This window comes from Pollicipes pollicipes, unplaced genomic scaffold (assembly GCF_011947565.3).
Source record: "Pollicipes pollicipes isolate AB1234 unplaced genomic scaffold, Ppol_2.1 Scaffold_6138;HRSCAF=7277_pilon_pilon_pilon, whole genome shotgun sequence".
Lineage (NCBI taxonomy): Eukaryota > Metazoa > Arthropoda > Thecostraca > Pollicipedomorpha > Pollicipedidae > Pollicipes > Pollicipes pollicipes.
The window spans coordinates 15022235-15086556 of record NW_023596818.1 but is presented as its reverse complement, the minus strand read 5'-3'; the positions used below and the strand labels follow the sequence as shown (position 1 = coordinate 15086556).

Sequence of the window (64322 nt, the reverse complement as noted above, 5' to 3'; positions counted from 1 at the left end):
CCATCGTAAGCTTAGACCTGTGACTCTACACCTTAGAGAGGGCTCTCTCAGGTAGACTCTACACCTTAGAGAGGGCTCTCTCAGGTCTGAAAAGGTTCTATCATAAGTTAAGGAACGGCTCATCTCAAGTCAGGTAGGGACACAATTAAAGACTGAGCCATTGAACATCTCAGGTCAAGATGAGGCTCTCAGCCCTGGACATTACAAGCTCGAAAACCCCACTCTCAGGTCAGAAACGGGCCACGATCTTGGAGAGGGACTTAAACAAATAATGAGACAAGGCAAAAACATTCGCGTACGCGCACGGACATAAATGTGAACTTAGGGTTGTAAGCGAAAGTTTGCAGGCCCTTCACTCACTCAGGCACACACGGCGATGATCTCTGGATCTGACCAGTGACCAGGGGTCAGGAGCCAAAGGGCTCCCGAACTTCGGTGAGAACCCAAATATATAGGCTCCGTAGATCTGGTGGAGGCCCTGACCACTTCCAGGTGGATCAGATACACCCAAAGTTCTTGGTCAAGTCAAAAAGGTTCTCCAGACCTGTGTAGGGTACTCTGAAGAGCTACAGCGCCCCCTGGTCTATCCAGGGGCATTTGAAAGCTAAGAGCGCCAATAGACCTCCAGCGGCCACAGGAGCCCTGGCTTTCGATGGAACATCAAGCACCAAAGCACTTAAGGGATTGAATTTTAAGAATCCGACTCAGGCTGGTTCCACTCTCTAAAATCCGATCCACAATTATATTTTTCTGAAATTATCGACCCACTCTGGCCCTGTTCGGCTCAGCAAAAAGCGTACAAAACATGCATAAATCCGTTTTCAAGTGGTTTTGATATTGCCATCATAATTATACAAAGATGTCACATCTCAGCGTATTTCAATGTTCCTCTTTAGTAAATTTCTTTTTAATATTTTGGTTGACTGCAAAGACCAGAGGCTCTGAACCCTGAATTCATTGTCATAACCCACAGCATGTTCATGTGCCATAACGATACAAAAAGCGATTAAATGTCTTGGTTCGTGATTGTGTCAAAATTATGCGACCAAAAACTGCGACAGCTAGACCAGGCCTCGCCGCTATCAACCTTTTTGACAAAGACACAAAACGTGCGCAAAACCGCGCATTTGACAAAAGGTATTCACAGGGCGGAACTAATGTCTACTGGGTTACCATATGATTCGTTGACGCTAATTATTGATGTGGTTCAAGATGCTCGCTGTTCCCTTAGAGGTTTTTATTGTCCTCTACGACGCCTCTCTGCTCGGTTGTGAGCTTTCATGCAGCGGATAATAAGGAGAGTTACATCAGCTTTTACTAGAAACTCTCTCCTGACATGACTGCTCAGGCGTAGCGCGGGCAGGGGGCACAGGAGGCACGTGCCCCCCCCCCTCGTTAGGCTCCGAGGAACCCTGCGGGCCCCTCGGAACCTACGATTAAGCTCCCGATTTGAGGGCTCGAAGGGCCCGAAAAGCCAGCCACGGGCGTTATGCAGGGGTCCGACCCGCGGGGCAGGCCACTCTAATGCCAGCCAGAGGGCACTGCGTACTGATCAGGGCCCCACTGAGTCGTTAAGGGCCTATATTTCGGTCAGACGTCACCAGTAACGCACAGTCGGCTCCGTGGCAGCATGGGCCTGAGGGCCTATTTCCTAAGCAGGGACAGAGCCGGAACCAGTGATTTGTATTGCTTGGGTCCCACAGCGCCTAACAGGGGCCCTGCGTTGTCAAGAGGCCCTGAGTCGGCCAGAGGCAGTGTTCGAGGAAGCTCGGAGAGCCTAGAGAGCCCACCCAGTCCGATGATCAGGGGCCCACTTGGAGGGTCTGAGGGCATAAAGGGCTGGTCAGGGTCTTATTCAGGGGCCCAGACCTGCGAAGACGGATCCTCAAATAACGGTCAGAGGACCCCTTGCGCCAATCGGGGACCCCTTGAGTCGATATGGGCCTATATGTCGATTAGGTACCGCCGTGCCACATGGTCGGTTCCGTGTCGGTAGGGGCCTGAAGACCCACTTCCCAATCAGCTAGAAAGCCAGCGCCAGTGATTTACGCTGATCGGGACCTTGTATCTGTCAGGGACCACAGCGTCTGATAGAGCGCCCTGTACTCACAAGGACCCCGAGCCGACCAGGGGAAGTTTTTGATGAGGCCCTAAGAGGGGCCCGGGTGGCTAACCAGAACCGACTACCAAATGCCCGGTTGGAGGGGTCGTGACCTGAAATATCCGTCAAAGGTCTTTTTGCACCGTTTAGGGGCCCCTGAGGCAATGCGAGTATCCAAGTCGGTCAGAGACCACGAGCTCCAAACCGTCGGTTCCACGTCTGTCTGAGCTCTTGAGACCCATTACCCAAGCAGAAACGAGGCCGGGTCCGCGATTTGCAATGCTCGGTGTCCCTGACACTATGAAGAGATCCTGTATCGATTAGGGACCACAGTGCCGAACAGGGGTCCTGCGGCAGCAAGTGGTCCCGAGTCAGAGCGGTGTTTGAGGGGCCCGAAAGAGTTGCCGAAGCGTCTATCGAGACCAAAGATCAAGGGCCCGATGGGAAGGCCGAAGGTTCCGAAGGACTCGCTGCAGGTGATATTAAGGACCCTCGCCCATAGGGTCGCGATCTCAAATGCCAGTAAGATGATCTCCTGCCCCGATTGGGGACCCTGAGGCAGAGCGTTTCTCTATGTCAGCCGGAGATCACGAACAGCAACTGTCAGCTACGTGTTGGTCTGAGCTCTGGGGGCCCATTTCCCAAGTAGGGACAAGGCCAGGCCCGCGATTTACATCGGTCGGGCTCTTGTATCGTCCAGGGGTCCACAGCACCTAACAGGGCATTCTGTGTCAACAAGAGGCCTCGAATTAATCAGGGTAGGATTTGTTCAACAGGGACGGGGACGGGAGCCCGAATGGCAGAAGGTCTCTTGCGTTGGTCGGGGCCTCCGACAGCCTGTTGGTCGGGGCCTCTCTTGCGTTGGTTGGACCCTCTGATAGTTGAAGGAAGTAAGAACTTATGATGAGTGCGCACATTTAGGTAATAGAAGAGTCCTGTGCCTAGTCAGGACCCCCCCCCCCCCCCCTTCTACCGAACAGTGGGCCCCCTAACCCTTTTCCAGCATCAGCTCGCTAAGCCCAACTGCAGTCTATGTGCTTATTATCTGACCACCTGTGGTGGGCGGGAATGCCGTTGCGTAAATGACGGGTCATGCGCCGATCCGGGGTCAACTGTGCGGGTCAGAAGGACTTCCGTGTAAGCGAGCGGACCATTTTGATATAATGTACCCTATGAGGGCCTCCGGATCGGCCAGGGGATGCAGCCCCGTGCCGCCAGAATGACGGCCAGAAAACACACCGTGGAAGGACAGAATGACTCTTCAGCTCTTGACGGGAGCAGAAATGTGTCCGTAGTGCTACACTCAGGGCGCCCTTTACCGGCAAGAAATAAGGGGTCTCAGTAGTGCTGAATGGAGTGGGTCGAAAACGCATAATCCGTCCCATGTTTCCCTGAGTACGTTCATTATTTTGTAAGTCGACTAGTAAAACAAATGCCTTGACAAAGTTGCTGAGTTCTATCGGTTATAAAAAGTCTACTTGACCAATATAGAATGAAGCGCCGGGCGAGTTATGCCATGCAATCTTCATAGATATGCATGTCTATAGATGTGTGTGTGTGTGTGTGTGTGTGTGTGTGTGTGTGTGTGTGTGTGTGTGTGTGTGTGTGTGGTGTGTGTGTGTGTGTGTGTGTGTGTGTGTGTGTGTGTGTGTGTGTGTGTGTGTGTGTGTGTGTGTGTGTGTGTGTGTGTGTGTGTGTGTGTGTGTGTGTTGTGTGTGTGTGTGTGTGTGTGTGTGTGTGTGGTGTGTGTGTGTGTGTGTGTGTGTGTGTGTGTGTGTGTGTGTGTGCGTGTGTATAAGAGAACCACGTCTCAATAACAAACGGACTATATCCGGCGACTTTTTTAGGGGTTTTCACTGTCAGGGGGCTCTTGTCAACCCTGCGCCCCCCCCCTGACCAAGGTTCTGGCTGTGTCCCTGCTGCTGAATATATGACTAAGAATTTTATATCTGCACGCAGCTATAGCCTTATGTGGCATCTGCAGCGGCACCATATTGGAGAGCACGTGCGCGTCTTGTGCTAGCTGAGCTCTGAGTGAACCCCTTTCAAATGATGCAACCTGCCCACCCTGTGGCAATAGCGTCACATGGTGAGCAAGCTGTATTTGTGCTTTGAGCGGATTCCGTTACTTTGCAAGGATGTGAAAAGAATATGATACAACGACAAAAAGTCGTCTCTGCTTTCATATTTTGTCGTGATTGCCGAAAAAGAAGTTTGTTTACCCTTTTCAATCAGTTAGTGTTACATAAAATTGTTCCCATTTCAGGTTCAACCTCTTGAAAAGAAAATATGGTTACACATGAGGGCTGCAAGCGTCGACTTACTTCTCCATATAATCACAAATCATGGGCGCCGTGCCAGTCGAACACGTTACACGTGCTGGTTATGTGGTTATGCGGCTAGCTCGCAGTGTCTTTCCGGACTCCTCTGGTTAAAGCTGGTTTCAGGGGCGTTACTTTATATTCTTAATGTGGGTGCCTGAGCCCCCAATGATGACTTGAGCCCGTCGCCATTGCTCCTCTGAGCCTGCTCAAAGCATTTTAGCAAAAAGGGAGTATGGGGCCATATATATATATATATATATATATATATATATATATATATATATATAATAATTATCTTAACTCTTGGATCCCATAAGCACGTAATGGATTTGGCATACTAACTGCTTCATATCTTAAGCAGTCTGTAAATATCTATCAAGCTTTTTGAAATATCAACACCTGGACTAAGATAAGGAATAATTGGCTTAAGTATGCGGCACCTTTTAAAAGTACAGGGTGGTCGAGATAAAAGCTAACGTATGTTTTCCGTAACAGTGACAAGTGTGTTCATCGCATAATCGTAGCTGTGAGTGTTTTACATACGATCAATAACGGCGGCATGCATTGCTGGTTTCTCACCAAAATTTGCTAACATAGTTTTTTCTCTGAATAACACACCATCCTAGGCTTTTCACAAAATGATAGGTCACATGAGCTTGAAATGGTGAAGTCATTCCCCTCGCGGGACACAATGTTGAATCCACAATATATCAATAGCTTATTTAACATCGAAGGCGCAAGTCTAAGTGCCACAAATCCGGGGGAAAATAAGTTTTTAGGGGTAGGTCATGTCAACCTCCCAACCTTCACCAGTTAGTGGCCAGCGGCCGGGATCCCGAGGCAGCCACCTGACGTTCGCTGTGAGAGACGCGAGGACCTCTTCCAGGTCAACAGCAAGAACAAGGTACCCGTGAAAAGCTGCGATTGAAGCCATAGGCGACCCAAAAATTACCGCAGGGTCCTCAGCGATGGCGGGTGTCTGGATTAGTTGTTTAGAGCGTCCGTCCCATAAACGAAAGCAAGTGGGTTTAGGCGTGGCATGGGCATAGCCGAGTCACCACTTGCAGCGGCCATGGTTTCGCTGTTGGCTGGTTTTGCAGCTGATAAGCAGAGCAGAGCAGGAGGGGGGGGGGGGGGGCAGCAGAAACGGTCACTGCGATTTTTGGAAGAATCTATCATCAATCCTGAGCTGTTTCATGGAAAGAAAAGAAAAAAATACGTTTTCTCCTTCCCCAACCTCTTAAAGCCATCCGCCAACACTGGCGGCTCTGGGGAGTGGGCAGCGCTAGGCTTGTGGCATGCTGCTACAAATGGAGCGGCATCGAATGGACGTCCATCGACCGAGGTGAATTCTCTGATTTCATCCCTCCAATGCTTGGGCACTCAGGTGAATACAAATTTGCTCTCCATGGAACGGGAATATGCATATGCAGCATTCTGTAACTGCGTGGAAAATGCAAAGGCACCTACACAAAGTGTGCTCCTGAGCATATGCGACCTGCATGATTGTGATTATCAAGACGTCCGATACACAGAACGGTGGTATGCGAACGAATTCTACCGCCAAATTTCGCGTCCATGAATAGTCCGTCATATATGAATGCGGAGCTAAAATTACACATGGCCAATGCGAAGGCGCACCAAGAAACGTACACAGCGAATGCTATGGTTTGAGCATACACATATTTGTGCGCAAATATTTGCGCAAATGCGAAGGGTGTGCGATACAAAGATTGGCGTACGACGCGCCGGTTAGATACTTAAAAAATGCTATTCAACGACATTACTTGCGTCTGTTTTAGTCATGGTTACCGCCTTTCATCCCACTTTGGCCTTCAGCGACGGAAAAGGGTCGAAAACTGAGCAAAATGGTTGCAGCTGTGCAGGCTGGCTTCTGTAGCCTTGGGCTAAGCGGTGCTAAAATTCGTTTTGGTGCGACCGTGGAACTGATGGGCACCACTGGAGCAGCTCATATTACATGGCATAAATCACCGTGGGCCGCTGACTGACGGCACGCAAATCAAGGATACGTGGTCGTGTACGGACCACCGCACCGACCCGCTACGGCTGCACGCGGCGGCAGACCCGCTGCACGTCTGCATACTGTGCACGTTATCTTTATCCTCAGCAGCGCCTTTGCCCCGTGCCTCTCCAGCAGAGCGGCAGCCCTTGCCCCGTGCCTCTCCAGCGGAGCGGCAGCCCTTGCCCCGTGCCTCTCCAGCGGAGCGGCAGCCCTTGCCCCGTGCCTCTCCAGCAGAGCGGCAGCCTTTGTCCCGTGCCTCTCCAGCAGAGCGGCACCCTTTGACCCGTGCCTCTCCAGCGTGGCGGCAGCCTTTGTCCCGTGCCTCTCCAGCAGAGCGGCAGCCTTTGACTCGTACTTCTCCAGTAGAGCGGCAGACATATCATGGAAAACATTTGCCCCATCGGTCGAAGCTTTCAGTCAGCATTGGAGCTGAGGATTCGGATCTGCAAGATTCGAATAAGTTCCATAAGATTAGTATCCCGCAGATCCTTCAATCCTAACATAAAGATTGAAACACTGAAAATCGGCATTTAAGCATAAAGCCACACCAAATCCTGAAACACGCCATTTCAATCTGTGATTAAATATATTAATCATAGAACCAGCTTCACATTTCCTCCAGAGGAACTTAACACAACTCGTATGCATATATGATGGCTCTGCCTCCGGCTGAGTCACCTGCCCTGTTTTGTATTGCATTGTATTAGTTCTAAAATTCCATACAAAGATTCTAATCCATGCGAATCTATTCGAATCCCGAATATGAATCTGCATCCGCATCCAAGTCCGAATCCACCTAATCCAGGATCCGAATTCTGAAGTGCTGTGACTCCTCAACTTTAGGTGACACACTACTTGAATTGATACTTTTCTAAGTTTCAGGCCACCATACGGGATTCTAGTGAATTAAACTGGCGACAAGGGGAGTATTGAGGTTGCGGCGACACAGGAACCAGTCTGGTGTTAGGCTGAGGGACCCAGTTCGGAACAGGATCCAGCCACCTGTGGAGTCAAATATCCAGCGAGAATGAAAATCTAGCCTGAAAATAAGCTGGAAAATGCAGCGGAAACCATTTTTTAGTCTGATACGAAGCCAAGAGAACCATCAAGAATCAATATCTAGCCTGGAATTATGCCGAAAGATTCAATACAAACCAAGACCCAGCCCAACATGTCAGGAGATCCAACAAGAACCAATATCCAGTCTGGATTTACATTTAATAGAATATTCCACATTGAATGATATTGAAGCAAGCATCATGAAGTGTTTCACCTCACGCCGTCGCCCGAACTCCACACAGTCCGTTGGCAGTTAGACTCGTACTGCCTTCACGGACATAACCCAACGCAAATCAGGCCTTATCAACGCGCGTCCCCAGTCCACACTCCGTCACGCTCACCGCGTCCGCCCCGGCGTTCCGTGAGGCGCCGCAGGCGATGCCCCCGTGACCCCGGCCGGACTGATCACCGCCGCCCGCCACAAGCCGCCCCGTCGGGCACGGGGACGGACGGGACAAGATAGACGAGACGGCAGATGTGGTGAAATAAGCGTGCTTTTAACTATTAGTATGCTTTTAAGTAGAAAAGACCTCTTCAGACAACACAATTGCTTTACGTAGTTAATATGCTCCTCAGTACGTCATTGTTTGATTGCATCATCGTGCATCGTACAACATTGAGTGAGAGCTGATAGAACTGATAGTGAGAGCTGATAGAACATTGAGACGGCCGTTAGAACTAGAAATCGTGCTCACGGACGCCGGAATTCAATGACTCAGCAATGATATTTGTTTGGCCTTCATCGCCACATGGCCAATGAAATGGAAGAATGACGGTATTATAGCGCCATGGATGCCTGGGTAAACTTGAAATAGCTTGAACTGAACGACACAGTCTGCACATCGCCGCGGGTATGTAGTTCAGAAAATGGAAGGCTTGTATCTTCAGAGGAACAGGGCTGTAAACCGCACCTAGTGATTTCCAAGATGGCTATTTCAGTTCAAAATCCCATACAAATATGGAACGCCCCCTTTAAGATCCAGCAAGAACCAAGATTCAGCTCAGGGTTAAGCGGAATCCAGCAAGAACCAATCTTCAGTCTAGAGTAATTGTGGATGTCTAGAGAGCCAATGCAGGCAGCAAGAACCAGAGTCTTGTGTGAGACCCCTGTCAGCCTGGATTTTCAAGACTCAGCAAGGTGTCATTCAGGGGCACAATCTGTCAAAATAGTTTGAGAGGCTGAGCAGGGAAAATGGCTAAGTCTTTTTCCGGTTTTTGTCTCGGAGCTGTGAGGGCTAAGGTGACCTAACAATATGAAACTTCACCCCCGGTGGTGAGTGTTCCTTGGCGTTGATGCAATTTGTTGTGGTTTATGTGTGGTTTATGTCTTGTCGACTACATCGTGATTTTGCTCCCATAACCGTAAAGTTCCTACATATGAGCGGAAGCACTGCACCTTAACCATCCCAGAACCTTTCCAAATTTCGGTATTCGATACAACCTTGGAACTATGAGATCTTACAGACATCTGCCATACTTTGCAGAACGGAACGTGGAAAGCGTGGTGATGTAAATTTTATCATTTTATTCGCGTGCATATATATAACCTTACATATATGGTTCAAATATCCACTTTTGGCACTTTTAACATAAGCTTTCCTTCAAGGCTGGTTAGCACAAGGCGTGCAAATCTAGAAATGTTGCTTCACTACAATTACCTTAAATTCACTGAAATTATTGTTTCTCCACCTCGCTTTGCGCTTGCCAAGAAACATTTTCTTATTTGTCGCAGTCGCGGAAGTTCCTCTCCAGCCCCATAAATCCTTAGCAGCCACAAACAGGTGACCGCAAGCTGCCATGAAAGCATCTTAGTAACAAGACCAGAGAGCATGTGCCGTAACGCGTACAATGACGGCGGCACCTGACCCAGCTTGGACTGATACATGTTGGCACTCGTTTCATAATATCCGTTTTGACTAAGGTGATTTAAGTTTGGCGTACATAAACCAAACCGGAAACACAGACTCTGTTGGATGAACTTGATTAACTGACGTTTTTATAGAAGCCATTTTCAAAACAAGTAGTGTATATAAAATCATATTCATGAAAAGCTGTAAGTACCAGAATTCGTCAGCATGAACCAAGTATAATGACCTGAAATGTAAATGGGCATATCCTTATTCTTCATTCGATCAGTGGCTGTGAAGGTTCGTAGACATTGTCTAGAGGATCGATTATCCGCTGACCGACTCACACTGGCGACACCATTCTGGTTGTGCCAGCACCTGATTTCTGACCTGTATCTCATCCATCTCATCATTTTTACGGCCATGAAACTAACCACATCTCGTTTCGATGTCAATAAGAGGAACACTATTTGAAAGAAATGTGCAAGTCTGACAGGCAAGAAGGCCATGAACACAGCATACACAGATTGCACAGAGCTATTCTGAGATTGAAAAGCTAGGGCTCTCCTCCCCAGGGCCCCTTCTTGCTCCCACATTTGCCACAACTCTGACAGAGGGAAATATAACAGGTTTTAGGACCAGAAACTGTTGTCACTCTGGCAGCTGCAACTCTTACAGTATTTTGGGGAAATCCTGATGGTTGGATAATTGGGAAGCTGGATAGCTGGTGTTTAGCAGCACACCCTGGTTTTTGGAAGATTTTAAAACTTAAAGAATGGCAAAAATTACATTACTTTGCCTACTAAATGCTCGACCTAAAAAGCCTGCCAAATCTGGCCCATAACCCAGCCAAAAGCCTGCGGGATTTTTGCTAGTCAGAAATTGGCGGGTCGGCAGGCTGAAAAGTGGGGTCTCAAGTAAGTGCCCGTCCTCCTCGCAGTGGATCCGTGTAGGCATCCGTCCTCCTCGCGGTGGGTCCGTGCAAGTACCCGTCCTCCTCGCGGTGGGTTTGTGTAGGCACCCGTCCTCCTCGCGGTGGGTCCGTGCAGGTACCCGTTCCTCTCACGGTGGGTCCGTGCAGGTACCCGTCCTCCACGCGGTGGGTTTGTGTAGGCACCCGTCCTCCTCGCGATGGGTCCCTGCAGGTACCCGTTCTCCTCACGGTGGGTCCCTGCAGGTACCCGTTCTCCTCACGGTGGGTCCGTGCAGGTACCCGTTCCCCTCACGGTGGGTCCGTGTAGATCCCCGTCCTCCTCGCTGCGGATCGTACAGATACCCGCCTTCTTCGTGGATTTAGTTTCGCAAGGCAAGCCGGAGATGGGGGCCGAGCGGGGTAAATGGTCAAAACCTACCCCAGAAACAAAAGCAATTGTTTATCCCCAGATTTGACCCACTTTACTCTGTAAGTTTAGGGCTTGAGCCACCAGCTGAATGGAAAGATACACGCCATTCAGTTGACGTGTGGCCATCTGAATGTCGGGTGCTTAAAATGTCGCGTTATATCCGATCACTTATAATACGCAAAGCTGCGGCAGCCAGATATGATATAGCTTCGCTGAAGGCAGGGGGCGTTTTTTAGACTCACTTGTAAGAGGTCCTAGAACCGGTCAAAGACCCTCCTGAGCTTCTAAGATGCCTCAGATTTGTGCATAGTTGTGCAAAAAAACTAATTTACTAATTCTGCATCGTTATGACAGAAATTTAGCTGACGGTTGAGCTTTGGGTGGCTCTGTGTTTAAGGCAGTTCTATTAGTGTTTTTTTTTGTACTCAGGTAATGCTATTTTGGTTTAATATTGTGCAAGAATGAATTTTAGCTTAGTGGCCGCTGGATATGGCATTGCTGTTTAATATTTGGACTGGCTTTGAAGACTACAAAACGGTGAGTGTTGTGAAATTGGACGGAAAGGCTACTACCTTTTTAGCCAGGGAAGACTGATCAAAATTTACTTAGAAAACGTGCCGTCGCAGCGTTGTCACTTCGTTTTTTAAGATAGGCCAATTAAGTTAATTGCAAGCCTTAAAAGGATGGCCATAATGGAAACGATGGAATTGCGCAGCCAACTTGAACTGCTGCAAAACCAAGTCCACAGCCAAGAAGAAATGATAAACTGTCTGCCAATGCAGTTAGCCGAAATGGTCATCGTGTTTAAAGACATGCAGGCAGGAAAAAAAGATGGTTGATGGCCAAGACGCAGGACTGAAAGACATTCAGTTTGCTGTAAAACAAATTGACGACGATCTTGACTTTCTGAAACGGCAATAAAGAAATTGTGAAGACCAAACAAAAACCATTCATGAACTGGGAGTTTTATGCGGAGCCGCCATGGTAGCTGCTGGGAGTAAGCTAGATGCTGAAATACAGGCAAAACATGCAAGGATGAATTTAGGCAATGCAAGTACACCAAAGCGCGGGAATGAACCGTACGTTGCAAGAAAACCAGAAGCGATCTCTGCCTTGGAACTCGAATGAAAGGAAAACGAAGGTGGAAAAAACGAGGGGGACACAAGAACATGCAAGAAGGAAAGGACCGGTAGCCCAGTCGCTGAAGAAGCGGTACCAAGCAGCCAACTCACTCGAGGTACTTATGGAGAAGAAGACAATAAAGGGCATCGACTGAACGTAAAGAGGGTTAGTGCAGGAGAAAAGGTGGCAGACGCTGTAGGAAACGCAAATGGGGGTGATGCATGGACCAGAGTGGAGAGAAAGAAAAAGAACCGAAGATGCGAGCATGTGGAGCAATTCTGATCGGCGGAAGAAACGTAAGCCGGATCAAAGCAGCGGCCATGTAAGAGTTTATTTTCGACAAAAACGCATCTTTTATTACAACGACGAGTGATGAACTTGATGAGAGTTTAAAGAGCGCGGTAGAAAGAAATAAAGCGAAGGAAGTAGACGTTGTGGTCCATATTGGGCCGACGATGTGCTGAATCATAGTGCAGATTATGTTCTGGAGAGCATAAACAGCACTGTCAACCGTGCACAGCCATTGACAAATATCAAACGAGTCTTCATTTGCTCGCTGGAAGAGAGAAGGGACGCTGGCATTATGGTTTATGAAACAGCAAAACCCGTCAACAGTGATCTCACCCAGCTGTGTGCTACCCACGGAGTAGGATTCATAGATATGCGGCCAAGACTAATGTCCTGCGTTTTTGGATGCCTGAACAAGACAAGTATCTTTTACACGTTTGAAGGCGCCAGAAACGTATCGCAGCATGTCATCTGCCAAGTGCTTGGCTTTTCTACACTAGGCGATAAGTTGATCTCTGGTTCTGATCAGTTTCATGAGAATAAATCATTTGATTCCAAGCCTTCCGGAAATCTAGGTTTTCTCACAGCCAACGTAAATGGACTTTGCACAACCACTAAGCAAGTTGAACTTGGCATAATGTCGCACACGTATAATATAGGTGTATAAATAATCACAGAAACCCATTTAGGCCAGACGGTCCATGATAACCAAATTTTCCAAGCCGGATATGAAGTGCTACGACGTGACAGAAACTTATTGGCGGTCAACAAAAGTAAGTGTGGAGGAGTCGCCATATGCATGAAAAATAACTTACCATACACGGAGCCTAAAATTGAAGTTCCGGACGAGCTGGAAGTTCGCTGGAACATCATTCACCTTTGCAACCCGACAGGATCATTATAGCTGGAGTTTACCTCCCTCCTGATGCATCAGCCTGTCGCCGGAAAATGTTATCTTACCACCTTCTGGAAACACTTGATCATCTTCGATCCTCAAGGCCCAGAGCAAGAACTGCCTTGGTAGGAGACCTTAACAGAACTTTTGATGCAGAATTGTAAGCGCGTCAACTGGATCCATTGCATATGGTTGCGGAACTCACAAGAGGTTCAGCCGTACTGGACAAGATATTGACTGATTTTGATTCTCCAAGCGCACCACTCAACCTATTACCCATTGGCACGACAGACCACAAAACTATCGTATGGTTGGCTGCAAAACAAGTAGAATAATCTCAAGGCTATTGCTTTGTACGGCCTTTGAAGGACTCATCCATCAGAAGTTTTGGCAGATGGATTTGCTGCCAGCATTGGCAAGATATAATAGCAATAAATGATATAGACCAAGCTGCTGCTCGACTAGAACTGCTACTTAAAAATGCTTATGAGGAGCACTTCCCTGAAATTAAATACAAATGCAAGACAAGTGAGCCGCTGTGGATAACAAAGCGCCTCAAAGAACTGATAGGCAAACGCAATAGGGCGTACAGTCGTCATCAAATGGACAGACTACAAAAACTTAGAGCCAAAGTAGGCCTAGAAATTACAGCTGCAAAAACGGCATGGTAGAGGAAACGAATCCAAAGAATTGCTTCTGACCGAAGAGAGTGTTGGTACAGACAAGTAGCCAGCTTAACCAACCGGAAACCAAAACCATGGAGCCTTGATCTTGCGGGACCCAATGACGATAAATCAAAAGCGGAATTAGTAAATCGGTTTTTGGCAGAAATATGCACAACGTATGGACCGCTGCGCACAGAAGAGCTTCCCTGCTATCTGCCTGCTGATAACATTCCTGTTGAGATGCAGCCGTAACAAGTTGCCTTTCAGCTATCGCAGTTGAGAGAAAATATGGCTGTGCCCACTCGACAACTTCCAATGCGGCTACTAAAGGAATTTTCTGTGGAACTGGCCGTACCACCTCCTCATATTTTCAATCGGTCATTGCATGAAGGGTGCGTGCCATCGGTGTGGAGGAGAGCAACAATCACCCCTGTGCCAAAGAAAACATCGCCCAAGTTGCCAGGAGATCTGCGACCGCTAAGCCTCACACCAACTTTTAGCAAGGTTTTGGGGAAAATTATTGTTCCGCAAATTCTGGTGGATATAAAACCAAGCATAGCTAAGCGCCAATACGGAAATATGAAAGGTGCCTCAATATCACATTATTTAATTAGGATGTTGCCTGATCTGCTGACGGAGTTAGACGAAGCAGACAAATTATTTGCTATGGTTATGTACGATTTTAAGAAGGGATTTGGCCTGATTGATCACACAACAGTTATCCAGAACACGCTTGCATTGGGATTTAACTCCGGGTATGCAAAGTGGCTATGCTCATTCTTGCAGGGCCGACAACAGCGGGTCAAGATGCCAGATGGAACCATGAGTCGTTGGAGAACCATAACATGCGGCACTCCACAAGGCACCTTAGTTGGCCCGGTTGCTTTCCTGGCTATGGTTAACGGTGCCGCTGCTGATATTGACAACCGACTGAAGTAGGTAGACGACCTTACCATATACCAGGCGTGTCGAATTGACCAAGTAGATCGCCACTGCAAGTTGCAAGACCACACTGACAAGATGAATGATTGGGCAACGGCAAACAAGATAATGCTGAACACTGACAGGTGTCAAGTCATGCACTTTTTCAGAGCCAAAAACCATCAGCACTACCGGACAGCATGATTCAAGGAAAAAGCCTGAGAACTGCCATCAAAACTAGGCTTTTAGGTGCAACAATATCAAATGACATGTCATGGCAAGCACATGTGGATGAGATGTCAACCGAAGCACCGAAAGCTCTATATATGTTATACATACTGAAGAAGCACCATCCATCACAGGAACAGCTTGTTTGCGCGTATGTTACTTACATCTGGCCATTGCTAGAATATTGTGCACCGGTTTTCATGCGGAACTCACCGCCAAGCAGGCGCAATACCTTGAGAAAGTGCAGAAGAAAGCCTTGAAAATCATCTTCAGCCATTCGGAAAAGTACTCGCACATCTTGCAACGCTTGGCATGGAAGCCCTCGCTGACAAAAGAGAGAAGCTATGCCTAAGGCTAGGAAAACAAATGCAGGCGTTCTCCCATGCATAGAGATCTGCTTCCGAAGCAGCGAGTGGCGATCTCCGGCAGAAATACCAGGAGCGCAAGCACACTCCAAACGTTTTGCTGTGGTGTGCGACTACGCAAATCAAGTATTCCCCATATGACCACTCTTATAAACACATATGTTATCAACTAAGTAGCATCCTACTTCATATGTATATTGTGCACGTGTGCTATATAGGTTGATACTCGAAGTCATGCTTTTCTTAATAAACCGTCTCTCTCTCCCCTCTCTCTCTCTCTCTTGCTCTCTCTCTCTCTCTCTCTCTCTCTCTCTCTCTCTCTCTCTCTCTCTCTCTCTCTCCTCTCTCTCTCTCTCTCTCTCTCTCTCTCTCTCTCTCTCTCTCTCTCTCTCTCTCTCTCTCTCTCTCTCTCCCGACATTTTAACGGCGCCTGTGTAACTTATCATGGCACGATAGCGCTTGCATTTACTGCGGTTATTAACTTAAAGTCGTGCTACTCATGCAGGCAAGTTTGGCTTGGTATCTCACAGGGCACATCCATGCAGTACACCCTAGCTGACGAAAAGGCAGTAATGTACAGCAGATACTAAAAGATGCTAATATACAGCAGCAGTCGAAAATTCACGGCAAAGGCAACGGTTTTTTTTAGCATCCCAGAAGCACAGACACATCTTACAACTCACTGGATAGCCAGATGCTGAACATAGCTTCAATTGAGCTGATTGCTCCATGTGACCCGACTTCCATGGCCACGAAGTCACGTTTAAGTTAACCTAGGCCATGCCTTAAAGACATGGCACCTGGCCTGAAAAGTTCGACATATTGCAGCCAGTTGTGGTTGTACTAAGAGGAGGGCCTGAACTCGGACCCTCCTTCGGCTGTGCTCGTCATTTCACCTATATTTAGTTTGGTGGAATCGGAAGACGGAAGATACATTATGTACCTATCTACTTTGCTTCGCCCGTCCTTATAGCTGAAATGAACAGTTCAAGCCAAATGATTTGATTGTGCAGTGCGGACAAGACATGGCAGTTACGGCAAAAGGCGTACCCACCTAAGATGCCTACTTATAGTCATAAGGAAGAGCTTTGTTTTGAAATCTTAAAGAAATACAAGATAGGTACGATCCTGACATCGTTAATTATCGACACAAACAGCTTAAGAGTGCGTTAAATGTGTTACAGTTGCTTGCCATATCCGAGGGAACTAGTTCAGCACTGGATGGGGTGCTACGGTTTGCTTTTTCCGTGCATCACGATAGTAATAAGATCCATCTTTTCCAAATATCACTAACCCCGGCCGTTTCTCAGCTTCCCCACCGAGCGATAGCTCAGGCGCTCGCACCTACTGCCACCTACCCGCTCCTGCGTTACCGCTACCCCTCGCAGCGCGGTACTGAACGCCCTCTCTTGACGCTTTGTGAAACATTGTATACTGATCTGACCACTAGTTTAAACCTGACGGTCTCTCCAGTAGCCGCCATTAGCTGACCGCAGCGGGTATTCCCGTAGCCGTTCTCTGTTGTGCAGACTGCTATATGCTTGTCGTCTGGGCAGGTCACTCAGTGCCCTTTCGCTTAGAAGTACCCTGTGGTCGCATGGTTTGGGTGGTTGTTTTTGCGCGTTGGGGATAGTTCACAACTACTGAGGCGCCTGTCACCGATAGCTACCTACTAGCGGTCAGGCATCTGCCGGGTTATCAGTTTTGGTTCTTAGTTCCCACTGGTTATTCCTGGTTCATGGTTATTCCGATCACTTCAGTGGCTGTCGAAGACATGGCTCTGATACAAATGTCAATGGTCTCTTGCAAAGGAATATCACTACATAAATTAACTATAAGGAAGCTAGCCAACAATATGTCGCCACGTAATTCTACGCCTGCTACTTCATTCACGGTCTCGCAGTGCCACAAGCGGAGAAAAAAGGTCGAAGGGGGATGAGGACCTTTTGGATCTTCGACAAACCGTATAGAAAAACTGTGCTGCGAAACTCGTCGCGGGTTAAGATGCATAATGTGGTGTCATTGGGGCTTTACGACGCTCTCAGCTGCTGAGGCTCTATGGCGTCGCCGCCTCTCACCCTGGCAGGAAAGGCGGGCACCGTGGGGAATCGAACCCCGTACCTCTGGTTTCCCAGACGCGTACTGGTTCGCGCAGATGCATTAACCACTACACTACCGGCACCCCATAAGATGCATAAGTTGATCAAGATAACATAACATACATAAGTCACCTCATAGTCATAAGTCACCTCGCAGTAGGTTATGAACACCTGCACTCAATAAACACAAACCGGATATTTCAAGATTCCTCTCACCGAGTCCCCCGGACATGCTTTGCTTTATAAATGTAACACAACCGATCGCTGCGGACAATCGTGTGGTAAAAGTGATACCACGTGCGCGGTTCAATCTTGTTTATTTAACAAATCACATGCTCAGTCTGATTGCTGGGTGGTGCTCATCTCATGGAGCGACGACTAAGCTCGAGGGACTGAAGACCACGCACGGAAGTCATTAAAGCCCAAAGTTCTGTAGGATATAGTCAACGGACCACGCAGTTCCAGCTTTTTTTGAGCACAACATCATCTGCATTCATCGCTGCCCACTGGTACGCCAATCCCTCCAGTTACAGTTCAATAATACACCCACGGCATTTCACTTATTCATGAATAAATAGTGGACTAGATATATAGCCTATCTCAAAACGACACTTTCGTGCGGACGGGGGGGGGGGGGGTTAGCATTTCAACCAGTAGCCCCAATCCCGCATCACTAGCATTCGGCACATACGCAGCATGCGCGGGGCGGTTGCCTCAGTTAAACGACGTCTTGATATATTTCCCGTGTGGGTTAACTGGGTCCTCAGACGGCAGCAGCACAGCATATCCGATGCCCCATCCCCCCCCCCCCCCCCCACTGGAAGTGGAAATATGGTATAGGCGCCCAACATCACACAGAGCCACACCGCATACTAAGGCGGATGCCTGTCCGATGTCAGGACCCTGGGGTCAGCACACAGGGTGCCACACGCCTGGTTTCAAGCCGCTCTCAGCACCACCGGCGATGTCAAAGAGAACGCCAGGCCCGGCGAGCAGAGACGGTGCACACGGGGTCGCTTCCATCAGCCGAGACCGGCACACACCCATGGTGTCCACATCTCCGAGCGGGACGCTAGCTGACGCCACGGCGCCTGACGCAGCTCCGTCCGCTCACACGGCACCCGACCGCCTCCCACGCGGGCCCGACCTGCGCTCAGCACATGCTCCACAGCAGCACGGTGGCTCACGTGGCGTGACGTCACGCCCATGGCGTGCCGAGCGCCACACGGAGCCGTGCCCCTCTCAGAGCGCGGCGGTACCCCACGCGGCATCAGGCGGGTGTCACGGCGCGGTAGCGGCTCACAGGCGTGAGTTCCCCACCGGCGCCGATGGCGCGCGGGGCATCAGTGCGTTCCCACGGGCGCCGACGGCTCACATGGCATCAAAGTTGAAGCGGTGCGCCTCCTGCATGCGCTCGCGGCGGTCCTGACGCCGCTCGCGCCAGTGGAGCAGGCCGATAATGACCAGCGTGACGGCGAGCGTGCCGAGCAGCGCCGCCAGCGTCGCCATGATGGTCTGGCCGGGCGTCACGTACAGCTTGTTGACCCAGCGCGATGGCTGGGCCGGGGGGTGCGGCACCACGATCAGCTGAGAGTTGGGGATCAGCTGCGTCCACTGCTGTGTCAGAGGGCCGGGCGCGTGCGACACGCGCGGAACACCGATCTTGAGGTCGTCAACGAAGTTGGGGCTGCGGCCGAGCCCCAGCACCGTGTAGGGCAGCTGCAGCGCATGGTGGCCGCTCAGCGAGAGCTGCGCCGCGGCGAATGACCAGATGCTGCCGTCAATCAGCGTCATCCGACCAAGCATCGCCGGCCCCGGCTTGTTGGTGCCGTACGGGATGTGGATGCCGAAGCTGCAGTTGTTGAAGCAGCCGCCGTCGAGCACGATCACCTTGAGGAAGAGGGCGTCGTAGTCGGGGCTGTTGCGCACTGCCGACACAGTGTACTGGCCGTCCACGCGGTGCACGACGAACGCGTCCAGCAGACCGTCGTCGCTCAGGTCGTAGAACGCCGCCGCCGGCGAGTCCGGGTAGCCGGCGAACGTGTCCCACTCGGCGCGGAAACCGCGCGAGAAGCCGCACGCCGGCTTCTCCGCACACGGCACGTTGCGGAGTAGGAAGGAGCGGCGCAGCGTCACCTCGCCGTCCTTGCGCTCAAGGCTCATGAGCAGGTCCGGGTAGCCGTCCAGGTTGAAGTCACCGACGCGGGGCGTGATGACCTCGCGGTACACGTCATCGGCGGGCGCGACGAAGCCCCAGCGGCCGTGCACGGGGTCCTCAGCCTCGAGCAGGAGGCGCGCCCAGCCGCCGTCGGCGCGCGCCACCAGCACCGAGCTGTTGGCGCAGGGCGCGTCGAAGCACACGGGCACCAGGTGCTCCAGCCGGCCGTCCGAGTCGACGTCGAAGAAGGCCGACTGGCCGGCGGCGACCACGCCCGGCGGCAGCGGCAGCGAGCGGCGCAGCGCCCAGCCGGCGTCGCCGTGCTCCCACTCCTCGAAGCCGGCCTCCGTGGCCACCACCAGGTCCGCAGCCAGGTCGCCCGTCACGTCGACGAAGGCGCTGGCGTGCGGCAGCCGCAGCGGTGCCGCGTCCGCGTGGTCCAGCACCACGCGCCTCACGGTCCGGTCACGTCCGAACACCCAGAAGACGCGCGACCCGTTGCGACTTTGGCCGAACAGGTCGGTCACCATGTCGCCGTCGTAGTCAACGGCCAGGGGCTGACCGCGCAGCTCGATCGAGATGTTGTAGCCGCACGGCAGGTGGCGCGTGTCGCCCCACAGCACGAACGCCAGCAGGTCGTGCGGCCCGCCCGCCGTCGCCTCCTTCGCCACCACCAGAAGGTCCATGGCACCGTCACCGTCGAAGTCGCTCGGCACCAGCGACTGCAGGGTCAGGTTGCCGTAGACGCAGCGCAGGTTGCGCCGCCGCAGCATCGGCGTGTTCGCGTGGAACATGAGCGCGATTTCGAGCCCGTGTCGGTCCGGGTCCAGCACGAACAGGTCCGTCTGCTTGTCGCCGTTGTAGTCGCCGAACGCGGCCGGCAGAAAGTTGCGGAATGAGCCGAGCACCTCACGGCTGATGTCGCTGGCCCGAGCCGCCGGTGGCGCCACCAGCAGCAGCGTGGCGGTCAGAGGCAACAGCATCGCGGAGCCTAGAAAACGTAGCTGCTGAAAAGGTTAGAGAGGTGTTGCGGTCAAAACTGGCAGGGTGACACATTGGCAAGTCTTGGCTAAATATGAGTGAAATACAGGTAGAGTGAAGGGATGCATATTCAATGTGACTTGGAGCAGAACCCTAGCTGGGTAGCATACTAAACAGGCCTGAACTTTTTATGTTGGAACAAGTATACAATTGCACAACATGGGCAAAAAGGCTACCATATCAGTCAACAAATGGTGTAATATTTGGAAAATATGAGTAAACTAATATCATATAACTAAATTTCCAACCCACCCAGTTATCAGACTGCACCTGTGTAGTCAGTACTATTGTGAGGGTGCATAGGGCATTTCCAAGTTTATCATCTTGACAGCCTGAAAAGATGGCCATAGAAGTCAACAGCTTGCAGTTGCAAAAAATGCTTGTGATGAAAACCAGTTTGTCTATCAGAAAGCTGGCTATGAATAATAATCTGCTGCCACATCATAACATGCAGTCTCTTGATCAATTTCTTTAACTTAACAAGTGGATGAAACTGTGAGCAAAGTAACTGATGTTTACTCAGCAATTGCTGAGGTTTTTGCCAAATAGAAACATTATGTCCCAACTGCAAAAGTTCCTAATTTAGATTATGTAGGTACCAATAGGTTTAGCATGCATATCTAATTTGCCTCATCACTCAAATTTCAACATGAAAAGTAGCCCTCAATAAAGCACCAGCATCAAACAATTATGTGTCTGAGCTTTTGCACAACAGTCATCATGCTGTGCAAACTGTCATCCACTAACAGCAACCCACCAGTCCCTGATAACTGAACATACAATGAACCAATGGAATTATACCAATGAAACAATACCAATGGAAAAGCTCAGCATCAGCCTTCATTAAAAAATTTACAATCATGAACTTTAATTACATCAGCATCACAACATATACAAAGAAAAGGTGTGATCCATCACATCTCTTTTTGAAGTCAGTACAGGCATCTACAGGTGCACCTCTGACTCAGCTAACATTGCGCTGAATACAGTCACTGCACTCATAGGGTCAATAGTGAGTTATGAGAAGGTTGGGGGCTCCGCCCCCTGGCCACTGACTACCGAGCACTTGCATAGGTCTCGAGAAGGCACCACTCCAAATTCATGTCGTACATAAACATTGGCCCAATTTCAAAAGACATGACCATGATTTACATTTCATGTGTTCTGTGAGATGGCGATACGACGATGCGAGGCAGCCTTACCAATGCTCACTTTTCACACAACACAAAAGTGACGAACGACGCCGCCTTCACCTCCTTGACGACCCACTTCGTCCAAAGACCCCAGCCCTTTGAATGTGCATGGCAACACTGAGCAATGCACTACGTTAACCTCCGCTGCGCTGATATCGGAAGCTTGTCCTCGCCCAGAACTAAGCACTACTTCGTACTTTAAGGCTTGTGGCTAAAAAATGCCCAGATCTTTCAGCCGTATGTTTCACGCTGTGAGAGGTCAAAACCTGAATGAATATCTGTTAAAGCTTCAAACAAAGATACATGATGTGTTTGACAACAAATACGAAACCTGGCAGTGACTTTAAGTGTATTTAGTTTGACTTGAGCACAACGACGAAGAAATTTTTCCCAATACTAAATACTGAGTCATCTGTGGCCTAATTGTGACAAATCCAGTTTGCATATCGGTCTACGTCTTATTAGTCGGTGTTAATTTTGCTTGTTTTGAAAACACATACAGGTGCTCGATTTGTTGTGAGATTGGGTCGTACGAATTTGGATTTTGCGCGTTTGGTTCAATTTTTTTCGAAGTTGCCTGCAGTCCTCTGCATTTTTCCCAGGGGGTGTGTCGAGTCTGTTGACCTGGCACACCCTATGGGCGGAGTGCTGCAAAATGAGTTGGAAGGAGGGCGGGAGGCTGAAGAGTGAAGAGTGACACAGTCTGCGCCCGAAATATGTGAACAAACTGGGTTTTCCCCAGATTTTGCCCACTTTTTGATGGAATTTGGCAGACTGGAGCCCACCCCCGAAATGTTAAGGAAACTACAACACTGCCATCAGATGACACATGGTTTGCATGCACCTTACCAAATCAATATGAATAAAACATCCCATTGATTATGGAGATTATGATCATGCACAAAGGAGCATGGTCAGTGCCATCAGTTGAATGGGTTTGCAGAGTGTCAGGACCTGTCATAATTAAGATAGCCATAGAGGCTGAAGGTCATGGTGGTGTAGACACATTCCCAACACAACGTAATACATTTGTTTCATGTGAGAAATGTTTTGGAACTTCCTTGCTTGAAATAATCCTCACACAATTATAATTCCTTGAAAGATGGCTCTGTGAGTTGAAATTGGTCGTGATGAAGCACCAAACTCAAAAAGCACCAAAGGGTTTGGATATGTGGTTTATGGGATATGTGGTTTACATGTAATGAAACCATTATTGAGATGTTCCTGCTATGCCATGTATAACATGCTCACATATCCGGAGTAACATTTATGTTACTCATGTTACACCTACTTTCAGTCTGGCTGAAAGTAGGTAATGTAAAGCAGGGATGTGTGCAAAGAAAGCTGACCGGTATTGCTTGTGGGGATGTTAGATTACTGTAGGGGCCAGTTATGACCACCTGTTATGTATATTCCCTAAAAGGAATCCTTATGCTTTGCTTGCCTGAAATGGAGAGAGGGGCTAGGAGTCATGATTGAGCTAGTTTTTCTATGTTATTTAACATGCTGAATGTGCTCCTGGTGGATGCTCCTGGTGCTGTGCTTTCTTGATGGTATGTCAGGTTTGGTGGTTGTTGGTCATAAGGGCTGTCCATAAATCACAACTGTATTATACATCATTTTTACCTCCTATTCTTAAGCTACTCAGAGGTAACTGGTTGAAAGCCAGACTCTGATTTACAGTTGTGCAATGTTGGGCATAACGTTTCAAAACAGTAATATATATATTTCATCACCACCTAAAAAAAAGGTGGAGAGCAAAGATTACTGCATGGTTTGTCATGAGGTGCACTATGATAGCAGGTGTTAATGTTTTGAAGTATTTTAGAAGCAACACATGTTTTGCAAGCACACTGGAGTGTAACAATGTGCTCTCCAAGCTCCATTTATTTTTCTTTGGTTTCTCTCCATGAAAACCCTGCCCTCCATGTGTGGAATAAAATTTAAATGGGATTTGCTGCCTTAATCTTTGTTGGTACCTTTAGTTCCTCACTCAAGCACCTTCCTTACCATTGCATCTGCAATATTTGTCCCCACTGTGAACAGGGCCTGGTTGTACCTGGCTTACTGATGTGCATGAGCAATAGCCACTGCCTTCTAGGGTCACTCAGATTTCATTCACTGTATCACATAACAAAAAGCTGCTGCCCAATGCTTGTCACTTTTTGACCACACTGTCCCATTGCTACAACAGTCTCTCAGAACTGGTATCAACAGTAGGGGAACCAGGGGTCAGTTTTTATCCCAAAACACCAGCTTGGCTTCTGAGATCATGAATGTGGTTACCCAGGCACACAAATCAGGGCATGGGGCTACCCTGACTTCTGGATACCCAAGTCTGATTATTCCATGCTACTCCAGGGTGGTCAAATTCCTTTCATGGGGCAGAACAGCATTTCTACAGTGCCAGTGCCATATTTCTGGGCCACTGGGTCTGGGGACACACTACTGATTAGTAAGCTTGGTGGTTCTTCTGGGTGCTAATCATAAGAGAACTGTAGTGTTTTGTGAACAATTGGTATTTCAGGGCCCATGCCCTCTCCCAGTGACATTGCCAGATTGCTAACTTCAGTTATCTCTATCAGTGATTAGGCAATCTCCAGCAGTGGAGTGCTTCATGGGGCATTCTAGGGGCATTCATGAGAAAAGCTCAGTGCTCAGGGGCACAATTCACTGGTCACATGGATCCCACACCATCTTAGTGCAGGTCAGTTGTGATTGGAGGGCTGCTCAGCTTCTAGGGGTGCTATTGACCGTAAAAGCTGGGGAGGAGCACCATCCAGTGACGTTTTAATGGGGTGGGGCAAGGTCAAATTGATGCAGCTGAGGAAGGCTGATAACTCAACACATGCCCATTGGTGGGTTTCATCTGTGATTTAGCATTTTATGTCTCATTTATTTGCATTAGTTAAATCTGGAAACTTGTTAACCATTGTGACCCTGCCATACGAGCAGAGAATTCACTAGCAGTACCCTGGCACTGAGGCAGGGCGGGGCTCTACCTGACACTTAATAAGATTACCAGGCCGATCGGCGATGGTTTAGCGTTGGGTGCACGCTGTTACGTATTTTGCGCACCGGTATGCTTATGGTACTTTCACAATATGTACTTTCACAGTATGTGTGTAAGTGTACAATATGCATGTAAGTGTACAATATGTGTTTACATGTACGTGTATGTGTATGTGTACGTGTACAAGTGCGTGAAGCGGGTATGCATACTTCGAGAAAGAAAACGGTCCGTTTTGTTAGCCAAGGCTGCTGAATGAGGGTGAGGATGGGGTCATTCTGCATTGCTTCTCTGCCCGTGGTGCCGGGTCGCTGTCTGCGACTGCAAGTCCTCAAACACTGTCGTTTGCGTGTCGAAGATTTGATTTGCTTTTAGTGCAAACTAGTTCGGCGTTTCTTACTTGATTCCTGCCTAGTTTTCATCATTGTCGTGGATGTAACATCCCGCCAGCTCAGCGTACAAACAAAACAAACACACAAACAGCAAATAATTAGGTTAAACTAAGTGTGACTTATTCTGCATTGGTCATGAACGCAAAGCGTTCTGACAACGCGTCGGTTGTCCCGTCTGCTGTTGGCAGTAGCTGGCTGGGAGAGCTGATGGTGCCACAGGGCTGGTGACATAGTGATTGGGGGTCGCGATACTAGCGTCTTCTAAAACCATTGTGGCATTTGCTGACGGTTTTTAGGAACTTTGATGGGGTGATATGAAAATGACAGAGAAAATGAAGAGGGTGGCAAGTAATTTATGCTTTTACCGGAGCTGGGGAACAGTTAAACCAAAAGTCACGTTTAATATGCTCCGCTTGAGGGGAAAACAAACTCCAAACGCGTACCGTATCAGATGAAGGCGGTTATACTTGCGTGTCATATTTCAGGGATACGGTGCCAACTAAGGGATCGCAGATGATGTGAAATTCATGAGATTTTGCCGACAGTCTTGGGTGCGCGCGCTTCTTTTTAGTATTGTACCTTACGTATTTTGAAAGGCCGTACACACTTTTTGTCGGCTTTTTCAGCTGCGTTGTAAACATTTGTCAAACTTTATTTCAGTTGCACCCAACGTGCCCTGCTCCGGCCGAACGATTCGATAACTTGCAATGGTGAGTTATCTTGCGGATGGTCGGGTGGACGTGTCCTTACCGGCTGCAAACCTAAACGAACGTGACATTGTCATACCACCGCCTGTCCGTAGTTTGTGTTAGGTTGCAGCTTACTTGTTTGCCCAACGCGGTGTTTCTATGCCTTTGATATAAGTCACTTGTCACGTGCGTGAGGTAAGCATACCGATGACTCAGTGGTTCCGTGCACTCGTGTGCCATTCGCCTAGATACAAGCAAGCTGTCCGCTTGCTAGCACGTGACATTGCTTGGGCGTATTTCAGGCGGCCGAAGTGGAAGAGACGCTGAAACGCATCCAGTCGCACAAGGGTGTTATTGGAACGATCATCGTCAACTCGGAGGGTAGGTTCAGTCAGTGAAGTGCAACATTCATCAGTTGTTTAGACATGACGTGATAAAGAATATTTTTGAAATTGATGTGGATACGACGCTTTATGGGTTGTTTTCGATCATGAATAAGACGTATTCCGCCACGCATTGCTTCCATGTATCGCAACTCATCATGCGGATTATTCGTGCATTTAAATGACCTTCAAAGCTTCTACGTCTACCAGGGCATTGCCAAGCTTCGTTCACGCAACTGGTGTTTTCTGTTCTCATTTACCACAATCTCCTTCCTGCACTCGCGCTCTCTACAGGCATCCCGATCCGAAGCACGATGGAGAACTCGCTGACGGTGCAGTACTCGGGCCTCATCAGCCAGCTGAACGACAAGGCACGCTCGACCGTGCGCGACCTGGACCCCACCAACGACCTCACCTTCCTGCGCATCCGCTCCAAGAAGCACGAGATCATGGTGGCGCCCGGTACGTGCACGCGGGCAGGGAGCCGCCCGTCAGGTGGCGCTGCTCGTGCGGCTTATGCTCTTGGTCGGAGTGCGCAGCCCAGAGGCAGGGCAGCCGGAGACCGGCCAGGCTGGAGACGTGCAGAAAGCCACTTCGAACGCGCTGTCTCATCACTTGATGCGGTGGTGGCAGTCCTAATTGTATGGGGCGCAATGATAACAACCATGCGCAACGGCAGCTTGCTATATACGCACACTCGTGAAAATACCGTGTCGTCCGGCTTGCGCTTGGTTCCGTTTGGTTTTCAACCCAGAGTGTCCCATTCTGATAAGTGTGGGCGTAGCGAGGATGTGTAGGGTGTCGGTATTACTACCCTCGCGTTATGCGCTTTTTTAAAGTCGGCTCAGGACCGACTCAGCATGCTGGGATCCGATTCAGCTCATGACTCATAACCGTTCCATTTTTTTTTTATTCAGCTCAATTCAGACTCGTCCCCTACGTTGAATCATGTGGCTTATGACTCACGCGGCTTGCGAAGTTAAAGATCTGATTCAGACCTGGCTCGTGGCCTTATGCGCTGTGAGCCACAATTCATGATTCAGCTCGAGTCGAACACAACTCGGGGTGTGAGTGAGATCACCGGCGGGAATCTGTAATGGGCACACAGCGTAACATACACGAATTATGCCTTTTTCAGATAAGGAATATCTTCTGATAGTGATACAAAACCCAAACGAGTAGACGACGAAAGGCTGATCGTCACCATGGAGGTCCGCACGGAGGCAGCTGACGTTGCCGCTCCACCGAGGATCATCACCAGTGGGGACACGATCGCTATAGTTATTTATTGATGCCTTGGGCGTCGTGCGGTCGCACATTCCATCTATTGTAGACGGCAGCGCTGTGTGCGGCCTGCTGGCCTGGGCTATTTTGTCGGGCGTCTGGACGGAAAGCTGCTGCTCGAAGCCACCTCGGGTGCTCTCCTGTACCCGGACATGACCTTTCATGGTTGTGGATGATCTGCGAGCAAATTTTTCATCTCAACAATGCAATGTAGACGTGTATCGGAAATAAATTATTGTGCGCGGTTTGGATTTTCATCTGTATTATCGTGTTAGGGTGGAGAGGACGGCTGAGAAGCCGCTTTGAAAAGAAGATAACATGGAATGTGTCGGCACTGGACTCGGTAAACGAGGCTGTCAGCTGGGACTTCAGGGACGCAAGATAGAGCCCGTAGGTGCTCGATGCACGTTCTAGTGCTGCGCAAAGTTCACGTTTGCTACACAGTGGTCGAAGGCCATTGGAAGATTGTGGGAAAAAGGGCCGCTCGCTTTCTGTGTTGTCTAGGATTGCGCTGTACCCAGCAATGAATGAACTGAGACGGAAGGAGAATAGATGTTTATCCGGCCTGGCAATGCACATACGACGCTACATGCAAAACATTCGCACGCGTTCAATGCACCTGGCGATAAGCGATCTGTGCATCCGTTCCAATCCGTCATGTGGCCTTGGAGGTCAGAAGAAATTTTACGGAATTAACGTTTTCCGGAGTAAGGCCTACGTTGCACCACGTGCGGCACCGCCTGAGCAGCCACGGACGCTCGGGTAGCTTCCGGGGCAGTTCGTGCATGACGTTCTGACGCCTGCCTTTTCATCACCGATTCGTGGCGGTCCCAATAAAATGCCGGTAACGAGTATATGTTATTTGTATTATAGTGTTAACACCCCAGTGGAATGTTGCCGAATAATGCCTTGAAGCGGCTCATGCACAGAACACGTCGCCCCCGGCCGTGAGAGGCCGCAGGCGGGAGGTGGCGGGTAACGGAGGGCGGGCCCTCACCCGGAGGCGCCCCGCTGGCGGAGTTAAACACGAGGAGGGTGGACATGACTAGCATCTTGCAGGAAGACAAAATACTCTTCCACTATCAAGCACTTGAGATTTGATTTCACAGGGTGACTGTTTGATGTGCGGATAGGTGGCGCTGGTCCCGCGCAACACATATATAGGCGGCGCCACGATCGAGCGTCGCAGCGGCAGGCAACGCAAGTGTTCACAACGGACACAAATAGGTGGCGGTAGTATTCCCGGCCAGTACACGAAGAGGGCGCTAGTGTTTCCGACGCGCGCGCGTCGGCAGCGCCCGGACGAGCGCGCCGAGCCGGTCCAGCTGCTCCTGGATGGCCTCGCGCTGGCGCCACTGCAAGCTGCGGTAGGCCACCTGGCGGTTGAGGCGCAGCGCCAGGCCGCGTGACGTCTCCTCCAGGCGGGCCTGCTGCGCGCGCAGCCGCTCTTGTGTGCGACGCGCCTGGTCGGCGGCCGCCGCCCGCTCTGTCGAACCACAGACGTCACATTAGACGGTGTTGAGGGTGGAGGTTTTCCAAGCGGGAGCCAAATGCTCCGAACGATCCGTTCACTTGCTCTGAGCCGGGGAACTCGCACTGACACCATCACCCCTACCCCAACGTCCCAAGTGCACGCCTATGCTTCCCGCCTAAAAAAGTGTGGAACGTCGCTCGAACGCGTTTGGTGACACTGCATCCGCCGTCTGTCTCCGCTTCTAAAGCTAGCTGAGCCTTACCTCCGTCATCACCGCGGCCGCGCCGCTCCCTGCCGCTGCCTCACCTTTATTATACACGGTGTACATCTGGGTGACGGCCTGCATGCCTGGCCAGGCGGCGCCCGGGACGGCCAGACGGGGCGGCGGCTCGGCCGGCTCCGGCGGGCTCGCCTGGCGCGCCTGCGGGCTCGGTCGTGACGCCCGGCTCGGCCGTGACGACGGAGACGAGCGATGGCGGCGGCCCTTGTCGTCCGAGGAGCCACCGTCGCGCTGGGATTGCGACTCTGCCGGGGGGGGGGGGGGAAGGTCAGCGGTGGCGGCGGCCCTTGTCGTCCGAGGAGCCACCGTCGCGCTGGGACTGCGATTCTGCCGGGGGGGGGGGGGGGGGGGGGGGTCAGCGGTGGGGGGTCACAAAGCTGCGCGCAGAGGAGACTGCCAGGTCGGAGAGAAAGGACTTCGGATTTTAGCAGGCGTAACATGGCAAAGACGATGCATAGTGAACTGAAACGGCTGGCGTTCTTCAGATTGCGGATGTTCCAAAGGGACATAAATAACATAGGTTACATCACACGAAAAATGACATCGAACATGGGCATCAGCAGGCCGGAACATTACTCGTCCAGTCTGCCTCCTCGCCGTTTTCCTCTCCGCCCAGACCTAGCTCACCTGACTTGCGTTGCGAGTTGGACGAGCCGCCGGAGCCGGACGAGCCGCCGCCGGACGAGGTGGAGCCGCCGCTAGCCGAGGAGCCGCTGCCGCTGCCGGTGGAACCGGTGCCGGCCCCGGTGGCCGAGGCTGTGACGGGCGCGCCGGCGGCCATCACCGGCCGCAATCCGAGCCGCTCCAGAAACATCAGCTTGGCCGGCAGGTCGGCCGCCTGGTTCAGAGCCGCCGTCAGGCGCGAGGAGGGCCGCGGCTCCGGCTCCGGCTCGGGCTCGGGCTCGGCGCGGGCCTGCTCCGGGCTGGCAGCGGCCGAGAGTGGCTGGTGGAGCGCGGCGCGGCGCTCACACTTCTTCAGTTCCACGTCTGGAACGGCGCCAGCAAGGCCATGAGCGGGGCTGGGCGCGTCCTCTGCAACAGGACGGACCGGATCGGACGCGCTGGCGGGCCACGCCACCCACTGCATCCGACATCGTGCTGGCGAGGCTTTGCAAGCTTTGCATGTAATGAAACACTGATACACATACGAAAAATTAGCAGCGAGAGAGAAAGATAAGGGATGAGCACTAGCGGCATACAGCTGAAGTCTGACATGGCTACTAGTGCCTTACGGGCTCTGGTACCGCTTCCAGACGAATTCACTATTTAATTGACAAGCTGAGCTCGCGCGGTACTTCTCACTGGACCACCCAGCACCAAAGCGGCGCCACCGACTGCCGGCACTCACCGTTCCTGTAGCTGTGCGTGGTGAGACCAACGTGCGCCAGGAATTGCAGCTTCTCCGGCGACGTGACCGTCTTGCACGGCGGCCCGGTCAGCAGGTCCAGGTGGCGCACGATCGGCTCCGCTTCGTCCGGGTGAATGCCCTGTCTGTGCAGCTGCTCGCGGCGGTCCAGCGTGCTCGTCAGCGGCTCGGTGGCGCTGACGGCGGTGACGGCGGCGGCCGCGGCGGCCGCAGCCGCAGCTGCGGCAGCGGCGGCCGCAGCCGCAGCCGCCGCCGCGTTCGCCTCGGCCGGCTCGGCGCGGCCGCCGCGCTCGCTTAGGTTGAGCGGCGCGTCCGCCGGCGGGTCGGCGTGCCGGGCGGGGGCCGTGTCCTCGAACGGCCGCACTACGGTCGTCTTCTTGTGCGAGCGCGGCTTGCCGAGCGCCGCGCCGTGGCGCGCGCCGTTGCTGCGCGCGCCGGCGTCGCCGCCGGTGCGCAGGTCGAGCGGCGGCTCGCGCGCGGCCGTCCGTTGCACCGGTGATGACAGGTACGGCCGGTACGCGGCCGGCGAGGTCTGCTGCTCGCCGGAGCTGGCGGAGCGCCGCTCGGCGGGCGAGGAGCGGCCGCGGGACGTGCCTGCGGGGCGGGATCGGTCAGCCGCCGCACGCACAGCGGCGCCAGAGACAACAGAGGCCGTGGCGGCGAGCCGGCGGCCGGCGCAGCGTAAACAAACGATAGCGCGGGACCGGCGCGCCGCGGCCGCCATGTGCACGTCGTCACAGCGTTGCATAATACACAGAAAACGCCAAATGGAAGGCGTCGCGCTTGTTAACGCTACTCAGACATGCCTCTCCATGACGGACAATCCGTCGCGAAAAGCCAACGTTACGTTTTCCAAGGAAACCGCCTCTTTTGGAACACGGCGAAAGCACAAGCTCCGCTCGCTCCTCCCTTCCTTTCTCTGCAAGCACCACATGTTTCATCCGTCAGTAGCCACGACCGACAACGACACGCCCGAACTTCGGAAAGCTCCGCTCCCCTGGGCACCCGTGTTGGTACTGACCGTTCCTCAGCTCGGAGGGAACGGCGCCGGAGGAGGAGGTGGTGGCGGTGGTGGTGGTGGCCGGCCGCACCGGGCTGCGCTCCCGCACAGTGGGCGCCACCGTCTGCGAGCCGGGTTCGCGCGACCGCTCGCGCTCGGTCTCCAACTTGCGTCGTGTGTCTTCCTCCAGCTTCAGTCTGCCGGGCCAGGTCGGCGTCAGGGGAGGCCACCATAACGGTGTGGCTGGATGACAGGCACTCCCGCCGAGCCAGTTACGGAGGGCGACAGCGAGAGGAGCACCACGTTCTGAGTCGTGAAATTAGTTTTCTCTAACGTTCTTGGCTTACACAGCTAAAAAGGCGGGCAACCATACCCCACAACATGAGCCACGTCGCACCCCGGTGCCACAAAGCCCCGGTCCTCACCTCTCCTGCAGGTAGAGCGATTGGGACATGTAAAGCGGCGAGTGTAGCAGCTCCGGCGGATAGCGCGCGGCCGAGAGCAGCGGCGAGTAGGCCGACAGGCCGGCCACGCCCAGTGACGGACGCAGCAGACCCAGCCGCTCCAGGTACAGCTGCTCCTCCAGCCTGCCAAGCGCAGGGGTGCAGGGTCAGGCGAGGGTCGGGCCGCCCGAAGCTCAGCCGCGCGGGGTAGATGTAGCTGGTCCTGCTACGCGGCGCAGCCGGGCCGCTCGGATGTAGCTGCCAGTACATGGTGCTACTCACGAGCCGAACACCATTGCTTTGAATCAGAGGAGTCACTGGGAACACCAGCAAGTCTCTCCGGAAACCGATGACCAAGTCCGTGCGGGATGTACCGTGCCCGACGCCCGAGCTTGTCGCGGCCCGTACGGCGACCAGCTGCAGGCTGCCGCCGGCCTGGTCTGCGCGGTGTCGACACGGGCCCGGCGCCGGCGCCCGCTGCTGTCCGCCGCGGCCGCTCGCGCCCGGCCGCCCGCCGCCAGCCGTCGCCGGGGGTAACGCGCTCACGCCGCCGTAAGTGGATGACGGAATTTAATTCGGCACCCACGGGCGCCGGCGGTCGGCTCGGCGGCGCTCTCGCCGGGGAGAGATCGTCAATAGTCGGCCGGCCGGCCGGCGCGAGGGCAGAGCGGCGGCCGCGCGGCGCGCTGGGAAGCTCGGGACGGAAGCGCCGCCGGTCGGCCGCCGACGCCGCGGCGGTCGGCATTGGATGCTGACCTTCAACCTGTTACATCCTCGCCAAGCGCGCCGCTCAGAGGCGCAGTGCGAAGTTCAATGTCGTGTCACGGGTTCATGTGTTGTGCAAGGCCACAGAGCCGCCGCGTGGAAAGATCAATGGTTTCCTCCGCGGTTGTGTTGCGGGTGTGTTGACTTCCGAGCCCCGTTTGATGTTATCCTTTGCCGGGTTTCGCCGCCGACTGAACTTCAGAAACCCGTGTGGCAGGCGTCACCCAGCCGACAGATGTGCGCTGTCACGCTCTCCCACAGATCCGCATAAGTACGCCTAAACCCGCTAAAATTCGGCCGGGAAAATCGTCCGGTAAACGTCCTGTTGCAGGTGTTAAACTTACCCACACCGCTCTCTGCAACAGCTTAATCCTGCGCTTCTCACGTAAACCTGCCGCCCCCAGCAGCGGGCCGTGTAGACGCCTGCCTGGAGCACTCACCCGTAGAGCGGGTGCTGGACGGGCTGCAGCGGGTAGAGCGACTCGAGGTAGCGCTCCTCCGGCCGGCGGGGTGGGTAGCCGGTGCGCGGCAGGCCCGGGTACAGGCTGGACGGCGCGTAGCCCGGGTAGAGCGACTCCAGCAGCCGCTCGTCGGGCCGGTACGGCTGGAAGCCGGCCCGCGAGAGGGCGTCGGCGCCGGCGGCGGCCGACAGCTGCGAGGTCACCTCCGGCGACAGCTTGGTGATGTCGGAGGCGCTGGTCACGGCCGCCGACTCCTGCGCCGGGAGGCCGCCGTCAGGGAGGGCAGACAAACGCCAAAAATTTGACAGGTGTGCCAATCACCCAGGCACACGCTAGGGGAAGTCGTTGCTTTGAGAACGCTTACGGCATTTGGTCAACCACAGCCTTATTCGCGAACATGCGTATAGCGATCGTCACCCAATGAACGAGACATTAGTTTTTTATCGGTCAGTCATTCGCTCAAGGTGATAGGCACTCTCACGTTACACTTTTGTCAGCTCTCACCAGTGCACTGAAAACCCCGGGTTCACAAACGGAGCACCAGCGCCATCGCGCCGCCGCCGCCCCGTTCCAGCGTGACCCGTTCTTTGCCGGCCCCGCCACGCGTGAGCCAAGTCAGCCGCCGGCCAGAGAGCAGACCGGCCGGCGTAGCCGAGCACGCCTCTCACCCGGCGCTGGTGGGTGGGTGTGGGCGCGATGGCCACCACCGGCGGCGGGTTGTCCGTGTGCGGTGCACGCGGCACGTGCAGCGGCACGCGTTTGGGACTCATGACTGGCGCGTCACGGGACTTGGTCGTCGCCTCCTTGGCGTCTGCGGACGGGCGACGCACGTCAGCCGCGGCAGGGCAGCGCGAGCTGGCACTCGCTGCGGTGGCGTGAGGTTATCGCAGACACTGACAGGTCCGATATTGGGGTGAGGTCGACGCTCTGCTTACGAGAGGTGGCCAGCAGCCCGAGCCCGCAGGCGTGACCGAACGGAGGCTCAGGAACGGAGCGGTGTCACTCGATTCTCCGACAGAAGACAGACCACCACTCGAAGACGAAAACGTTAACTATTTGCGACGCTTTTGTATCATATATCTTGCCCACAAGGCATGCGAACCATGTCCACAAGGCATGCGAAAATATGCTAACTTCGCTCGCGCTCTCCGGTAGCAATTTGGACTGTAGTACACTTCGCATCGGGGCATCGGCGACGACCACCACCACCCAGCGAAGCGCATGCCCCTGGGAGTTTTGTCACACAAGCCCCTCCACGGTGCCCGCATCCGCCCAGCTCGCGACCCGCTCGCGCGCCGCCGGTGACGCAAGCGTCCGTTTCCACACGTCCCCCGCGTGGCCGGCGCCGCCCGGCAGCTGCGTGACGCCACCGCACCTGTGCCGCCGGCGTTCCGTGCCAGCGACTTGAGCGCGGCGGCGAAACTGGAGGTCTGCGAGGCGGCCGAGCTGGCCTGGTGCGCCGACGTCGGCGTCGGCGTCGACGTCTGCAGTAGCGGCGGCACCGTCGCCGTATTGCGCGAGACCTTGTGCGACGGCAGCAGGTGCGACGGCGGCTTCACCGGCGACGAGAGACCTGCGACGGAGCGGCCAGGTCAGGCGACGTGCGACGGCGCGGTGCGAGGGGGAGACTCTGGAGACGCGCTGGTGGGGAAACGGCAGCACAGTTGCACGCAGCACAGTTTCACGCAGTACAGTTTTAGCTCAAGAAACAATACCCTACGTTTTCGTTGCGGTGGACTTTAACCAATCGCTTTTGGTTGCGTTTTTATCTGACGCCACAAACTCGTCAGCGTCAAAAACTCGCTTTGCAAATTTTCTTGCGCTCGTCAGCTTTCTACTCCTGACCTCGGCCGGACAGCGTCCACCTCGCAGCACCACATCCACGCACTAAAGGACACATGCAGTAGAGTCGCTCACGACACACCGCACCGCCCCACAAATCACCCTGCACCCGAATTAAGCGCGGAGCGCTGCAGCAGCCCGCACCGTGTCCGCGCCGGGGTCGAGCGTGCTGCCATGAGCGGCGTCCGCCCCGCAGTGGCGCCAGGCGACCGGCCGCTGCACGCGCCGCCGCCCGCGTCCGCCGGGGCCGCCGGCGGAGGCCACTCTGTCCGGCCCCGACGGCCGGCCGGCCGGCGGCGGCGGCGGCGGGCGCGCCCCCACATCCGGCGGTCGGCGTCATTTGGCGGTGGCGCCGCGCCGGCCCGACACCGGCCGGCCGGGCCGCCAAACAGATCGACCGCGCGCCGCCCGCCGCCGCGGCGGCGGCGGCAAAAACAGCCGGCGAGCGGCGCCCCACGGCGGCGGCGGCGGCGCTCCCAAACACGCGCCGCGCCGGCCGCCGACTGCTGATGAGGCGGCCCGGCCGGGCGCCAGCCGCGCCGGCACGGCACGCTCGGAGAGAGCGTCGGCGGAGGGGCGCCGGCCGGCCCCCGGCTTCGGGCAGAGCGGCGCGGCGGCGGATTAACGGCCGCCGCGCGCTAATGACGCTAAATAAAATCGTGAGGGCGGCGTGAGATAAGCGCGCCGGCTGTTCACACCAAGGGAGGACGGCGGCGGCTTTCCGAAGGCTCGGCGCCGCCACCGGCAGTCCCCCGTGCATCACTCCGAGCGTCCCCGGCTGGTGGGCGTGCCGCGCCGTCCGACCCGAGCCCGGCGCTCGTCGGCCGTCGGCCGACCGTCGCTCGCCGTCGCCCGCCGTCGCCGCTTTACGAGTAAGCGCGCTGCCTTTACGGCCGGCCCGGCGCCGGGATGGCACCGGGCCATTATGGGCCGGTTTACGGCGGCGGCGCGCGCCCGGCCGCCGCCGGACCTGCCGGCGAGCCTTTGTCGTCACGCCCGACAGCCGGCCGGCATTGATTCCTCCACCGCGCCCGAGATGAACGAGCGAGGCGCAGGCCGCCGCCGCGCCGCGCCGCCCACGGCTAATTCCATTTGCCGAGTGGCAATTGGCGGCGCGCGCGGCGGCGGCCGCCGCCGGCCCGCCGCTCCCGGGGGGCCGGCGGCGGCGGCGCAAAAATCAACACGGCCGGCAAACAGGCGGCCGGCCAGGGCATTAATCCGGCTGCCGGGTCGCCGGCGCCCTAATGCGCCCGGCTCGATCGCTATCGCGCGCGGCAGGCGCCCCCCCCCCCCCCCCGTCCTCGCCAGCCGGCCTGCCGCCGACGGACCGGCCCGGGACGGCGGCCGACCACCTCCGGGCCGCGGCGGTGGGGACGGGACGGCCGCCGGGACGGCACGGGGCGGGGAGCGTGCGCGGCTCCGGCTGCAGCCGGCCGGCGGCCGCGCGCTCGGCTGCACCGCACCGCCGCGCCGCTCCCGGTCACAAAGGCCGCCCGCGCCCGAGCGGCGGCGCCGCCGCCGGGTCGTTAAATGTTTCATTCATGCGGCCGCGGCGTCTCGGCGGGCGCCGGCGGGCGGCGAATTCCCGCCGAGCCGCCGAGCGGCGACCGCCGTCGCCGGCCGAGCGGAGCGGCGCGCCGGGCCCGCTCAGTCGAGCGGGCCCGGCGCTCGATCCGCCGGCACGCGCCCGGCCGGCTGGCGCGGCGCTCGCCGCCCGGCCCGGCTCGACAGAAGCCAGCGCGGTGCCCGAGAGGCGCGGCCCGGCGCGCCAGGCTGGCCGGGTGGCGACGGACGGCAGAGGGAGGGGCTGGCTCTGGCCCGGCCGCTGCACCGCCGGGCTTTGTTGGGCGCAGTCTGCATTCCCTGACCGACGGAGCGACTGAATGGCTGCGGACTCAGGTCGGTGCAGGCAGCCTGCAGCTCTCCACCACCAGCGCCGACGCGCCTCCAAGCCGAGGTCCGATTCGAGTCGAACCGGACTCATTCGACTCGACCCGTTCAGCCTGCGGTGCAGCGCGCGCGACAAAAACCCGCGCTGGCCGGCGGACTGAGCCCGGGCGTGCGACGAGCGCCGGCTCCGGCGCCGTCGCACAAGCGGCGCAACTGCAGAGCTGGCCGGAGCGGGCCTGCAGCCGGCGGTCCGGTCACCAGTGGCACCCCGCCGGGACTGCGATATCATCCCGACTGCGGCCGAGCCGGCCAACTTCAAAGGTCGGCCGAGTCCGCCGCCGCCGCCGCCGTCGTGCTGTCGCCGGGCCGTCGGGCCAGCCGACGACTCCCACAACTTCCCGCCGCGCTGGCACGGCACTAAGCAGCCCGCTTGGCCCCCGGCTCACTTACCAAGTTGCGAAACGAATGGCCGGCGCTAGGGGAGCGAGCGGCCGGCGGCGCGCCGGCCGCTGATCGCGTGCCCGGCGCTCGGCGGCGGCCGGGCCGCTCGCGCCGGCCGCCGCCGCCCCGCCCCCGTCCCCCGGCGGCGGACGGGCGGCGCCGGCGGCGGCGGCGGCCAGCGCCGTCCCGGCACGTCGCCGCTGCGTGCGCGCCCACCCTAATGGCGCTCGATAGCCTTGACGGGTGGCAATTAGTGGACGGTCGTCGGCCAGATCCAGTCCAAGGCGAGCCGACTGGCCGCCGCCGCCGCCGCCGTCACGCCGGTGTCCGCGCGTCCACACGGATTACGGTAATTGGGCCCGGCCGGCCGGGCGGCGGCGGCGGCGGCGGCGGCGGCCTCACCTGTCGGTGGCCGGGCCCCCACAGAGGCCGCGCCGACGTGGGCCGCCGGCAGAGGCGGGAGCGCGCGAGATTGGCCCTGACGCGCCTCCGAGCTCCTCTCGCCGCCACGCCGGAGGCCGCCCGCCCGGCTGCCGGGCGCGCCAGCGGGCCCCCGGGATGGCAGCAGGCCTGACGCGCTGCGTGTGGGCGGCACCCTGTCGGCCGGCTGGCGCCGCCTCTGAAGGCAGACCGGCTGCGGCGCGCAGATAGCGGGCTCAAGATTGCGAACGCGGCATAAAGAGGGCGGCCGCCGCTGCGATAGCGGCCTGGCTGCGGCCGGCGCGCTCGGTAAACACCGGGCGCGCTCCTCAGATCGGCCGGCGATAAACGACCGGACGCTATCGCGACAACAATGCCGCTCGAGCGGAGCTCACGACTGCAACGCCCGCCGCCCCTGGATCCCGTCGCGTAGCGTGCGCCGCCGCACGCCGGACCTCAACGCCGTCTCGCAGCGCCGTGGACCGCGGTCCGGCGGTCCGGCGGTCCGGCGCCGTCGCCGCGGAAGCCGCGCGTTATCGGCGCCAGCTGACGATGGGCTGCGACGATGGCCTGCGCCGCGCCGCCCGGAACCGGACGCGTCACGCTCAGGGGCGGGCATAAATCCCGGCCGGCCGGCGGCGCGATAACGACGCCCGGCCGGCGGCGACGGCGCGGCCCCGGACGGCGCTCCGCTCAAATGCGCCGTAAACGCCACCGCGCCGGCACAATGACGCACCGCCGCGCGCCGCCCGCTCGCCGCGGCTCGCCCGACCGGCGGCGGCGGGGGGAGGGGGGAGGGGCTGCGGCGTCCGCCGCCGCTAAGCTGCCATCGGCGGACGACGTGACCGCGCGCCGGCGACTGGGGGGGGGGGGGGGGGGGGGGCTGGCGGGCGGCCCGGCCTTTGAATCAATGCCGGTGCGGCGGTCAGGGCGCGCGCCCGCCGGTCGGAGGACACCGGGCACGCCGCGCTGATGTATGGCCCGGAGCGGCGGACGAGCGCGGCGCCGGCCGGCCGCAACGATCGCAAACAGCAGGGGGCGGCCCGGCCCGGCCGACGGCGCGCTGGCGAGAGCGCTGCGGAGCGCCGGAGAGAGCGAGCACGCACGCAGGGCGAGCAGCGCACGCAGCGACATACAGACACAGGGATGCAGGATGGTCCTGGACGACAGAAGACAGATGGGTCCCTTAGCGACAGCTGCTGATGAGCTATACGCATACATTTATATCTAGACCTATACATGTATATATATATATATATATATATATATATATATATATATATATGAAGCTCCACCTGTGCGCCGTACTTCTACACACTAAAATACATATACATACATATATATATATATATATATATATATATATATATATATATATATATATAGTGTATATATGAATATGATAAAAACACCGCAGCCAGCCTGGACTGCACCTCTTCCGTCGGCGCTGGCCGGTCTCGGCGCCACCGCGCCACAGGCACATCCATCACGACTGACCCTCGGCCGCGGCGGCCAAACAAACAGGGCGGCGGCGGCGGCGGCGGCGGCTGGCCGGCCTCCGCCGCCCTCACCGCCGCTGACTGCGCACTCGCCGCCGGCCGGCCTGTCGCCGCCCGGCTCCCGCACGCCCTGTTATTGTGAGCCCGCACGGCTGCCGCCGCCGCCTGGCCGCGCCGGGGGGGGGGGGGGGCGCCGGCAGCAGCCGGACCTCACACGTCACGCGCGCGCGTCACGCCCCGGTCGGCGTCACGCCAGCTGCGGCGCCGGTCAGGGCTGCGGCGCGGCGTGACAGGCGCGCGACGACACTGGCGGAGGCCGGCCGGGGGGCGGGGACACGGGGGGAGGGGCTGCGGGATCGCGGGCCTCGGGCCTCCGGAGCGGGGGGGGGGGGGCGATAGCGGCGCGGCACAATGGGGCCACGGCAACCGTCTCGCCCGCCGCGCGCCGGCCGCAAAAACGCAGCCGGCCGGCGCGCGCGCCGCCGCCGCTCGGACAATGCCGCCGCCGGCCGGGCGGCACGCCGCCGGCATGTCGAGCGAGACGTCCGTGCCAGGCGGGCGCCGCCGCCGCCGCCGCCGCCGCTCACAAAGCGGCGGCCGGCTCTGACGTGTGGGGTCCGGCCCGGGACGGCTGTCTGTTTATGCCGCGCCGGCCGGTGGGCAGTCCGGCAGCCGGCCGGCCGGCCAGCGACCCATGACCGCGGCGCACGGGGCGGCGCCCGACCGCCCCGACCAGTCCCCCGGCTGCACGGGCGCCGGCCGCCGACACGCCGGCCAGTGCACTGGCGACACACGGCGACCGGACGCTGGCCAGAGACACGGCCGCGGCTGTCATCGGGACGGCGCGACGGCGGTGACCCGGTGCTCTTCGGGGAGTGGTGGCCGCAGGGCCCGGGCGGAGCTGGGAATCCAGACCACTTGTTGATTGCACCGACCGGGCGACTGCCGTCTGCTCCACGAACCAACAAAGCGGCGCCAGCACTGATGCGCTTCAGCGCGGCTTGCATCCGCGCTGCACGTACAGCGTACGTACTGCAGGTGCACAGCACTGGTGCACATTCCTCACTCAGATGGTGCCAGCCCGGCGTACCAGCTCTGGCGGATTCTCTCCCGGACCAGACCCGCGCTGGTGCGCTCTCTCCGAACACCAGCGCCGCCGCCTGGACCAACAGACCAGCCAAGCTGCATTCTTTATCACCGCACCACGGCCCACTCGCCATTAGCTGTGCGCCGTCCGGGCCGGTGGACCCTCGCCGCTATATTCCGGGCGTCTTCCCGCCTGCCAGGTCCCGTCCCCGGCGGCGGCGGCGGCGGCGGCGGCGTGTTTTGCCAGCTGTCGGCCGGCCGGCGGGAGGCGGGGCCGCCCGCTGTCACCGGCCGCGGCCCGGCCGACCCTCGCGCCACCCCGCGCCGCGGGTCGCGACCCGCCGCCGCGGCGCGACCTTTCCCAGCGCCCGCCCGGCCGCCGCCCGATTATCCCAAACAATGCAGCATCAATCGGCCGCAGCCAATCGCTGATGGGCTGACGCCACCGCCGATTGATTTTTAGTTGATGGCGTGGCGGTCGGGTCAGCGCGTGGCCGCGGCGCTCGAGGCGGCGGCACGACGCGTCGGGTCACGCCACGGCCGCGGCCCGCCCCCCGGGACGGCGGCGGCGCGGGCGGCGCGGGCGGCCGCGGCCGGGGGCGGACCGAGCAATCGGCTCCCGGGCGACCCGTGCCCGCCCTCACCGGCGGGCACTTTCCTCGCGAACCGACCGGACACCAGTGAGCCCGTGTCAGGCGGCAATGCATCACCGGGCGCGGCGCCGGTGCCCGCGCCGGCCTTCCCACGCGGCGTCCGGCGGCGGCGCACCCGTGGCGACCGGCCGGCCGGCCTCGGCCCGGGCGCGCAGCTGCGCCGCCCGCTGTCGCCCGCGCCGGCCCGGACGCGTCCCGCCCTCTGCCGCCGTCGCCCGCGCCTCTGCCGCTGGCGACCCTCGGCCGCCCGGCTGCCAGGCGGCGCGGCGGCGCGGCAAAAAGCCCGCGCCGCCCGGCGCGCCCACGCCGCCCTGTCATCGTTTATTTCTCCGGCGGCGCGGCGGCGGCGGCCGCTGACAGGCGGGCCAGCGTGCTGCCAGCCGCCCGGTCGCCCGGTCGGCCGTCGGCCGCCCGCCGGCGCGATTTATGGCGCCGCCCGCGGTCCGGCCGCGCGCCATTTATCGCCGCCGCGCCGCACTGTTTACTCGGGGCCACGCGTCCTCGGCAGCGCGGGCGGTGCCGGGCGGCCCTCACGCCGCCACCATAGCCGCCGCCAGCGCCGCCACCTGCCTCATTACCCATTATCTTCAGATCCAATTTGCGGTGTGCAGTATCTCATACGGGGCGCGCGCGCCGCACCTGCCCGCGTCGCGTCACCGGCCGCCGCCGCCACCGCCGCCGGTCGGACAGGCAGCCGCGATGCGGGCGCCGGCGCCGCGCCGGGGCTGGCCGGGGCTGGCCGGGGCCGCCCGGGAGGCCGCCCGTTCCGGCCGGGCGGCGCCGGCGATAGCGATCTGCCGCGCCGCCGCCGCCGACCGCCGGCCGCCCTTCTGACTGCTAATGAAGAAACAGCTGCGCCGCGCGGCGGCCGCCGGCGCCGCCGCCGCCGCTGCACGGCCGGCTAATGCGGTGAAAGCCGACGGCTTCCTGCGCGCCGCTGACAGCGGCGCCGGCGTCGGCCGAGCGCGACAGAGCGGGCCCGCGTCGGCGCCCGCCCGACGGCCGCCGGCCGCGCTTGACAGCGGCCCGCGGCCGGCGGCCAGCCGCCCGGAGACGGCGTTGGCGGAGACACTGGGGCCGGGGGGGGGGGGGGGGACGTAATGGTGGAGACGCTGGGGTGACGGAGACGTTCGGGCTGTGCGCTCGCAGAAACGGTGGTGGGGACTGCGTTCTGATGGAGACGACCCGGACCCGCACACTCGCGGAGACGCTGGCCGGGGGGGACGGCCTACTGGCGGAGACGCTCGAGCGTATGACACTAACGGGGACGCTGGGAGGGAGGGGGACGGCCCACTGGCGGAGACGCTCGAGCGTATGACACTAACGGGGACGCTGGGGAGGGAGGGGGACGGCCCACTGGCGGAGACGCCCGAGCGTATGACACTAACGGGGACGCTGGGGAGGGAGGGGGACGGCCCACTGGCGGAGACGCGTAAGGGCGGCGCGCTGGCGTGTGGCGGGGATGGTTTGGAGCCGCAAGGCGACTGTAGCAGAAAAAAGCATTGTTTTTCCATTTCGTTTGCTTACGCACAGGAACGCGACTTTTACGTGCGAATTAAACCAGACAGTTAATAGATGCGTGGCATCAAATCAATTTTCCGGAAAAGTATTTCCGCTGAGCTCGCACATACTCATGCAATAATCTATGTGCATGTTTTATTCACGGACAAGTAAATGCGTACGAGCGCATGTCCATTGTAAATAAGATTATGCAATCATTGCCAACTGACTGCATACAAAAGCGGCCTAGAAGGACAGGTCAAAGGTCGCGGAGAGAGCTGGGGACACACATTCAGAAGGGGCTAATAGGCAAACGGGGCTGGGGTAAAATGCCTCGGATTGAAGTGCGCGTGGAGAGCCATCATGGACCACCTGGGAGTGGGACTGGACTCGGAGCGCGACCGAACCAGGTCAATCGTACACAGGTCTCGGACAGCAACTGGTTTGCATGGGACCGGAAGCCCCACACAATGGCGCTCGTTCCAGAAAGCGGCGCGATCCCTTATTACGACAGGGAAATATTCAAAACGGAGACAGACGTAATGATCGCAATTTCGCATCCATGGACGTCCGAAAACGGCGGCGCGACGCACTACGCATACAGATGAAAACCGTTGTCGAGCCCACCACTTCTTGGTGCGGGTACAGGTTGCATGTAGAATGAATTGCTCCGCCGCCAAGCGATGTCGTAGAAGAAAGTGGGGTTACGGAATGTCAAGTTTAGAAATAGCTCTTTTTCGTGACCGCGGACACCGCGTGGTGGCCCATGCGGTGGTGATTGGTTACGAGCGCAGCTCGGGTGCGCACGTGACCTACGCGCACCGTCTGCTTAAGTTACGTTGAGAAAATTAAAACACCATTAGCAAGCCAAACAATAACTGGTTGGAAAACACCCTCGGGCAAGTGAATTCGACAGGAAATTGACATCATTCGTCGAGATTGATAAAGTTGTTGGGCGTAACGATCACCCATAACGAGGGGAACATCTAACGGGTCACCACTGCATACTACCGCAGCCGGAGGTCGTGACAGGCCCGACGCCACTGCATGCTACTGCAGCCCGAGAGCAGGATAGGCCCAATGCCACTGCATACTACTGCACCCGGAGGTCGTGACAGGCCCGACGCCACTGCATCCTATTGCAGCCTGAGAGCGGGACAGACCGGACACCACTGCATACTGCTGCACGCGGAGGGCGAGACGGGCCCAGCGGACCGGGCCTTCCCCAGGTGGACGGGGAGGAGACAGAGGTTCGAACACCGGCAGAGTTCCAGGCAAGGTCACCGCTGTCACTCTGGAAGATGGTCCGCGCACGTGATAAAAACGGTAGGCGGCCGACGCGGCGCGGTCGGTCAGATGACCCCATATGCTTCTCCGAGCAGATGGTGGTGATGTGCTGGCGAGGAGACTGGCACTGGATGCGTACATCCGGACTGTATTTATCCATGGATACCCCTCAGTGAGAGCGTGATAGCATACGTCATGCGGCGGTGGCAAAGGCTGGTGACGCAAGCGTCCCACTGGCGTGTGCTGGACGCGCCCCTGTCACCGGTGCCGCCACCGAACCAGACGGGGCCGGCCGGCCGCGGCGCCTCTGACGGCCGCAAAAACTAGCCGCGCTGGACTGGTGCCGCCGCGGCGCCGTGACCAGTCCAGACGTCACGTGCCGCGCCACCGCTGCCGATCCGTGACGTCAGCGGCGCCTCGGCGGGCGTGACGGCGTGACGGCGTGACGGGCGCCGCCGCACCGGACCTTCCCGGGCGGCGGCGAGCGCCGGCCGGCCAGCGGCGCGGGGGAGGGCGACCGCAGACCGCTGGCTCGCGCCGCCCCGGCGACGACGGCGCCGCCAGCGCCGGCGCGGGGGCGAGTCGCTACCGCGCTCCGCTGCGCCCCAGGACGGCTGCTGCTGACGTCAGCTCGCCGCCGCCAGCTCGCCGGCTGCCGGCCGATACGCGGCCACCTGATGGCCGCGGAGGCGGCCGGCAGCCGAGCGTGGCGGCGGCGGCTGATTTATCCCCGTCTCGGCCGGCGGGGCGCTACCCGGCGGCCGGCGGCGCGCCAGAGGGTGCGGCTGACCTCCATATCAACATATTGCGGCGCCGCGGCGCGGCGCGGCGCGGGGCGGCGCGGGGTGACCGCGGCCGCCGGAATAAAGCGGAGCGATCATCGCCCGAGGTGTGGCCGGGAAGGCGAGCCGACAGCCGGCCGGCGCCGTCGCTGAATTCCTCGGACGGTTTCGGTCGTAATTCCGTCAGCGACCGCGCCCCGCGCCTCTGCGCCCCGCCCCGCCCTCCCCCTCGGAAGCCGGCCGCACGCGGCCAAACTTCGCCGGCGCCAATCAAATCAGCGGGTCGACGGCCACCCCCACATCCGTCAGTGGCCTGTGGCCGCGCCGGGGAGCGGCTCCCGGCCGCAGCCGCCGGCCTCGCATGGCCGGGCCGCCGCCGCCGCCACCGCCGCGGACGTGGCCGGCGTGCTATCGGCGGCGGCGGCGGCGCCCAATCAATACGTCTCCCCCGCATGCGGCGCGGCCGCCATGGGAGGCGGCGGCGGCCGACAGGTGCGGCCGTTCCGGCGGCCTCGCCGCGCCGCAACCGCCGCCGCCGCCAGGCGGATTTAATTTGTAACCTTTGCCGGGCGGGGCGGCAGGATCGCGCGCGGCCATTCATATATCAGGCGAGGCTGACCCCCGCGTGGCGCTAATGGGTCCGGGTCGCCGCCAGCCTGGCCCGTCACGGTCCGGGCAAAGGTCGCCGGCAGCGGCCCGGCCGGCGCGCCGCCCACACAACAGGCGGCGACGGCCGGCCGGCGCGCCACAATTACGGCCGCCGCTGGGATCCGGCGGCGGCCGTCGGCTCGTCACGCCCCGTCGCCGCCGGCGCGGCGGCGTCGGCCGGGCTCGACCGCCGACCACGGCACGGCACGCCACGCCACGGCACGGCACGGCCGGCGGGGGGGGGGGGGAGGACGGCGCGGCCGGCCTGCCGCCGCCGGCGCGGCCGACGCCGCCCGTCGCTGATGATGTCCGGGCGCGGGCCGGCTGGCTCGGGTAACGCGCGTCGCCGGAGGGCCACCGCGGTGGCCTCAGTGGCGACACGCCGCGCGTCTGCTGCGCAGTTGCGTCACCCCGCCGCGCTCGGCCGCGGCTGCACCTGACCGGCCCGAGCCGAGCGGCGACGGCGGCGGCGGCGCCGGCGGCGGCGGCGGTGGCGGCAACGGCGGCCCCAGCCCGCACACAAATCCGCCCAGCGGCCGCACCGGGAGGTGATTCATCTCGGTCGGCGACGGCGGCTCGGTGCCGGCCGCAGCGGCGGCCGTCGTCACCGCTGGGGCCGGACGGGGGCGGGGCGGGGGCGAGGCTGTCGTCAGAGCGCTGTCGAGGTCCGGGTGCGGTCGCTCTCGCTGTCGAACGGACGCCGACGGCGATGGTGTCGTGCCGGTCTTCATCAGCAGCGATGGGATGAGCTTTGGACGGGAGGACGCCTCGTCAGACGCCGGGGCGTCGCCGAGAGGGCTCATCGTCTCGCCAGACGCCGGAGCGGACGCCGACGGCGCCCGTGCTGTCTCGTCACGGTCCGAGACGGCTCTCCGGCCCGAGCGACGGTCTCCTGGCCTAGCCTTGTCTCGTCTAGTCTCTTCTGTCTCGTCTTGTCTCCCCCGTCTCGTCTCGTCTCTCCCATCTCGTCTCGTCTCGTCTCGTCTCCCCCGTCCCGTCTCCGTCAGACGCGCGCGCCGCTCCGCCCTCCCAAGTCCGTCAGTCACCACCCGGCGGCCGGCAGCGCCCCCCGGCTCACCGAGGTGTGGCGACGGACCATTTCACGGCGGAGCGTCCGGTTTCGTCGGAGCGTTTCACTTTCGGGGCGGCGGCGAGCGCGGCGCCGGCAGACCGAGCCCGGGCGCTCGCTGCGGGGTCTGGCCGCGGCCCAGCCGCCCCGCTGGGAGGAGCGCCGCTTCGGCGGGGGCGCGCCACCATCCCCACACATCTCCGGTGGATCAAGCTTTGATGGCGCCATTGGATAAATTGGCTTGCGCGGAGGAGCCGCCCGGCCGCAGTCGCGTCGGATTTACACTCGAAAGGAGCCCCGGGTACGTGGAGCCCACCGAAGGACCAACACGCGCCCGGAAGAAAGCACCGAGTAGCGGCCGCCGCACGTGCCAACGGCCGTCTGAAGTGACGGACCGTCCCGTGCAGACAGCCCACCAGGACCTGGCCAGTCGTCTCGCGCGGCTGGCCGCAGGTTTGTTACGCCAGCGACAGGAAAATCTATTCCACGTCACTTGCGCGTAATGCAGCTTCTGGGTACGGAACTGCAAAGGGCAGACACGATGTGCGTGACAAGTGTGCACCGTTCGCCGACACACGGCGGGCCGTGATCCTGTCAGCACCGCGGCGCCCATGCGGGTGGGGCCTTGGCACCGGGTCAAAGCGTCACACCGGACCGCGCCCAGGACCACAGCCACCCGACAGCGGCCAGCACCCCCGAGACGGCACCCACCTGGATACAGGAACATGCCGCTCTGCGTGGGCGGCGGCGGCGGCGGCGGCGGCGGTGGCAGCGCGGGCGGCTGGGTGAACATGGCGGCCATGTGGGCGGCGGGCGGCGGCAGGGCGGCGGCTGCGGCGCGGAAGTCCATCACCAGAGGGCGGCTCAGAGGGATGCGCCGGCGGCCCCCGTCACGGACATGGCTTCGCGACGATCGGCGGCCACTCCCGCGCGAGACCTGGCGACGGACGGGAGCGACACGTCAGGCCGCTGGCGTGGTCGGAGTCGACGCTGTCACAACTGACCACGACGCGATGAGCGGGACGTGACTGGAAGCGTCACGGCCAGCAGTGACGCTCTCACGGCTGGCTGGAATAGCATAGTGAGCGCGACCTCACGGTGACAGCACAGCCGGCGGGACATCCTCAATTCATGACCTCCCGACGCAAAAAATGGACACGTCAGGGACAGGCACCGTCACAGATGGCGAGGACAGCCTGACCGCCAACTGGGACACACGGCGGGCGCGTTGTGGTCCCGAAAACACTCCGGCACTCGTCACGTAATGATTCCAAACCGCCTACCTCAGGCGTCTGACGCGCCGAGGAGAGCACCGACCAAACCGGGAAAACAGAGCCCTCCACATGCGACGCACCGCTGCACATCCAGCGTCCTGCCTCTCCTCTGCCTCTCCTCTCCGCACGAGACGCCCGGCTCGCCGCCAGCCAACGCGCCAGCAACCGCGCCGCCGTCAGCGAAGCCAGAAAACGCCGGCGGGCGCAGGCGGCCGCGGTCAGCGGCGGCTCAGCGGCCGCAGCCGTCAGTGCCGCGCGGACATAAACCACGTGCGTCTGGGCCAAACGGCCCCGCCGCGCCGCTGACGCGCGGCCGGCGCGATAACGCCGGACGGCCGCCCATAACTCGCCGCGGACGCGCCCGTCGTGCCGGCGACCGCGCGCGCCGCCGCCGGCGCGGCGCCGCCGCTGCAACACGTGGGCCACGTGCCACGGGCGCGCCATGGGCGGGCGGCGGCCGCTGTCGGCGGTGGCGGCTAATGGACGAGCGGTGGCGCGGCGCTCATTAGGGACAATGCCCCGGGCGGCGGCCGGCGATAGTCGGCGCGATATGCAGCCGCAGACCGGACGGGACCTGCCAGCCCGGACAGACCAGACGGGACCTGCCTGCCCGGGCCGGACCGGACGGGACCGGATGGGACCTGCCAGCCCGGGCAGACCGGGCGGGACCGGCCAGGTCGGGCAGACCGGACGGGACCGGACGGGACCTGCCAGCCCGGGCAGACCGGACGGGACCGGACGAGACTTGCCAGCCCGGGGCAGACCGGACAAGACCTGCCAGTCCGGGGCGTCGGCTGCCGAGGCCGCGGCCAGCGCCCGGCCGCAACCAGTCATAATGCAGGAGTTAGTCAGAGCAGAACGGCAAAACAGCCAGGGCCTGGGCGGTGCGGGAAGTTACGGGGCGCGCCGGTCGGCTACAGCGGAGGCGAGTCCCGTCCGTCGGCCGGCGCCAGGGGGAGCGCTCGCCGACTGATTGGATTCGGCCCGGTTTACGTCGGCCCCGTCGGCGGCGCCGTGAGGCTCGTCAGGATGGCGGCAGCCACCCTCCGCCATATTGATTGTCAGGGGAGCGACCGACGAGCGGGGCACGCACCGACTGATAGGTCACACAGCAGCCGGCGGCAGACTGCCACACTGCAGCCGGCGGCGGACTGGCACACTGCAGCCGGCGGCGGACTGCCACACTGCAGCCGGCGGCAGACTGGTACACTGTCACACTGCAGCCGGCGGCAGACTGCCACACTGTCACACTGCAGCCGGCGGCGGACTGCCACACTGCAGCCGGCGGCAGACTGCCACACTGTCACACTACAGCCGGCGGCGGACTGCCACACTGCAGCCGGCGGCAGACTGTCACACTGTCACACTGCAGCCGGCGGCAGACTGCCACACTGTCACACTACAGCCGGCGGCGGACTGCCACACTACAGCCGGCGGCAGACTGCCACACTGTCACACTGCAGCCGGCGGCGGACTGCCACACTGCAGCCGGCGGCAGACTGCCACACGGTCACACTGCAGCCGGCGGCGGACTGCCACACTACAGCCGGCGGCAGACTGCCACACTGTCACACCGCAGCCGGCGGCGGACTACCACACCGCAGCCGGCGGCCGACTGCTACACTGTAGCCGGCGGCAGACTGCCACACTGCAGCCGGCGGCGGACTGTCACACTGTCACACTGCAGCCGGCGGCGGACTGTCACACTGTCACACTGCAGCCGGTGGTGGACTGTCACACTGTCACACTGCAGCTGGCGGTGGACTGTCACACTGCAGCCGGTGGTGGACTGTCACACTGTCACACTGCAGCCGGCGGTAGACTGTCACACTGCCACACTGCAGCCGGCGGCGGACTGTCACACTGTCACACTGCAGCCGGCGGTGGACTGTCACACTGTCACACTGTAGCCGGCGGCGAACTGTCACACTGCAGTCGGCGGCGAACTGTCACACTGCAGCCGGCGGCGAACTGTCACACTGCAGCCGGCGGTGGACTGTCACGCTGTCACACTGCAGCCGGCGGTGGGCTGTCGCACTACGGCCGGTAGCAGCCAGTCTCAGTACCACCAGAAGCGTTTTTCACGCAATGACTTGGTTTTGGCACTGGAGCGGGCTGTTAGCCGACCGAACCAACCATATCGGTACATTGGAGAAACGAAACGCCCACAATGTACATGCTAGCATCCGCAGTCGGAAAACGGATGTGGTGATGAGCTTGCGGCTGGGGCAAGACCGTCAAGACCGTATACGACTTCAGTGCTCTCAAGCGGAGTTACGGACCCGGACGAGACAGTCGTAGCACCCTCACGAGCACGTTCCCGGAAAACAACGGAAAATCCGACACATCTGGCATTGAAGTCTTCGCGATGGGGTCTGAGACGCGTTGGTCCAACGATGAGGGTCTGAGATGCGTTGGTCCAACGATGAGCGTCTGAGACGCGTTGGTCCAACGATGCCAGGAACGAGAGAAGCTCCGGGTGAACACGTTCTCACAAGCGGAAGAGAGGGTCACGACGCTTCCGGCTCGCAACATTGGCAAGCTAAAGCTGTGTTTAAAAAAAAAATTGGTCGCATATTTATGTGAGAGGACATGCAGGGCGGACTGTTCATGCTTTCTGGAAGCCGTATCGACTCTGACTCTGACTCCGACACATAAAACTCATTCCTGCCCCGATTCTGGGCAGCTCAGAACAAAACAGAGTCGACTGTGGGTTCGACTCGAGGAAAAGTGAATTCGCGCCGGAATCAGTTACGACAGTCCACTCCGCCGGCAACAGTTACGACAGTCCACTCCGCCGGCAACAGTTACGACAGTCCACTCCGCCGGCAACAGTTACGACAGTCCACTCCGCCGGCAACAATTCAGGAAATAGACCGTTTTACAGTCTTCATAAATCCCACCGAGGTTTTGACAAGACATCTATATGTGACTGCGTTCCATCTGACTTACCCTCAATGGAAATTTGCTTGATTCTAAAGTTGGTTCCGAGCCCACACGCAGCCAAGCGTCAGACACTGACAAGACAGAACCCGCCCAGACAGGACCAGACAAGACAGCACCTGACGAGAAGGACTCGAGGAAATTGAAACTGACAAGACATGGCCCAGAGAGACACGTCCTGGCGGGATAGAAGAACCTGACGAAACCGAGCCAGCCGCGGCGGGACTTGGCGCAATGGATACTCCGGCAAGACGGACAGGGGACCCCTGCTGGTCTCAAATAAGGACCATGTGTGAAAGACTGGCACAGATCCGATATAAGGAGCCCATTCCAGGACCCTGAGCAGCACCGCGGGCCTCCTCCTATCGCGGGGTCCCTCTGGCAAATGTTCGCTCACCACGCTCGGCAAAATCCTGGCCACGTGCCTGCCCTGACGTCATAATTCTCGTATGCGACTAATCACGCTCAATGGGCATCAGTCCGCTCTGCTCCCCGCAATAATCGCGACCACTCAGCTGAAGCCCTCAATGACCGGGATATTCTACGCCTGCCCGGAGTTGATGGTCGGCGACAGCGGCCACCGCCGGGTTAGCCCGACTACGTGTCCGGACGTGGCCGGGCGGCACACTGCCGCGAAGCTCTGCCCCTCCCCACCGCTGCAGGCGCCGCCGCCGCACGCGCCGCCGACCGCGACTCGCCACAGGCGGCGTCCCCCCCCCCTCCTCCGCCCCCCCCCCCTCAGCACGCGCCGCCGCCGTCCGCGGCCGACCAACGGCGACAGCGTCACGCAAAAACTGGGCGGGCGGCGGGCGACAGCTGACGGGCGGCGGCGGCGGCGGCGGCGCGGTCGGTCGGCCCGTGTTTACCGCCGGCGCCGCCTCACACCTGCCCCATCCGTCAGCGTCCGGCGGCGGCCGGCGCGGACGCCTATCGACCGCGGCGGAGCTGACGTCAGCGCCGCCGCCGCCGCCGCCGCCGCCGCTGACAGCCGCTGACCGGCGCTCTCGCCTGACGCCGGCCGGCTCGAGCGGCGCCGGTGACGGCGCGCCGCCGGCTGCCGCCGCCGGGGCCGCCGGGACGCGCCGCCAGCTGCGGTGACGCGCCGCCAGGTGGCGGCGTCGCGCGACGTCGCGCGCAGGCGCGCCCGCCGGAACGGCGCCCGCCGCCGGCGCCGCCCGGGCGATAGCCGCTGCGCGCGCCCGGCTGCATAATGTGCGGCGCCCCGCCCGTCCGGCGCGACCCCCCGCGGCGGGCCGGCGCGCGCCTCCGCCCCGCAGCCCGTCCGCCTGCTCCGCACGTCCGTCCGTTTGTCAGGCGGGTCGTCTTGGTGCGCGGCTCGGGGGAGACTCCGCGCGCTCGTCTGTGCCGCAAACGCAACCATTTAGCTGCTCGTCGGTTCTGCCGCGGCTTTCGGTGGCGCGTCCGGCGCGGCGCGGCCCGGTCGGCCCGGCGCCGCCTGTGCGGCGGTCGGCCCGGTGCGTCCGCTCCGCGTCGGGAGCCGGACGGCTGATTGGTGCGAGCGCCAACCGAGGCCGGCGGCCGCCCGCCGCGCCGCCCGTCCCCCATTACCCGGCCGGCGGCGCCGCCCGAGCGGCTGCCTTCCGGACCTCCCCCGGAGCGACGGCCGGGCAGAGGGCGGGCGCGCGCCACCAGCGCGCCGATCGCCAGGAATTCGGCCGGGCCCGTCTTTCACGCCGGCTGGTGGCTGGCTGGTCGCCGAGCCTGGCGCGGCTCGCCCGGGCTCAGCGCCCGGCGCCTGTGATGAGGCGGAAGCGATGCGACGTCGGCTGGCGGCGAGCCGGGCGGCGGCCAATCAGCGCCCTGGTATCGGGGGCGTGATGGATGCTGATTGGACGGCGGGCGCCCGACTGGCGAAAGTTCACCTGTTTTACCGTCCGACGGCTTGACAATGAGCAGCGCGGGGGAGGGCACGCACGCGATTCCACCATCGTTCGACTCCGCACGCGCCGAGCAATTGTAGAATTGCACGGCCCCGGCGGCGGGACACCATTTTTAGTTCTTCCATCCCGTTGCTTCTGGTGTTATCCATCCAGTCAACGCCAGTGGGGCCAATTAAAAATTCTCCAAAAGTTGCGGTCTCAGCTGCTCTTGCCCCTCCCCCTTCGCCACGGGAGATGGAGGCGGAGGACCAGGTGATCAGAGCCATAGAAGGGCTGAACCCGACCCAGCATCTAGCTACTAGACGTCGCCGGTTCAATATCTTGAGGTCGGGACAACCCAACGCGTGTTTTGCGGCTGACTATCGTGATAAAAGAAAACACATCCTCGTGCCGAGATTTTAGAAGCGCAACGGTTTTATTTCATCAGTCTATGGGCTTCGCGTGTCAACATTGAGCCGCGCACGCAGCCAAGCTGGAAGAACCAGGTTCTCTATAGCAGTCAAAATATCCTAGCGGACCTTTTGACGGCGGTACGTGCCGAAGGCAGACCACGCACAGCCGCAGGCGCCCAACGCCGCTGACTGGATAGACAGCGTGGGGTTCGGGACAGGGTGGGAGTCGACACCAGCTCGCAGCCCCCTACGCGATGGGAAGCGGCGCAGGTGACAGCCCCATCTTTGGACCCAGTGGCGGTGTTCCCAGCGAAGCCCCAGTCTATTTTCACCGCGTGGAGTGCCTTACATTATCAGAACGAGCAATAACAACATCGACGTTGTAATGCATCATCTCATTTGGCTGAGGCAGACGTGCCGGAGGCAGCAACGTGCGAAAGGCCCGCCACCACTAGTGGGCAGGGCAGCGCGTCAGGGCCTTTCCAGCAAATACAACCACACGCGGATGACACGACTGGGACTTATCCCACTCGCTCTGACGCTCAGGTACCCATCAGTGCAATAAGCGTCCATGATATACGTAGCAAGGAGAGCGTGGCTGGCCCCTTGGGCCGCTCATCGTGTGCCCAGCCCTCAACATCCAAGTGTCTGCACGCATGAGCGTGAAAACACGTGGATGAAGGGGCGAGGGCCACGCCCCTCCGCAACTTTTCACAAACGTTAACCCACAGCGATGCATGGAACTCAGCTGACCGAGCGGGAATTGGCCGCTCGGTGTTGGTGCCGCTGGCCTGGTGCCCCGGCCTGACCTGGCGGCTGACCGGCCGCCTCCCGCGCTGGGTGATGGTGCCGCTGGCACGCCCCGGCCTGACCTGGCGTCTAACCGGCCTCCTCCCGCGCTTGGTGCTGGTGCCGCTGGCCTGGTGCCGCGGCCTAACCTGGCGGCTGACCGGCCGGCTCCCGCGCTCGGTGGGATGACCTCTCATCACCCATCAGACCACCTCTCATCTGGTTATCTCATCAGGCCTCTCATCGGCCATCAGGCCAGCTGGCCAAGGCGTGCCCGTTAAAGGCGTGCAGTCACGAGCGTTCACACGGGTTTACCGTCACCCGCAGCGCGCCCGCAAGTGTGACATCGCAGCCGTATGCTATTCCAGCGCGAGACGCACGACGCGTCCAACACGTTTTCACACTCAACTACACTGGACAGAACACACATGGGCCACGTGCCGCAAACGACACGCCTGCATCAGACGTTCGGGATATTCGGAGCGTATGCACGGAACCGTGCGAAGCGTATACTTCCGAACATGCAACACGTGACCGTACGACCCGTCTTCGCATTATAGGTCCACGTACCACAAACGAACTTCGAACTTGCCCGGCACATATATACTGGGCTGCACGGCACATATCACACGTTACGACACGCCAAGCTCCCCACGTCGCATGGCACGCGTACTTCAAAGTGTACTGTGCGTACATATCGGGATATACAACGTACAATCATCGGGCCAAACGACACGTACGCATGGCACCGTACGGCACGCTTACATCAAACTGTACGGAATGTGCACACCCCACGATTGGTCACGCATGCATCCGATCATACAACACGTGTGCCGCAAGACGCACGCATATGCACAGCGCCGTAACAAACGTAAAGAAAAGTCACGCGACACGTGCACTGGGCGGCGAGACACGTGCACATCAAAACGTGCAACATACACACATTGGACTGTGCGACATGTTCCAAAAGGAATCGACAGTGCGCTTTCAACAGTCCACGCGCCACGAACATCCCAAAAAAACACAAACGTGACAGGTGCAGAGGAGTTGGCACAACGTGTTTTCATCGGAAACAACGACTACTGAAACGTGCCGCGCGTCGCATTACGGCCGAATTCTTCCAGCGTCATTCTAGTAATCCCCCCCCCCCCCCCACGCATAAACGTCCGCGGAGACCCGGCGCGCTTGTCCCAAGCCGGCTGCACTTGACACAAACCAGAGGGCCGAGGGGCACTGCGGCGCTGACCCGTGTAACCCGTCCCGACCGACGACGACGTGCGATACAACCCAGTGACGCGCTGTCACGAGTCCCAGCCGAAACACACACCACGCGCTGCCAGGCCCGAGCAGCACCTGGCCCCCTCCCTCACAGGACACGAGCACGGACCTGGGCGGGGAGCGGCCTTCACCGGTTCGCAGCGCACGTGTTCGCTCTGGCCGCGTCTCCCGGCGCTGGTCCCGGTCCGAACGACGTACCACTCCTCCGCGCCGACGTCTCCCCTCCCACCCCACCCTTTGTCTCACTCACCTCTCACCAGCGTCTGCGTCTGCGGCGGCGGCGGCGTCTGTGGCCTCTGCGGCGTATGCGGCAGCGACGGTGAGGCGGCCCTCCCTCGGCGCGTGCTGTCCCGACCGACCCGGGACGGCGACTGGCGGGCGGCAGCCGGGCAGCGGGCGCGCGGCGGCGCCGGGGCCGGCCGCCGGCCGCGCCGGCCGCGCCGGGCTCGCGTCAATTACACAACAACAATAAGCGACCGAGATCAATCGGGCGCGGGCGCGGCGGCGGGCCGCGCCGCCGCCGGCGCCGTAACGCGGTTAATTGGTTGGCGCCCGCGCCGCTAAAGGCGAGGGCGGGGCGCTGCAGCCGGCCGGGCGCGGCGGCACGACCGAGGGTCCGGTCGGCCCGGCTGCCAGCGAGGGCCCGACCGGCGCCGGGGCTGCACATGCCCTGGGGCCTCGCCGAGGTGTCGCGGTGGGAGGAGCGAGGAGGTGTGGGGGAGGGCGGGGTGTCAGATCGAGACGGTAGGCGGGGTGTAGGACGAGGCGGCGGGCCGAGCCGGAAATGCGAGCGTGAATCCGGAAGGAGGAAGCACGCGACGGGCCGGGACGGGCGGATGGCCGGTGCGGGCAGCGGCCTAACGGGGAAGCCCGCGGCGCAGCGGCTGGCGGCAGGAGACTGCCGGGAGAGCGTCAGGGGGAGATCAGGACGGAGGCGGGACGGAGACAGGACGGCGCCAGAGCGGAGCCAGGAGGAAACCAGGAGGCTGCATAGAGTCACGGAGAGACCAAGCAGATCTGGACGAAGCCAAGAGTAGCGACAGTAGGGACAGAACAGAGACGGGATGGAACCAGGAAAAGAGGCAAGATATATGTAGGGCTGTGCCGGTCAGGAGAGGGGCAAGGGAACCCAACATATAACCAGCGGAACTGGAAAAGATCCAAAAGGAATAGTGGACAAATAGTGAATAGTAGACAAAAAAGACTCGGGGGGGGGGGGGGCATGAGAAGTCAGGAAAAGACAATGCAGGTTCCACAAAGGCCGGGATATCGGAGCCCGGGTCTTGTGCCGGGAGTGCCGGACGAGGCTCCTCGGAGCCCGGGTCTTGTGCCGGGAGTGCCGGACGAGGCTGCTCGGAGCCCGGGTCCTGTGCCGGGAGTGCCGGACGAGGCTGCTCGGAGCCCGGGTCTTGTGCCGGGAGTGCCATACGAGGCTCCTCGGAGCCCGGGTCTTGTGCCGGGAGTGCCGGACGAGGCTCCTCGGAGCCCGGGTCTTGTGCCGGGAGTGCCGGACGAAGCTCCTCGGAGCCCGGGTCTTGTGCCGGGAGTGCCGGACGAGGCTCCTCGGAGCCCGGGTCTTGTGCCGGGAGTGCCGGACGAGGCTCCTCGGAGCCCGGGTCTTGTGTCGGGAGTACCGGACGAGGCTCCTCGGAGCCCGGGTCTTGTGTCGGGAGTGCCGGACGAGGCTCCTCGGAGCCCGGGTCTGTGCCGGGAGTGCCGGACGAGGCTCCTCGGAGCCCGGGTCTTGTGTCGGGAGTACCGGACGAGGCTCCTCGGAGCCCGGGTCTTGTGTCGGGAGTGCCGGACGAGGCTCCTCGGAGCCCGAGTCTTGTGCCGGGAGTGCCGGACGAGGCTCCTCGGAGCCCGGGTCTTGTGTCGGGAGTACCGGACGAGGCTCCTCGGAGCCCGGGTCTTGTGTCGGGAGTGCCGGACGAAGCTCCTCGGAGCGCGTCGACCGCGCAGGACCCGGCTAAGCCGAGAGAAGGGGCATGTCGGTCGGTAAAGCCGATGGAAAGGTCATGTTGACCCACAGGAGCTGGTATTCCTAGCCAAGTGGAGCGTGTTGTGAGACGCCGAGGGAAGTGCAGGACGAGATTTGTAAGGCTGAAGAGACTAAAGAAGGAAAGACGCATATTGCGAAGAAGCCAAAGGACGGCAAATGACAGCCCAAGCTGGGGCCGCTGGATTTTATCTTACCGGGATGGGAAGTTCGGGGAATTAACAGCTGCATGTCGAGCGATTGCGCACCTTTCCCATCAACCCGAAGCTCATCACACATGCTGTGCGAAATGCGAGGAATCTTCTGTTTTGACTGCATTGCACAAGCTGCTCGGAATTTGCGGTGCCGAACCCATCAATAAGTTCATTGAAAAGGCTCCGTCGCCTTCTGTCGCGTCGCTCTGCTGTCTTGAAACTCGCGAGGAGCGCGCGCTCCAAGAGCAGCCGCACCTCATGACCGAGAGCACTCCCACAACGGAGGTGATTCCGCACCGGTAGCCGGACTATTGCGGCTCGCATGCCGCCGGCGGCGCGGGCAAGAACATTTTCATTAACCAAATCGTTACTTCGTAATTCAAGTTAACGACGGAGATCGTTCAACACGCGCGGATGCCAGTCGTGCCGCAGGCGCAGGGCCGTCATCACTTCGCGCACACGGGCAGTTTCACTGCCGAGTTTTACCGACTACGGCGCCAGTAAAAAATGGGCCAGTCGGGTGACTCACACGGCTGTAAAATCGACGGCGTAATCCCCGACATAACCGCGACGGGCCCGGCAACATCGAGCCGCCCACTGTGGCAGCTCCCGAGCCGCCACGGCACAGATAATGCAACCGATGTTCCGTTTCACCGGCGACAGTGTCAACAATAGCGCCAGTCAGCATGTGTCATCGGAGGTCACACACCGTGGCCGGCGCCCGCGAGATTAAACCCACAGGGGAAGTAACGTCAACAGCCGGAGGCCGAGCCCCCCCCCCCCCCCCCAGCTTGGAAGCAGGCCGCCTCGTGGGGTCCTGGCACCACCACGACCCCCCCCCCCCCCCTCCCCCCCGCCAACGGCGCCAGGTCAGACGGTCTGGTGAGCGCCACGCGGCGCTCCAGCGCCGGCCAGACCATGCGGCGGGTTTCACGTGAGTGCGCCTCGAAGCACGCGCCGCGGAATACCGGATGTCCCGCTCTCGCTCAGGTCCAGCTGTCCGGTTCATGAGCGGCCCAGACCCACCCCCAAGGCGGGTGGGATATCACCGACGCCTCTGCCTAGCACGTGTCGTCTGCACATGACTCCGGAACCCACGCTTAGCCAAGTGCGATGTCCTTTGCTCAATTCTCAAAGCAGACAGGGCCCCACGAGAACCTACTGCGCACCGCACGCTGACCCCGACCCCGGCCTCTGACGGGGACGGGGTCCCACGAGGTCCCATCGCGCGCCGCGTGTCCGCCGTGCCCGGGGCCCGGCGCGGCCGGGCGGCGGCGGCATGTCCGCGCCTTTGTGTGCAGGCGCCGCCGACCTTATCTCGGCCGAGATCTAATTTCGGTGGCCGGCTGGGGCGCGGCGGACGCGCCGCTCGGCCGACCGCCGCCAGCCGGTCCCGGGCGATAACGCCAGACGGGCGCGCCGTCCGGCCGGCTGGCGGCCGGGCGAGCGCCGCCCGCGCCCGCGCCGCCCGCGCCCTCGCCGCCGCCACGCCGCGTCCCCCGCCGCCCGCGCCCGCGCCGCCGCCGCGCCGCCTGGCCGCCACACATGAAATAACAATTAATTCTGACCCGCCGACCCGGCAGGGGCGTCCGGGCGCATGTAAATCATCTGTTGTCGTCCCGCGGCGCCCATCGTCCGGGCGGGGTCACAGGGTCGCGGCCCGGGTCGCGGGCCATGCTAATCGGACGGGAATGAAGACGCGCCGCGCGGGGGCAAGGTCGCGGCGGGTCGGCGCGCCGCGCCCCCGGAACCGGGCACCCCGGCCGGCCGGGTCACGGCTGCCTCGGTTAGAGACGACACGCCCGGCCGTCGCCGCCCGGCCAGACGTCGGCGTTGAGTGCTGTGCTGGTGGTCAGCGGCACGCTGGTGTCGTGTCAGGGGCAGGAGGATTCGCTGGGGAGGCGATGAGGGGGCGGGGGGAGAAGGAGAAGCTGCGGGACTTCCGTTCTCTCGCGACCGCGAGACGAGAATAGACGGGACTGCAGCACCCGGAGCTTGCATGTGTCTTGGCTTGCCCGCTGGTTAATTTTTAGCGTCCGGCTTGCCCATCAGAATCTAGCCCGCATCAAGATATCATGCAGGGTCCGTGCCTGATGTGGGGCGCATGCAAATCTGCCCCCCCCCCTCCCCTCTCCCTCTACCATCTACCAGCTTATGACCTCAACTATCCCGAAAATCCTCCCGCCTCTTTTGTAAGCGTTCTGGCTGTGCTTCGCAGCACGAGCTCTCACGGCGGCCACGCACGGTCGGAGCCGGGCCCGCTCTGCCTCCGCCGGTCGGTCGGCTGGCCGCGGTGGCGGTCACCACCCCTGACCCGGCCGGTGTGTCGCGCCTCCGATCGGAGCTGGGCCCGCTCTGCCCCCGCCGGTCGGCCGGCCCGGCTGCGGTGGCGGTCACCACCCCTGACCCGGCCGGTGTGTCGCGCCTCCGATCGGAGCTGGGCCCGCTCTGCCCCCGCCGGTCGGCCGGCCCGGCTGCGGTGGCGGTCATCACCCTTGACCCGGCCGGTGTGTCGCGCCTCCGGTCGGAGCCGGGGCCCGCTCTGCCTCCGCCGGTCAGCCGGCTGGCCGTCGGCCCGGCCGCGGTGGCGGTCACCACCCCTGACCCGGCCGTGTGTGTCGCGCCTCCGGTCGGAGCCGGGCCCGCTCTGCCTCCGCCGGTCAGGCCGCTGGCCGTCGGCCCGGCCGCGGTGGCGGCTCACCACCCCCTGACCCGGCCGGTGTGTCGCGCCCCCTGAGATCTCCCTCGCCCGCCGGCTGGCTCGTGTGCTGGCAAAGCTCGCTGTGCTTGACGAATCTGGTTGGATGTTGCTTGACACAGACGTGCAGCCGAATTCTTAGCCGAGGTTTGAAATCGCGATTTGTAAGGGTCAGTCCAATTTGTCATAGCCCTGCTCGTTTGTTGATTATTTCAGCTTACTCGCGGCCATGAAGAAAAGATGAGTTGCTTGGAAAAAGGGTTTGCACAAAATCTTTTATGGGCTGCTTGCGGCGATGCGTAATGCTAAAAAGCGCTGCTAATTAATTATTTCCTGACCGATGGTGCTGCATTGTCTCCTCCAGGCCGGAAGTGGAACGAGGAAAATGCAGCAACGATCGAGTTTCTGCAAAATAATCCTAAACCGCAGCGTGGTAATCATGGCTCCTTCGATACACCTTTGTGAAAACAGCGAATAGCTTCGGACAGCCCTTATCTACTCATGGGAGGACAGCAGCTATCAAAAGTCTGTATTCTCAGCAACAGTACATCTACAAGACTATTTTACTGAGACACCGTAAGCTCTCTAGATTATGGCCGAGAGGTGATTACACGTGCCTCGTGTCACTGGATGCGTTTTGGCCCCTTTCACAATGCCAAGGAAACCAGGTAAAATAAGAATTTATGCAATGCAAATCGCACACGTATCGGTGCAAGTCGTTGCGACTTCCGATCTTTGTGGCAGTTGGAGGAACATGCGCCGCAACATTACAGAATTAACTGACCAAGCAGCCCCGTAAATCTTTATTTCCTATCTCATTGTGCAGCGAACATTTCTCTGGATATTTTTCAGTTACTCCCTTTAAGTCTTCGCTTCGATGGTCGAATTCACTAGAACACCAGTGGCCACTGGTCATGGTGGGGTTGGTGATAGTAACAGCCAACCCCTGCACCGGCGGTGAGGAACCGGCCGCCGGTGCAGACCGTCACCGCCGGCGGTGAGGAATCCACCGCCGATGCTGACTGTCACCGTTGGTGATGAGAAACCACCGCCAGCGGTGAGGAGCCCACCACTGACGCAGACCGTCACCGCCAGCGATGAGGAGCCCACCACTGACGCAGACCGTCACCGCCAGCGGTGAGGAGCCCACCACTGACGCAGACCGTCACCGCCAGCGATGGGGAGCCCACCACTGACGCAGACCGTCACCGCCAGCGACGAGGAGCCCACCACTGATGCAGACCGTCACCGCCAGCGGTGAGGAGCCCACCACTGACGCAGACCGTCACCGCCGGTGGTGAGGAATCCACCGCCGATGCTGACTGTCACCGCCGGTGATGAGGAACCACCGCCGACGGTGAGGAACCCACCGCCGACGCAGACTGCCACCACCGGCAGCGAGGAACCCACCGCCGACGCAGACCGTGACCGCCAAGCGCCTGCTGTGGCAAACCACAGCAATGACGCATCGTGCCGTCCAGTTGACAAGACCGGAAGGAGCACGCCCACCCGCTCACAGAGAATCTCAGCAATGCTCAGATTAAACTGGAGGGCGGGCAGCTGTACCGCACCTCTGAACTGTCGCAGTGGTAAACTCAGCTGATGCTGAGCACCTGAGAAACTGTCGTGATAGCTGTTTGATGTCGTAAGAGGCTGTTTGTGCAGCGTGCTTGAGAGGACATGTCGGTAAAACGTTCCCGCACACGGCTGTAGGGTGGAGGGCTTCATGATCGGCGACTGTCGCAGGCCCGCGATGGTCACGTCTCAGTAACAAACAAATGCGACATTTATTTGTACATCATGTATCATAAAGCACTTCAGCTCTTACGAAGCGAACAATGCTGCCGGCTGGCACCGTACAACAGCGTACAGCATCTCCCGGGTCCAGACACCCGCTGGTACTGCCAGGTATGCCATACTTCCTGCGTTATTTTCAAGCTCTAGGGGGGGGGGGAGATTGGGGCAACAAAGCGGATTTTACACTGTGGGTCGTAAGTTGCTGTTGTGCACTTGATTTTGCTTCGCACAAATAAATGTTCTTTCCCTGGTCGACATGGTTGCATGCAGGTTGGCACTTTTAATTTCGTCGTTTTCGTCTGTCAACCGTATTCTTCTTCTGAAAGCCATTCGCAATGACTTGGTCAACATTTATGGAACATTTTCCGGTGTTTTGGCTTGTGCTGGGTCTGGATCTATGCCATTTATTTCAGTTTCGTGACTTGTTAGTCATATCGGTTATATGAACGCGGGAAGCCGCTCTGGCCGAGGCGTCCAAGTGGAACGAGAAAAGCGTTCATTGCATACGCCAGATGCATCAGTCCAGACCACTTGGCTTCATCAGTCACAAAGGCAGTTTGTCGCCGCGCGACTGTCAGCAGCATATCGAGGGTGAGTCCCACATTTAGCCCAAGAACTGCGCCGCTTCCACTGCAGGCTGAACGACTTCTTTATCACCGTGCATTGTAAACAACAAAACGACTTCTTTAATTGGATACGCCCAAGCGCACAATATGTCCTTGCTCATATTCTGTACGAAGAATGAATCTGTGCACATTACGTCGCCCGTTTTTTTGTTGCTATGAAGTTGCGATGATGCTCAGTTGGTTCAGCGCAAAAAATGTTCGGGATTATTTTGAAATCTCTAAAGCTTCCGAAACTCTAAGCCAGAGATAGTTATTATAAGGAAAGTGAGCATCAGAACGGGTCGTAAACATGACCCATGAGGAACAGAACTGACGTGCAAACTGCCATAGCAGGCGATGATTGCTACTGGCGGCACATCTTCCCTCTCGTTAAGAACAAATTGGCGTAAGTGATAGGGAATACCGTTAAACCTTATGCACTCAGGGTTGTGTTCTACACTTCCCCTAAAGAGAAGAGCACAGCTGAATTGTTTTACTGGAAACCGTCGTTCTAACGTACCGCGGGTGCGTTAAGTTTCTTGAAAGGCATGTACCATCACATTTTTTATTCTGCTTATAGCTACATGGCTACCGATATTGTGATTTCGAAATTAATTTGCACTCATCTTAATGCAAGACAGAGTTCCATCAGCGGGCAGGCAGGAGTACGTGTCCCGGTGCCCCCTGAAGTGCGTCCCTGTAAACGCTAGAGAAACAATAATTCTTAAGCACCTGTCGACGGAACAGTAAATTTCCGGAAATTTCATATCCTTATCATCGGAAACGCTCTAGAGCAGCCCGGAGTCGAACTCGTCCCCGTCCTGAACTGCTCGGGTGTCCTCCGGCCAATACCGGCTCCCTTCAGAGGCGTGTGGCTCCGAGGGATGGACAGGATGTGGCGAAAGCCACCGTCACTATCTGCAAGCGGGCCTCGAGACCTGCACTACCACTTTCTGGCGAGAAGAGCCGAGACGAGGCGGAGCGGCGGCACAGCCCAGGTGGGACCGGGACCAGCGCACAGGACGGGTGCTGACTGAGGAGAGTGCTCCAACGCGCCAACGATCTGACGCCTTACGCGAACGGGCTAGTTAGATCCATTAGTTAATAAGTCTATAGAGTGCAGCAAACTTAGTAGTGGTACGACAGGATTGAGAACACCATGCAAGCAGCCTGTGTAGGAAGGCTGTAGTAAATCTTCCATAAAGCAGAGATGCCCCGGCGCCACAGCACGTATATATATATATATATATATATATATATATTATATATCTATAATATATATTAATGCTACTATATAATATAATATATATATAATATATAAATACAGCATTTTACATATATAATATATATATATATATATATATATATATATATATATATATATATATATATATATATATAAAGAGCTGTGATATTGATGGATAATGCTTTTTCCTCAGCACTTCTTGCCAAGAGTTTTGAGTTCCGTGATCATCGACGTCTCATGGGCCAGCTTTTTAAATCGAAGCCAATGGATACTTCGCCACTCCCTCAGCAGGCTGGCACTTCTGCCACCTAGTGGGAAATCTAAGAACCTTGGACGTCCATTTCTGCCGTACGAAATACGACGACAATGGGCTGAAAAAGTACGTATAGAGCAATTACGTATGGTCCATTGTTCGAAGGATTAAGATTGTATGCTAGTTCCAAGCAGCAAAAGAACACAGCGGAAACAAGGTGCAAGAAGATGAAGATCATGTGATAAAGTGCTCATATGGAAAGAGGTTCGCTACGGTACGCTAAAAGTAGGCGGCGAAAACAAGTACACATTGTTAAAGATCACACGGTATCATGCTCGTCGGGAAGGCTTCGTAACATCGAAGATTGAAAGCGCAAAAGTTCGTGAGGGAAAAGCTCGTAAACACTCGTCTGTAGGTAAGCTGAATGCTCGGGGGCAGATGGATGGTGACAGTTGCAAAGGTTAGGCCAAGGATCAGCACTAATCTAACTCTTCATAACATCAACGTTACGTTCCGAGGCGCCCGGAAAATCAACCCGCATCAATTTGGGTTGCGCAAGCTGATCCTTGGATGGATGTACTGGGGTATAAAACTAAAAAACGTATCCACTGCAGAGT

The 64322-nt window shown here is 58.9% G+C and overlaps 3 protein-coding genes across 12 annotated transcripts; 1 reads left to right on the top strand and 2 right to left on the bottom strand.

The window, feature by feature from the left end:
* Positions 1-17586: 17586 nt before the first annotated feature.
* LOC119105818 (T-cell immunomodulatory protein) lies at positions 17587-21878 on the bottom strand. 7 transcript variants are annotated; one of them, XM_037229338.1, is made up of 3 exons: positions 21682-21878; positions 20732-20811; positions 17587-20445 (listed from the first exon to the last, which is right to left on the bottom strand). In XM_037229338.1, the coding sequence occupies exon 3, from the start codon at positions 20419-20421 to the stop codon at positions 18652-18654; it is 1770 nt and encodes a 589-aa protein (XP_037085233.1). In that variant the 5' UTR covers positions 20422-20445; positions 20732-20811; positions 21682-21878; the 3' UTR covers positions 17587-18651. The 7 variants fall into 7 exon arrangements, with proteins under 7 accessions (XP_037085233.1, XP_037085235.1, XP_037085232.1 ...); XM_037229340.1 differs by having other exon boundaries at positions 20750-20811; XM_037229337.1 differs by lacking the exon at positions 20732-20811.
* Positions 21879-22083: 205 nt separating this feature from the next.
* LOC119105819 (dynein light chain roadblock-type 2) lies at positions 22084-27681 on the top strand. 4 transcript variants are annotated; one of them, XM_037229346.1, is made up of 5 exons: positions 22084-22174; positions 25735-25784; positions 26066-26144; positions 26441-26608; positions 27285-27681. In XM_037229346.1, exons 2-5 carry the CDS (start codon positions 25782-25784, stop codon positions 27326-27328), a joined length of 294 nt encoding a protein of 97 aa, XP_037085241.1. In that variant the 5' UTR covers positions 22084-22174; positions 25735-25781; the 3' UTR covers positions 27329-27681. The 4 variants fall into 4 exon arrangements, with proteins under 4 accessions (XP_037085241.1, XP_037085242.1, XP_037085243.1 ...); XM_037229347.1 differs by lacking the exon at positions 22084-22174 and adding an exon at positions 22372-22390; XM_037229348.1 differs by lacking the exon at positions 22084-22174 and adding an exon at positions 22449-22466.
* A 1014-nt stretch (positions 27682-28695) lies between these two features.
* LOC119105350 (nascent polypeptide-associated complex subunit alpha, muscle-specific form) lies at positions 28696-55271 on the bottom strand. The gene is made up of 13 exons (XM_037228819.1): positions 55164-55271; positions 47048-47273; positions 34595-34792; positions 33888-34030; positions 33199-33473; positions 31976-32137; positions 31572-31747; positions 30823-31144; positions 30533-30726; positions 30156-30171; positions 29812-29903; positions 29211-29252; positions 28696-28916 (listed from the first exon to the last, which is right to left on the bottom strand). The coding sequence occupies exons 2-13, from the start codon at positions 47184-47186 to the stop codon at positions 28696-28698; spliced, it is 1980 nt and encodes a 659-aa protein (XP_037084714.1). The 5' UTR covers positions 47187-47273; positions 55164-55271.
* Between the last annotated feature and the right edge of the window lie 9051 nt (positions 55272-64322).

Coding starts and splice junctions, on each gene's coding strand:
- LOC119105818 (XM_037229338.1), bottom strand. CDS start 20,421: ATGCTGTTGCCTCTGACCGCCACGCTGCTGCTGGTGGCGCCACCGGCG.
- LOC119105819 (XM_037229346.1), top strand. Junction 26,145..26,440: donor GATCATCGTCAACTCGGAGG/GTAGGTTCAGTC, acceptor CGCTCTCTACAG/GCATCCCGATCCGAAGCACG. Junction 26,609..27,284: donor CGAGATCATGGTGGCGCCCG/GTACGTGCACGC, acceptor TGCCTTTTTCAG/ATAAGGAATATCTTCTGATA.
- LOC119105350 (XM_037228819.1), bottom strand. CDS start 47,186: ATGGACTTCCGCGCCGCAGCCGCCGCCCTGCCGCCGCCCGCCGCCCAC. Junction 34,793..47,047: donor CGGCATGTTCCTGTATCCAG/GTGGGTGCCGTC, acceptor GCTCCGTCGCAG/GTCTCTCGTCGCCGGTGAAG. Junction 33,474..33,887: donor CACCCACCCACCAGCGCCGG/GTGAGAGGCGTG, acceptor CTCCCGGCGCAG/GAGTCGGCGGCCGTGACCAG.